This window comes from Ictidomys tridecemlineatus, chromosome 5, assembly GCF_052094955.1.
Source record: "Ictidomys tridecemlineatus isolate mIctTri1 chromosome 5, mIctTri1.hap1, whole genome shotgun sequence".
Taxonomy (NCBI): domain Eukaryota; kingdom Metazoa; phylum Chordata; class Mammalia; order Rodentia; family Sciuridae; genus Ictidomys; species Ictidomys tridecemlineatus.
Genome location: NC_135481.1, coordinates 68,050,341 through 68,122,429, shown reverse-complemented (window position 1 = coordinate 68,122,429; position 72,089 = coordinate 68,050,341). Strand labels below are relative to the sequence as shown.

General features: G+C 33.9%; 1 pseudogene; it reads right to left on the bottom strand.

Annotated features, from left to right (window-relative positions):
- Positions 1-57,547: 57,547 nt before the first annotated feature.
- Positions 57,548-58,599, bottom strand: LOC101978309 (uncharacterized; annotated as a pseudogene).
- Between the last annotated feature and the right edge of the window lie 13,490 nt (positions 58,600-72,089).

Here is a 72,089-nt window from a genome sequence, read left to right as displayed (position 1 = left end):
ATGGTTCTAGTATAGTTTAAAGATTGGTATTTTGAAGTCTCCTGCTTTACTTGCTAAGGATTTCTTTGGCTATTCTGGTTCTCTTATTTTTCCAAATGACTTTCATGATTTCCCTATTTCAATGAAGAATGTTATCAGGATTTTAATAGGAATTGCATTAAATCTGCATAACACTTTTGGTAGTATGGCCATTTTGACAATATTATCCAAGAGCATGGGAGATCTTTCTGTCTTCTATAGGAATGCATTTGATTTATGAGTGTTAATCTTATATCTGGCTACTTTGCTGAAATCATTTATTAATTCTAAAATTTTTCTAGTGGAATTTTTTGGGTCTTCTTAATATAGAAGTACCTCATCGACAAATAGAAATAATTTGAGTTCTTCTTTTCCTATTCATATTACTTTAAATTCTTTCTCTTGTCTAATTGCTCTGGCTACAATTTCAGTGATGATATTGAATAAAAGTAGTGAGAGAAGTCAGCTTTGTCTTATTCCAGTTTTTATAGGGAACACTTTCAATTTTTTTCCAATTAGAATGATGTTGGCCTTGGGTTTAATGTAGATAGTCTTTACAATGTTGAGATACGTTGCTACTATCTGTAGTTTTTCTATTTTTTTGAACATGAAGAGGTACTGTATTTTGTCAAATGCTTTTTATACATCTATTGAGATAATCATATGATTCTTATCCTTAAGACTATTGATATGATGAATTATGTTTATTGAATTCCATATATTGAACCAACATTACGTTCCTGGGATGAAACTCATTTGATTGTGGCGCACCATCTGTTTAACATGTTTTTGTGTGCAGTATGCCAGACATTTATTGTGAATTTTTACACCTATGTTCATCAGGGATATTGGTCTGAAGTTTTCTTTCCTTGATTTATCTGTCTGGTTTTGGTATTAGGGAGGTACTAGCTTTATAGAATGAGTTTAGAAAGGTTCCTTCCTTTTCTATTTCATGGATTAATTTGAGGAGTTCTAGTGTAAATTATTTGTTGAAGGTCTAATAGAACTCAGCTGAGAATCAACCTGATTGTAGGCCTTTTTTTTTTAGTGAGCAAGCCTTCAATGTTGTTGTCTATTTCATTGCTTGAAATTGATCTGTTCAAATTGTGTATGTCTTCCTGATTCAGTTTGGGTAGGTCATGACTCTAGATATTTGTCAATGTATTCAAGATTTTCTATTTTAATGGAGTATAAATTTTCAAAATTGTTTCTGATTATCTTCTGTATTTCAGTAGTGTCTATATTGGTATTTCACTATTCATCATGTGTTATAGTAATTTGAGTTTTCTCTCTTTTGCTTTTCATTAGCATGGCTGGCTAGGGGTTTGTCAATTTATTTTTTCAAAGAACAACTTTCTCTTTTGTCAACGTTTTGAAATGTTTCTTGTGTTTCAAATTCATTCAGCTCTGATTTTAATTATTTCCTGTCTTCTACTGTTTTTGTTGTTGATTTGTTCTTCTCTTTCTAGGACTTTGAGGTATAGTGTTAGGTTATTTATTTTGTCACTTTCTATTCTTTTCATAAATGAGCTCAATGCAATAAATTTTCCTCTTAGTACTACCTTCATAGTTTCCCAGAGGTTTTGATATATTTTATTGCTATTCTTAATTCTAAATATATTTTTTATTTCATCCCTGAATTCTTCTGTTATCCATTCATCATTTAATAGCATATTATTTTAGTTCCCAGATGTTAGACTACTATTTTTTTATTTTATCATTGATTTCTAGTTACATTCCATTATGATCTGATAGAATGCAGGTATTATCTTTATGTTTTATATTTGTTAAGAGTTACTGTATGTCATAAGATATGGTCTATTTTAGAGAAAGATTCCTGTGCTGCTGAGAAGAAATTGTATTCAGTCATTGATTGATAAAATACTCTATATATGTCTGTTAAGTCGAAATTATTGATTGTATTATTCAGTTCCATAGTTTACTTATTTACTTTTTGTTTGGAGAATCTATCCAGTGGTTAGAGAGGTATATTAAAGTTACCCATTATTATTGTGTTTTTGTCTATTTGATTCTTGAAATTGAAAAGGATTGCTTGACGTGCACAGATTCTCCATTTTGGGGGGCATAAGTATTTATGATTTTTATGTCTTATTGATGTATTATTTCTTTAAACAGTATGAAAGATCCTTCTTTGTCCCTTATGATTAACTTTGGCTTGACTTTCACTTTATTTGATAAGATAAAAACCCTTGCTTATTTATGCAATCCATGCAAGTAATATATATTTTCCTATCCTCCTGTGGACCCTGTATTTTCTGGTCTCTGATTCAGTCTCTGAACTCAATCTATCCTGCCCCTGACCTTTTGAATTCTGGTCAGACATTTCTCTCCCAGCCAGTTCTGCAAGCAACCAGACTGAAAGGGGAGGTGGAAGCCAAGTGGGTTTCTGTGCCCAGTATTCCTCTGTGTATATATCCTCCACACTTGATTTTCTCCTGGTCCTTTAGACACATTCTCTGTCACACAGCATGGGTTTGCCTGGCTTATATTTTGAGCCAGACTTGGATCTGCTCATAATTGGCTCCTTCAACTGCTGCCCCCATGCTGTGGCTGTAAATGGTTCCTTCTGCTGTCCTCAGTGCCTACTACAGAGAGAGATGGCAGCTTTCCTCCCATACATGGATACTATGTAGCACAACTTACTGTTTTTCCAAGCAGTGTTTCTAATCCCTAAACTCTCCATACCTAAACACACCTTAGTCTTCCTGAGAATGGGGGTTCCTTTAATTTCTTTATGTGCTTACTGTGTTCATGTAGGGACTGTTCTAGTTTGAGAATTCAGCTACTCTCATGGTTGTGAGGCTGTAGATCTTTCCTTCTTTTTTTTTTTTTTTTTTGAGAGCAAGAGAGGAGGGGGGAGAAAATTTTAATATTTTTTTTTTAGTTTTCCGCGGACACAACATCTTTGTTTGTATGTGGTGCTGAGGATAGAACCTGGGCCGCATGCATGCCAGGCGAGCTCACTACCACTTGAGCCACATCCCCAGCCCTCCCCTTATTTTATTATACAAGATCTCCTGCGTTCACAATCTGTTTTGAGTGTTAAATATTAAGTTTGAGTAAAGTTCCCCCTAATTCTTGATTATTCACACACCTTGCTGCCTGTCTGATTTTCTTGGTTCTTAACTTTGCTCTTTCCTATAGATTGTTTTCTTTGTTCTCTCTCTGACTTGCTACCCCTACAACTTCACTAAGATAATATAGTACTATATAATAATATAATGTTTTAAATTTCCCTTGCATTTTCAATACATATTTTAATAAAGTCTAATTATTCTATTATTCTTATCCATTTCTCAAATTAGAATGTTTTATGAATTACTATGTTTCTACTTGCAATATTACACTGGTAATATTTTAATAGTTTAGGCTATAATTATTTTTAATAGACCTCCAAATTTGAATTTATGAAAATGCCAATTTATTTCCCAAAACATATTTCTGTTACTTTATTCAGTGTGGCATTTTTAGTGCTTCTCTTTAGATTCTTCTTTTTCCTAAAGTTTACCTTTCAGAGTTTCTTTCAATATGTACTTATAAATAACAAATTACAGTCACTTAATGTCTTCCAATATTTTTTTGTCATCAGTCCTAAAGAAGAGCTTAATATCTTATGGAATTCTTCAGTAACCATTGTTTTTCACCTGAAGTTTAAAGAGATTAGCTCACTTGTGTCTGGCCACTATTTTTTGCTCTCAGAAGTTTGCTCTGGAACATGACACACTAGCAAGGGCTTTTGTATCCTTTCTCCAGTCACAAAAATTAAAACATTTTCAAGGTAACAGAAGTGACTTTTGCCATGAATATCTGTGTGATGTGTGTAGGGATAGGAGTGTATGTTGAAGATACCATTGTGATAGCAATTCATCTCCAATGTGGAGTTCCTGCTGTTGCTTTCTGTGTTTTCCTTCTCAACAGAAAATTTCCTCAGCAGAAAATGTTTTACTCTACTCCTCAATAAACAGGAGCCTCAATCTATCATCAGCTTAAGATACTAGTGTGGTTAAAATAAGGGACAGAAGAGTTACTAAGGGGTAATGTCTTCTATAACTGAAGGCCTACATAAATGCCTTCCATTTATGACAAAACCCCTAAGGAATGCTGTTCTGTTTGGGGGCAGGAAGATATTCACTGGAATGCAGGTATTCAGTAGAACAGGTGGTGGTTAATCCCAGATTGTCACACTAAAACTACTTATCTTGAAGAATGGTCTTGCTCCCTAGGCTTACCTTGCTAGGCACAAACTATACTTCTCTGTTTCTTCCTCTTTTTCTCAGATATATATAGAAAGACAGGTTAACAGATAATTCCAAGGGAAATTTCATGTTATATTTATAAAATGCTGAGAGTACACTGTGAGCTAAGCATGTCTATCCAAGTACATGGAGCACATTAGCAAATAGAATAGGAAAGGTAGTGCTCCCCCTCCCACCTGAGCTCCTACTGCAGAAGGACAGAAAAAAATAAACAGCAGATATAGTAATATATCTATCTATCTATCTATCTATATATATATATATCACATGGCATCCTAGACAATGAAAAAAAGAAAAAGAGAGGTGAGGATAGTAAGAGGAGGATTCCAAGTTATAAAGTTTGTGATAGAAAAAAGAGAGAGGCAGATGTTAACAAGCAGGTATGAGAAGACAGGAAACAATGTGGCAGAGTAGAACCAAGTCTATTAAAATTTAGACTTAGTCACTGAGCTAAAATTTCATATAAACATAAAGGTGATTTTTTTTTTACCACAGAATAAGCTTCTTTGGAAGCACTATTGAAAGAAGCACTGTTGACAGAATACTGCTTATCTCCCAAAATGTGTATGTATGTTGAAGCCCAAAACATCCATGTGATTACATTTGGAGATAGGCTCTTTGGGGAGGTAGTTCAAGGTAAATGAGGTTGTAAGGGTAGGATTCTATTCTAGCAGGCTGGGTGCCCCTATAAGAAAAGGAAGAAGTACCAAGAGATTGCTGGTATTAACCACAGAGTACGCAGAGGATAGAGCTTATGACAACATACCCAGAATGCATCCATCTACCAGCCAGGTAGAGAGGGCTCTCCAGAAACCAACTCTGATGGCACCTGGATCTGATCTTGCACTTGTAGCATCCAGAACTGTGAGAAAATAAACTTCAATTGTTTTAGCCACCCAGTGTCTAGTAATTTGTTATGGCAGCCCGGGAAGACCAATAGAGAAATGAACCCAAGGGAAGTACATATGGGAGATAATTGTGAGTAACTATTCTCATTAAGTTTATTGTTACTTTAAATATACAGTGATAGAAACATTAAAAATATATCAACCAACAGGAAAAGCTAAAACAAAACAGATGGGAATCAGCAAAGCTTGGCAAGAATATGAAGCAATTGAAACTATAATATGCTGCTGTGAGAACACCATTGATATCACACTGAAAAACTGTCAGTAACTACTAAAGCTAAATACATGTGGATGCTCTGATCCTGCACTGCATATCTGGTTATATATCCCAGAGAAATAAGTGCATATTCACTAAGAATGTGCATAGGAATGTCCACAGGAGTTTTATCACAATAGCTAAAACAGGGAAAAATCAACCATATCTACTTTTCTAAAAATCTGCAATATTTTTAATCCTTTATAGTTATACATAACATTAGGATACATTTTGACATAATTATAAAAGCAAGGAATATCATTTGCACTAATTCAGAACCCAGCACTTCCTTCCTTCTCCTTTTCTTGCTCCCCTTGCTATTATCTCTCTACTCCAGTGCCCCTTCTGCAATTTCTTTATGGTTTTTACTTTAAATAAGCGTCTTGAACAACATCTACTTAGTTGGTGAAATGGATAAATACCTATAGCACGTTAAAGTAACAGAATTCTGTGCATCATTGAGAATGTAGCCATGACTACATGCAGGAACATGGATGAATCTAAAATCACTTTGAACTAAAGAAATCAGAAACAAAAGGCCTGGGGTTATGGCTCAGTGGTACAGCGCTCGCCTAGCATGTGCGAGGCCCTGGGTTCAATCCTCAGCACCACATAAAAATAAATACATAAAATAAAGGTATTGTGTCCAACTACAACTAAAAAATAAAATATATCTAAAAAAAGAAATCAGAAACAAAAGAGCACATTCCCTTTTATCACATTCATATGAAAAACAAAAGTAGGTAAAAATAACTCAAAAAAACTCAAAGAGTTCCAATTACAGGATGGGATCATGACATGTAACTTTTGGAAGCCAGTATTGCTCTGCTTGTGAGGAGAAATTCTTATGTAGTGTATTATGAAAATTCATCAAGCAGTTATGGTATAATAACACTTTTGTATGTATGTTATTTTATTGTAAAAGGTTAAAAACACAACCATATGCTAAAATAAATCTTTATCATACCAGCATAGCAGAGTCAGAGGGTGAAAAGATGAGGTAAGAATAAGGAAAGGCCCTTGTATTGTCTAAGAGGAATGCATAGAAGTTAATAGGCTGGGGGATCTGACAGGAGCAAGCAAACAAATGTACCCTATTAACTGAGGGCAGAAATGCAAGAAAAAAGATAGAATGTTGTTTAGAAATAGAAAAAGAAGGCAAGGGAGGTACTGTGAAGTGAAATTGATCAAATCATGCTATGTGCATGTACAAAAATGCCACTATGAAGTTCCCAGTTCTGTATAGTTAATACACACTAATATCAAAAATATAAAACTGTGTTCATCTAATAGAAATGTCAGGTGAAGAATGAAAAATAAAATAAGTGCCTGTCTTTATATAACACCACCTTATCCTGTAATTTTGTCCCAATAGTTTTTTAAATCTCATAGTGAAAAAAGCTTTTCATTGATTCCTTAGAAATCTTTTAAAAATATTTTCTTTTAGTTATAGATGGACACATATCTTCATTGTATTCTGTTTTTTTAAGTTTTTTTTTTTTTTTTTTTTTAATCTGGTGCAGGGGATGGAACCCAGTGCCTCACGCATGCTAGGCAACCACTTTACCACTGAGCCATAACCCAAACCCATCCTTAAAAAATTTTACAGAGACATATTGTTTTCTAATGGACACAGTTCTTTTTCCCTTTTTATATTTGTATGTTTTGTTTTGTTTTGTTTTACTTCATGAACTGGGAACTCCAATAGAATGTTGACAGAAGTCATAAAAGTATATATTCACTTATTGCCCTGGCATTAACCAGAGAGGGCAAATATATGGTTTCAAATAGATATATTTTATATAGATTTTTTATGTGGCATTTATATAAGGAATTTTTCATCAATTCTTAATTCATTGCATTTTTAAACCTTAAGCAGTATTGTTTCTTTTATAGTTTGTTATTATGGTGGGATACATTAACCAGTTTTCAAATGTTAAACTAAAGTTGCATTCACAGAATAAACTTTACTTGCTCAAGAAGTAGTGTGTGTTTGTTACTAGATTTATTACTTTGTCGAAGATATTTTTATCTATGTCATGAAAGATGTTTGTATTTTTTTCTATTCTCATAAAGTTCGTGATATCTGTGCTAGGCCCTGCTTGTATGATAAAAAATCAAATTATAAATAGTATCTTTGCCTTTATTTACTGAAAAGAATAAGCTTAAAATTTATTATCTATGTTTTATTTACAAGTGAATATAATAGTGAACTCCACTATTATATTTAATATTAAGGAACTAATATAAAAGAGAAAAAGGAATAATATAGAAAAAATCACCAAAAATTGAGTACATAGATTAAAAAAAATAAAAAAAATTACTAATGAAACTACATAGGAGAAGAGTTTTCATTTTCATTTTTTTTCTTCCTTCTTTCTTTCAGTATTTCTTCTCCTGGAAATGAAATCAGGGTCCTACACATGCTTGGCAATTATTCTACTATGGAATGATATCCACATCCAGAATCAGATGTTTCTTTATTAAATATATCTTTTTAATTTCTTTAGTTAGTTTGGTCAAATATATTTTGAAGGTATAGTTGCATTTGATCTCAGTTATATTTCATGGAGTAAAGCTATTCAAAATATTCCTCTTTCAACCGCTTCAATTTGTAATACCCTTTCTTAGTAGTATCCCTTCCTCCATTCATAATATTTACATTTTTCCTGTTTAATTGATGATGGTAATGTTTTACAAACAGTAATATTTTCAAAGAACAAATTTGGGCCTTTTTAATTCTATTATTTGTTTTCTTGGGTTGATTTCTGGTTTAATTTTTACTATTTCCATACTTCTACTTATTTTGGATTTAATTTGTTCTTTTTTCCCTAGCTTCTTAATGTGAAAAATTAGACAAACATATTATAGCTACTTTTTTATTTAAATTATAGGCCTTTAAGCTAGGAATTTCTGTTTATACAGTGTCATCAGTATCCTGTAAATATTAACAAGCTCTTTCTATTATATTTCAGCTCATTTTTTTCATGATTTTTTTTATGATTTATTTTTAATTCATGTTATTTACTGTATTTATATTTAATTCAGTTATTTATTGCATAATAAATTTCTAAATACTTAGCGATTTTCTAATTATCCTTTTTATTTTTAACATCTCTTTTTGTGAACAGAAATACAGTCTGTAATATTTCACTCTTTAAAAATATACTGAAATATGGCCATTATAATCTGTCTTGGTAGATATTTCATATGCATTTGAGAGAATATGAACTTCTTCAATCATTGAGTTGGGTGTAATATTCTTTCAATATCATTGAAGTCCAATGTTAGATCTTTAATATACTTAATGATACTTTTATTCCATCAGTTCTATCTGAAAGAAGACAATTAAAATCACTTAAAAAAGTTTCTTAATTATGTTCTCACATTATTTATGTCTTCTCTTAAACTGTCATTTTATGCTTTATGAGTTTTGAAGCTCTGTTATTAGAGGCATACAAATTAGTGTTACAATTATAATAATCTGCTTCATTTGGCATTGTTCTTTTTAACATTTCTTGTCTCAAACTCTGTTTTTTTCTAATAATATAGTCACGATAACCCTCTCATATTGTCTAATATAATTTCTGTTCTTTTACTTTTAAACCATTTCTGTCTTTATATTTAAAATGTGCCTTTATATATACCATGGTATTGGCTTTTTGCTTTTTTATCAAGAATAATAACTTCAGATTTTAACTGTTATCTATTATGTAGAACTATTTGTATTATTTTTTTTTATTTTATGATGGCTCAGTGGATAACATTGGACATCCTTTATTTATCAATGTCATTTAGACTTAGTAATTCACCATTTCACAACTTTAACTGACATTTATAAATTCCTAATCCACTCTACCAACTTATTTTATATCTGAAAATACATATAACTTACAGTACATTTCACAAGTCTAATGCCCTTATTAAATTTAGTCATTTGTGTTTTTTAATTTCTCTTGCTTATACATATCATCAATCATATTTTACATTTTTTTGTTTAATGAGCAAGATATGACTCAAATTATAAGAAGAAAAAGATTAATGAATTCTCACATTTAAAATCATCATTATTTATCACTTCTTATAAGTTCAGTTTCTATATGATAACATTTTCTTTTAGCCTAAAGATTCTATTTTAGTATTTTTATAGAGTAGACCCACTGGTAATAAATTTCTTCAATTTCTATATCTCTCTTTTCAGCCCATTTTTGAATGCTATTTTGCTGATTGTAAACATTTTAATTTTCAGTAACTGAATTGTATCTTTTTATTATTTTCTGGTTTAATTGTTTCTGATAAAATTAATATTTATTTTTTATTCCTTTATCTTTATTCCCTGGCTTTTTTGGAGAGTTTTAATCATCCTCTTCCTCTTTTTCTTCCTCCTCCTTCTCTTCCTCTTCTTGTTCTTCTTTGGTATTTACATATAACTTTAAAAACAATCTGTTTTGTGTGTGCTGGAATTCTAGTAATTATAAATAATATTTTTATTAAGTTTGAGAAATTTTCAGTTTATTCTTTCTCTCTTCTGCCAGACTTTGAATTTTATGTAAGCTGCACTATTTGATATTGTTCCATAGATCCCTGGTATTTAGTTCTTTTTCCTCAGTCTTTGTTATTCTGTTCTTTACATTTTATCAATCTGTGCTCAAGTTCACTGACTTTCTGTTCCTTTCTTCAACTGCATATTAATTTCACTGAGAAATTTATTCCTATTTCACTATTGTAATTTTCACTTCTAGAAATTTCATTTTTGTAGGTTTTGTTAATTTTGTTTATTCTGTAAGCACATGCTTTCCTCTATTATTTGGGAACATATTCTAATTCCTTATTACATTTATAATACTGCTTAATTCCTGGGTCTGCAAATCCAAGTCTGCATATCCAAGCCTGCATCATCTCAATGTTGTGTCTCTTGATATGTGCATTTATCTCTTGCCTGTGGAATGTTTTACATTTTCTTATTTTTATCCTTGTTTAGAAAATTTTTACTATATGCCAATCATTGTGATAATATATTAGTTGAAATCTTGAATGTTGTTCTTTATTCCTTAAGTATGTGATTGTGTTATTGTAAGCAAACTTAATCTCATACCTTTCTGTAACAGAGCTGATGGGAGTCTTAATTGTTTTCTCGTCCCTCTAACTTATTGCAACTCACTCAAACTTATAATTCTGCTATCTCAAGAAATCTCATCAAAGCTTCTCCATTCTGGCAGATTTAGAGCTCCAATGAGCTTTAGCTATGCTTGCCATATCTGTTCTTCTCTCAAACCTGTAGTGGCCAATATCTGTTAAGCATCAGCCAACCAAACACCAACCAAAACCTAATTTCTGACCTCCACACAAATTTCTGCCCCAGAATACACAATTATCTAATGTCTAGTGTTCTACAGATTCTAGCAACTTCAGATCATCTGTAGAAGTAATCCAGATTTGGAAGGGCAGAGTACCAAAGTAATTTGAAAGTTCCATTCCTGAATAGTTATTCTAGAGATATTTTCACATATGCTGTAATACACAATATTCATTGCATGATTACTTATTAATGAAGTTTTGAGACTATCTACATACCCTTTACTGAGACACTGAATAAGCTCAATGTTAAGGGGGCATAATACAAAGCATTATGGGTGAAAAGGAAATTACTAACCGATTTTACACCCAGAAATTCATATAGCTTTTTCAAAAGTGAGGTAAAATTAGATAAAATGTGACAAGATTTTTCATGGTTTGATGATGACAATATGCCATAAATAAAGGTGAAAAACTCTTGGTTCACATGTGAAGTTTCCCCCAAATGCTCATGTGTGGGACAAGGTAAGAATTTTTAGAGAGAAAATTATTAGATTATGAAAGATTTAACCTGACCAGCACATTAATACACTGATGAACTAACTGAGCAGTAATTATAGGCAGATATGCTATGGTTAGAGGAAACAGGTCACTGCAGGTGTGACTTTGGGGTTTATACTTTGTCCCTCGTAAGCAGAACCCTCTTCTTACTACCTGCTTGCCATGTAGTGATCTGCTTTCCTCCACCACACCCTTCTGCCATGATGTTCTGTTTCATCTTGGGCCCAGAGCTATAGAGTTGGCCAACCATGAACTGAAACTCTGATACTGTGAACCAAAATATACTTTCCCCCTCTAAGTTGTTCTTGGCAGGTCTTTAGGTCACAGTGACCACAACAACAAAAGCTGACTAAAACAATAATCTTAGTACCTAATATAAATATGTAATTCTCTGAGACAAAATGAGACATTACATCATACCCTACTGCATTTTTTTTGACTTAACTACAATGATTTTCCAAAAGTTACTTTGTCCCTTTTATTTTTTATCATCAGACCCATAGTAGGCTATGAATGTGAAAGGGAATTTCAGATGGTAACTTGTGTAAGTGTATTTATGAACTGAGACATTTGAAAGGTAAGCCAGGTTATTGCATAATAATAAGTAATTCTCAAATTGTGCCCTTCAAAATCAAAATATTACATCACTTGTAGCATTTATCACATAGAATTCAAACAAGTTGAAAAAAAGAAATGTAGATTATATGAAAGGGGAAATATTAAACAAATAGTATGAAAGATTCCCTACTATTCTGGGATCTGCATGTATATTTCTCTACTTTGAGTGACTTATTTAATACATGTAATTTGAATCTATAATAGAATTTACCATTGGTTACCTCTAGTAAAAAAGAAGCAAATGTACCTGTTGGAACAATATTTTCTAAGTTGGAATGAGCTCCAGAATTTCTTAGTTAGCTTTATAAAAACAGATTCATGAGTTCCCATGCAGATCCTCTGAAAATGAATCACTTCAGCTTGAGCCAGGGAGCTTGTTTTGTAATTAAATTTCTATTACCAAAAAAAGAGGGGGTGAACTGACCACAGGACTTGCTCAAACTTGGTCTCTTCTATAAAACATGAGGCATAATGCTATCTTTCTTAAAATTATGGAAGCCAATAAACAGACTTTGTGTCATTGCTTGCCTAGAAAGTTGTAAGAAATTTTATCTATAGCCAGAATGTTGGGTAGAAAATAATTAACTGGGAGTATTTTAAAACTCTGTCTTACATTAGAGGAAGTGTGGTGTCAAAATACTATTACTCAGGTGGCTTAGAGAACCTCAAAATGAAAAGTTAACAACAAAATGTGAGGAGGGAATCATGAGAGACTAAATGTGAATTAGAAAACTGCATGAGGAACCTCAGCAACAAATGCAATACCACTCTGTAAAGATCTTCCCATCACTCAGGGCCAAAGAGTTATCTAATAAAACATTTATAGAACATGATTTCATAGTCAAATTATAATCAGGTAAGGGAGGACATCACTTACCAACAGACTGATTGGCATCCTAACAACTCTAAATAAAAGAGTATTGTAGACTAGGACTTTAAAATATCGGTTTAAATGTACCAGTTTCACATGATAAAGCAAGGGATGAGGATGGGACCAATAAAACATCTATGAGAATGACAATAGTCTAAAAACCTGGCAATTCCAAATGCAGATTTAGTTAAAGAACAACAGTATTATTATTTATTGTCCTTATAATGAAAAAATGGTATATAATTTTGGAAGACAGTTTGACAGTTTACTAGAAAATTATACATAGACTTATAAAACTGCCTACAATTGCACAGAGAGAGAGAAAAAGAAAAAAAACAGAACAGAACAAGAAACAAAAAATATCTTAGGCAAGGACCATCAGCATTAAGTCCAGGAAATAAGCCCATGAACATTAAGGAAGCCTTAATGCTCAGATGATAACTCATTCTTCAACTTTTTTTAGACTCAGGCACCATAAATCAAAGGCAACTAAAATTCACTTTTCAAGTTTTATTTTTTATTATGCTTCCAGGGGCCACTAAAATTCAACACAAACAACTTACAGCCTTACTTATTTGAAAAAGCAGGACAGATATTTAATAGAACACAGCAGCTGAAACTTGAGGAGGGAATCCTAGAAAGGTGAGAGTCTTAGAGGGGGAAACGCAAATTCTGTGGGTGAACAGACTAATCTCATGCTGACCACTGAGACATACTGTCCCTCTAAAATACAAAGAAACTGAATCAGCTACAGTCCTCTTTAAGGGAAACAAGACTAATACAACAAAGCAAAGCAGCAACTAAAATAAATTAAACCCTCTCCATAGGAAGTTATTTTTAAAACAATAACATTATTATAAATACAAAGAAAAAGACAAATCTGACCCATTGCAAAGAGAAAATGTCATCAATGGAGATGGATACAAGAAAGAGCAATAGTTTCAAGTAGCACAGAAGGATTGTAAAGCACCTACCATAACCATGCTCAAGGTAATTAAGGTCAATATACTCTTGGAAGGAACAAATAGAAAATATCAGCTGAGAAAGAGAAAATATACAAAAATAAAAACAAGAAAATTTTCTTGGGGAAATAGTATTTTGTCCACCAATCAAAGAAGAGTTACGTGTAAGTGACAAAGAAGAGGAAAAGATGGAGCCAACAGGGTTCAAATAAAAATTTAAAAATAACTGCTCAATGAACATGGGAAGAATGAAGTACATAACAACTCTATAAAAGCACAAAAAGAAAAAATGAAGTAATAAATATATAGAAAGTAGGGATAAAAATAAAATATATAAAGAGAGCAGATTCTGTCTAGATTAAGTGATGTGACGATTAAAAAATAATTTAAACTTTAAGCTGTTCCTTATAAAAGAAAAATATAAACCAAGCAAAGAAAGGTTGACAACAAATGGATTGTTATTCTTTAAATTTCCCTAATGAGGTGCATCTAGTTTGCTCCAATTCATGACTTCTACAAGAATGCTTCAGTAAATATTCTTTTCATTCTTTGCAATCTGGTGACCATTTTGCTAAGATTGCATTTGCCAAATGAAATAAGATTATGTTTGAGTTTTGGATTAAAAACAAAATGCTTAACAAAAATATATGTCCCAAATAATTCAAGGGGCATTTGTACACTAAAACATTATTTCTTGTTTATCTAAAATTCAAATTTAATTGAGTGTCCTGTATTTCATTTGGAAATCTAGGCACCCTATATACCCAGGAGTATATTGGCAGTTTCATGGGGTTTGATTATTTTGAACTTAATCAAGAACTAGCAGACTTCACATCCAATGTCCCACTGATAATGCATGAAAAGTGATAATTTCCTCATAATTTGGGCAGGATATAGTATTCTTAAACTTTCTAATTTTTACAAAATAATTATTATTCAATTACTCCTTCAATTTGTATTTCATTGCTTACTAGTAAAGTTGAACTTTAAGGCAATGATGTTTTTCTGACAGCAAATCTGTTTTTATGTTTAGGGGAAATGCTTTCTCATGTTTATACATATCACAGAAATCCATTCTTTTCAGGGAGCAGATGGAGTGATGTTTTTGATATCCATATCTTAGTAAGTCATATTATGCATTGCACCTGTGGCAAATAGCAAGTCTAGGGACTTTGCGATCACATCACACTTTCTGGGGCATATCATATCCAAAGCTCCCAGAAGAGTGTATAATGCAAAGCAGGTTCCAATAAATAGAAGTTTAGATTGTACTATTTGTACTGTAAAATATACAGTACTGTGAAATTGTACTGTATATTTGTGAACATACTTTTGAAGATATGAGTTGTTTGTTCTATGTACTTATTAGAATCTATGTGCTTATTGCTGCCATGAAGTTTACAGAAGGAAAGGATCCATAGGTGAGTCTCATGACAATTAGACCAACAGGAATAAATCACCAATTCATATGCTGATACCTGACCATTCTACCTATTCTACTGTAGTCTTCTCAAATTCCTATTATCAATTCAGGAAAGCAAGAGAAACCTACATTCTTCATTACCTGAATAAAACAGTAGAATGTATTTGATGTTTAGCTTGTGTGTGTGTGTGTGCGCGCACACATGTGCATGTAATATGCAAACAATATTAAATAGAGCCAATAATTTTCAATTAATTTCAAGTGTAAAATCTAGACAGCCAAACAGGTCATGCGCTACTTATTCCAGCTTGTTTTTGTTTTTGTACTAAATATCTCAGAACACTCTTTCCCCTCCTAAGAGCAACCAGGCAGCTATTTGTTCCTGCTGACTGTTTATCAGAAAACTTACTCTTTAATATTTTGTCTTTTACTTTTAAAAGAGAAGCAACTGTTGGCTTTTTAGCATTTCTATCCCTTTCTTTGCAGTTCCACCACCTGTTTGTAGAAAACCATACAGCAAAAGTAAGTTACTTTTTGTTCAGACGACTTGGTGTATCATAACTTGGTGTATCACAACATAGCTTTTTGTAACTAAATTATATGACAATTCCTATTTTGTTTGCAGATTATTGACAATTTTCCCATAGTTTTGTCTTTGATTCCCTTTAAAGTAAAACAGATAATATTAATATGCTTTCACTTCTCACATATATATGATAGGCACATTTTTAGTCAAAATGGTCTTGAACTTTATGTTCAATATTGATAAATAAGTATTTATGATGGGTCAAAAACTGGGTTAGTCAGCTTTCTCTTGCTGTGATAAAATATGTGAGAAAAACAAAGTGAAGTAGTACAGATTTATCTGGGCTCAGTTTCAGAGGTTTCAGTCCATGGTCTCCTGGCTCCATTGCTTTTGGACCTGTGGTGAGGCAGAACATCATGGCAGGGAGTAGGAGGCAGAGCAAAGCTGCTCACCTCATTGTTAACAGAAGGAAGAGAGAGGAAATGGGACAGGGACTAGATATAGTCCCCAGGGACAAATCCCTAAAAAACCACTCTCTTCAAGAGCTCCCATGTCCTACGATTCCTATTACCTCCCAATTGTCCACTGAGTTATGAATCCATCAATGAATTTATGAACTGATGAGTTCAGAGCCCTTGTGATCCAATCACTTCCCCAAATCCCCATCTCTCAAAACTGCTGCATTGGGAACTCAACCTTCAACACACCAGCCCTAGTGTAACATTCAAGATCCAAACTATAACACCAACAATGTCCTTTGAATAAAATTTTTAGGAAACCATAATAAAGGAATGTTCTATAAGAAATCAAAACTGGTAGTTGAGATTTCTTTAAAACATATTCTAATCTATTACCTAGAATATTTGGCTAAATATATGTGTTAAATGGAAAATTTAACAGATGTGTTTCTATTTAGTTAAGTGACAAATAGTAGAATATCCGTTTACAATCCCTGGCAATTAAATTGTATGGATTAATGTGAGAGTCATTAATGCAGCATGCTAGCAGATAAATGTCTTTGTGTTCTCAAAGTTTACAATGCATAAATTGTACATGTAATTGTACAATGATTTATTTGAAAATTGCTGACTTAGATATGTATGATTTTTCTGTTTAAATAAATATATACCCACAGTCTTGAATGATCATCACTGAGTGTATACTTGTAACCTACTGTTGCAGTGACTGACTATAATTCAGTAGGGCTTATCCAGTCCTCAGTCCATTAATCATGCTGTAAAACAGCCCTACAAGGGAGACATCAGAATATTCTTAGTTTTTCATTTTTCTATCATACTCAACTATTTCTAGCCTTAGGTGGTTTCCTTGTCAAGAAATTCAGGATAGTGTTTTATTAGTCTGTTCTTGTGCTTACAAGTATTATTTTATCTTTTATGCTGTGTGCATTTCCTTTAGGATGTATGATGCAATTTGATAGAAGAGCTGAAAAATAACTTAATTTATTTGTAAACTAATGTTGAAGGGTAGAAGAAATAGATATGAATCTTCCCTTTTTTTCTCCAGCATTATTGTACCCTGTGGACACTAGAAAACATAGTGGAATGTTTTATAGCTCCAGCTATTGTAACATAGTTTTGTTTAGAGGGTATGTTTGAGAGCATGACTTTGCCTATAGATCTCAGAATTATGCCTTAAACAATAACCTTAACTCCTGGTTCCAGCTCATGTTAATGAACGTGGAGCCATGGCAGGATGCATAAGGATGGCAAGGATAGATCTCCAGCTCTATTTCCTCTGCTTTCCAAAGAGTTCATTATTATGAATGTATCCTTCTTGGTCTTGTCACTTATAGGAATGTCTTTTACTCCTGATCTCTGCTGTGACAAGCTCAATAAAAATACTTATTAAAAAATAACAAAAAATCCCTTATTTATAAGATGTTCCTGACACAAAGTTTTTAACTTAATGAATTAAGTTTATAATATTCTTAAATAAATTTAGCTACATACTTCTCCATACTGGAAGGCTAATAAATCTTCACTTGCAAGCAGGTGTTAAGTATGTAGGCCACAGATGAAAAATATTACTTTAATGAATATCCTTAATGTGCTTGTAGGTGCTATTTTTTACTAATTTCTAAGGGCAATGGGTTTATATGCCATGTAGTGGTAATTCATTCCCTTAATCCAAGAAGTCTCAGAAATATCTGAAATATAGCAAAAACAAATTCTTATATTGATATACTGAAGTTAATCTTACATTCAGTTGTAATGAGAAATTTACTATATATTCATGAATTTCAGATTAGTAATTCCATGAGAACTTGTTTTAGTCAGCTTTTTCACTGTTATGACCAAAACAGTTGACAAGAACAATTAGAGAAGAAAAAAATTATTTGGGGCTCACAGTTTCAGCTGTCTTTGTCCATAAATGGTTGACTCCCTTGCTCTAGTCTCAGGTTAGACAAAATATCCTGGCAGAAGAGTGTGGTGAGGAAAGCAGTCCAGGATATGGACAGCAAGAAATACAGAGAGAGCTCTACTCAACAGGCACAAAATATAAACCCCAAAGTCATGTCTCCAGGGGCCCACCTCCTCCAGCCACATCCTAAATGCTTACAGTTACCACCCAGTTAATCCATAAGGGGATTAATTCAGAGATTGGGTTAAGGCTCTCATAACTCAATCATTTTGCCTGTAAACCTTCTTGCATTGTCTCACACATGCAATGAGCTTTTTAGGGAAGCCTAATACTTAAACCATAACAGAACCCCAAGTCTCATCCTCAACCTTTGGATGCTCATTTAATTTTTTGAGATATCTAAGTTCCCAGCTATCTCAGAACTTGTCTGAATTCCTAGGCTTTAGCCTCCTCTGTGAACCCAACTGGACACATTTCCACAAAAGATAGTTTTTTGCTTCTTCCATCATATAATGTGCAGAGCACTTGTCTGTCATGGATAGTAATGTCTCTGAAGGGTATGTGTATGATATGCCAAGATTGCTTCATAAATAAACTATTGACTCTGCAGTCATGAATTGTTGCTCATGGAGCTTTTAGTTTATGTCTCAAAAATGATACAACCATGAAATTTTGTATTGTTTTCATTGATTCTGAAGGCTAAAAAATTAGCTATGTTCCTTTTTTCCATCTTGCATCAGATAATATTGCAAGACAACTCTACTTATTCTTCAAATTGTATAAACCCCTTCTTTGAATTGACCTTCTTTCTTTCCTGCCGCAGTCTGGCTGGGCACAAAATACCTGGGAGGTCACGAGCCACTTGTAGGTTCAAACAGGAACTACTTTATTGCCAGAACCCCACGAGAACTCCCCCAGAACTCAATCGAAACCAACAGAAACTCAATGGGAACTCTGCGAGAACTCAATGGGAACTCAAAAGTAGCGGGCACCCGAGGTAGCAGGAGCCGCCTTATTGCCGGACAGCAGAGGTTTATATACATAACTGAATACACAGCTTATTTCAATTTAGCATCATCCAGTTACAGCAATCAGTCATTATCTTAATAATTATACACAGCTTAACTTAATTATCATCATCTTAATGACTCACTGGCACTGGCATTACTTCTCAACCACTCCTTCTGGCAAAATGCCAGGCGCCATCTTGACTTGGTTGTGGCTCTCAACATCTCCCCCCTTCTGTTTAATTAAATAAGTATGTGGCTTAGGGACTGTACCTGTCTTAGGTTGTCCAATATTACATATGGTTCTTACCAGTCATCGGATGAGCTGACCTCAAGTCGTCAGCCTCCTTTCTTAGGTTGGTACCATTGCAATTGGATCTTACCCATCATTGACTACCAGCCCAGCATTTAGCCATACTTGTGGATAGTGGTTTTTACACAAACAGCATAAACAACCTGCTACAAGCAGAAAGGGGAAGATCCAAAACGCCACAATATCAAGCCATTGATGGCTCCTTTTTGAAAAATTGTACCATTGATGACACCATCAGCAAAGATACCCCGGTACTACCACAATTCGCTGCACCAACAGATAATTCACAATGCATACAAGTGATACATAGTCCAGGCAAGTTTTGCAAGTAGTTCAAAGCAGAGTAATCCATTAATCTGTCCATTTCCTCCCAAAATAAATCGATTTCTTGATTAAACATCACTTGTTGAGGTACATTATTCATTGATGCATCAGTTTATACAGTTTGTTGTGATAGCTATCGCAGAAGCTGTAGTTTGGTTTTATCTTTGTCTTCACTGGCACTGGGATGAAGATAGGAATTCTGGCAATGATGGCTAAAAAAAAATTATGTAACATTCCCACAGGCACTAAAAAAAAGCAATTTTCTAAACAATTTAGTATCCTGAATAGGATTAGATATAATGAAAAGGAAAGGTGAAAGTAAACAAACAAATCTGTTAACCTACTTTTTTGTTCACATTTTAAAACAATCTTCAACAGCTGTTTACCAAATTTAAATTTAACCATTTAAATCACGTGAAGAAAAAAATACTTGGATCCATTTTTTCATGAGTGCTCCTCATATATGATATATGGACATACACACATACAGACATACAAAACAAAACACAAGTGTGCACACATAACACAATACATACAACACATAACATAATAGTAAAGGCCTCGTAGCTTTTCACAGGTGAAATCTCCATTGCAATGTTTAAAAACTCCACAGTCAAAAAATAAAACTAATCAGAAAAACATTAACCTAGGTCTGTATGAGCTCAAAAAATAAAATAGAACTTCATGATGTGGGAAAGGGCAATAATAAAATAGATATTGAAAAAAGCATCCTGGTTACCAACTGGGTTTCACTCTTTTTTTGATATCTCATCCTGCTTCCTGTAACTTGCATATGTATCTGAAGGTAATCCCACAAGCAAGTGCCAAAGTTTCATACATTTAAAATAGGCCTTAATGGTGTTCATTATTCATTAGCCTCCTGGTGTGGGAGAACCACTGTCACAGATGTAAGGATAGCCAAACTGGAGTTCTGGATATCAGCTGTTATGGATTTGAGCCAAATCATCTTCTTTTTGGTGTAGAAATCACTTTAGTTAATCTCTCTGGAATCAAAATCAGTTGCTGTTCTCCCTGTGGAAACACACAAACAGATCCCTGACTCCAGACAACCACTGGGTCAGGACCTTTCCATTGTCCTGTTAGAATATCCTTCCAAAGTGCCTTGGGCTTATGTACATTTTTTGGACACATATGCCTTTCCGCAACACTAAGCCCTGATTAATCCAAATTTAAAAAGTTTAAAGTAAAAAGGGTTATTTTAAGTTTATCTTTGGGGGATATATACTCCTTCCCAATTCCCTATTTTTGATTTAATAAGTACATTTTAATAGTTTGATGAGCTCTTTCAACTATGCCTTGTCCCTGTGGGTTGTATGGAATTCCTGTTATATGAGTATTGCCAAATGATGAGCAAAATTGTTTAAAAGAGGTAGAAGTATAGCCAGGGCCATTATCTGGTTTTAACTGTTTTGGAATGCCCACAGTGGCAACATTTTGTAAGCAATGAGCTGTAATATCTTTAGTTTTTTCTCCAGCATGAAGGGAGCCCATCAAAAATCCGAAAGAAGTATCAACTGTAAATGCAAATATTTTAATTTTCCAAATTCTGGCAAGTATGTGATATCCTTCTGCCAAATATGGTTAGGTATCAGTCCTCTAAGATTGATTCCAAGATTAACTTGTGGTAAAAAGATCACACAATTTTGACATTGTTTTATTATTTGTCTAGCTTGTTCCTTATTTATTTTAAAACACTCTTTTAAAGTATTTGCATTGACATGGAAGGATTTATGAAAATTTGTAGCTTCTTCTAGCATAGAAAAAATATGTATGTCATGTGTAGTTTTATCTGCTAAATCATTGCCCAAACTAAGGGCTCCAGGCAATCTGGTATGTGCCCTGATATGTCCTATAAAGAATAGATCTTTTCTGTCTCAAATTACACTTTGTATAGTGGAAAACAAAGAGAAAACAGTAGAGGAAGGAGAAATCCTACCAGCATCTTCAAGGGATACTATAGCATTTACTATATACTGACTATCGGAAAATAAATTAAATACAGAATCTTCAAACATTACAAAAGCTTGTAATACTGCATTAAGCTCTACCTTTTGAGCTGATTGTTTGGGTACTAAAAATGTAAAAGTTTGATCAGGGTAACTAGTGCTGCTGTACCATTATTTGACCCATCAGTGAATATATTTGGAGCATTCATGATAGGGGTTTTTCTTGTCATTTTTTGGAAAACTATAGGATGCGAAGACCAAAAAGACAACAAAGGATTAGATGGTAAGTGATTATCAAATGAAACATTAGATTTGCACATGATTATTGCCCAAGTATTTAACTCATTAGCTAACTCATCAATTTGATCCATAGTATATGGAGTAATAATTTTATTGGGAGAAATTCCAAACACTCCCTTTGCTGCTTTTATTCCTTTGAGTATTAATTGTCCTACAGCCTCAGGATACCTAATAAGAATAGTGTTAGGAGAATAAGATAAATGTATCCATAATAATGGACCTTCTTGCCAAAATACTCATGTAGGAATATTTTTTGTTGGTAGTACAATAAATAATAAAGGCAAACTTATATCAATTGTATCCAAATGCATATTTTCCATATATGTTTCAATGATTTTTAATGTCTTTCTTGCTTCAGGTGTTAACATGTGGGGTGAATTTGGATCTGATGGACCTTTTAGGGTATCAAATAAAGATCCCAACTCTCCTGTTGGTATGCCTACATAAGGCCTTATCTAATTTATGTCTCCTAATAACTTTTGAAAGTTGTTAAGTGATTTGATCTAGTCATATTTGAATTTTTGGTGGACGGACCATGGTTGAGGATAATAGAACTCCTAAATAATTAATTGGAAAATCTAATTGTACTTTATCTATTGCTATCTCTAGATTATAATTTTTTAATAAGTTTGTAAGTGTGGCATAACTTTCTAGCAATGTGTTTTTATCTTTGTGTGCTAATAATACATCGTTCATATAGTGAAATATTTGTAGTTCAGGATTTTGATTTCTAAGTGGCTGGATTGATTTGTTAACATAAATTTGACACATAGTTGAGCTGTTAGCCATCCCTTGAGGAAGTACTTTCCATTCATATCTCTGATCAGGATCTTCATGATTCGGTGCAGGAAAAATAAATGCAAAACGTGGACTATCCTCAGGATGAATTGGAATTGAAAAAAAAATCTTTAATATCTTTAACTAAAACATACCAGGTTTTTGGCAAAAGCAGACAATTGAGGAATCCTCAATTGAGCAGGTCCCATAATAACCATCTCATTATTAATAGCTCTTAAATCTTGCAATAATCTCTAATTACCAAATTTCTTTTTGATGGCAAAAATGGGAGTATTATAGGGAGATACAGAAGGTTGTTTATGTCCCTCCACTAATTGTTGTTTGACCAGGTCATGGGCTACTTGTATCTTTTCTTTAGTCAGGGGCCACTGAGGAACCCATACTGGTCTTTCTGATTTCCAAGTAATTTTGATTGTCTCAGCGACCCCTCCTGAAAACCAAATCCATGTCTATCTATTTCTTGATCTATTTGTATTGGTGCCACTACACTTTGTCCTTTTTCTCCTAATCCTTTTCCTTTCCTAAAACCTTGTCTAGCCATAATAGTGGGCACATTTGAATTGATGTTATTTGTTAATGTTAGTCCTAATTGATCTAGGACATCTCGTCCCCATAAATTTATAGGAAGATTATCCAATACATATGGCTGTATAGTTCCTTCACCTCCTTCAGGATCGTTCCAATCTAATACCATCACACTTCTATGGGGATTAGTTGCCACTCCTAGGCCTCAAAGCATTTGAGTGGCTTGTTGAAATGGCCAGTGTTTTTGCCATTCTTGACAAGAGATAATGCTAAGGTCTGCACCTGTATCCAGTAGCCCATTAAATTCATGTCCTTGAATATTTAGTTTTAGCATGGGGCGAGAATCTAAATTTAAAGACAGCATAGCCCAATCTACACCTGTGGAGCCTAATCCTCTGGAACCTCTTTCTATAGTACGACTAGAAAATTTATCATGTAGGCTGGGTATTATTAATAACTGTGCTATTTTATCTCCTGGTGAAATTACTGATATATCCCTTGGAGAACTGGCTATAATTTTTATTTCACCTTCATAATCGGGATCAATTACCCCAGGTCTTATCATAAGTCCTTTTAGAGTAGAAGAACTATGTCCTAATAATAAGCCTAAAGTTCCTTGGGGAAGAGGTCCTTTTACCCCTGTGGGAATGATTTGAACTCCCATCTCTGGAGTTAGTACTGCTCTGGCGGAGGTGCAGATGTCCAACCCTGCACTCCCTCTGGTTTGTCTAGTGAGGGATCTAATAGATAATGTGTCCTGGGCACTACCCTGATGGTGTTGCTGGGTTCCTCCAATGCCCCGTATACTTGTGGTCATGGGCCCCGGAGCATTGGGCCCCCCTGTCCGTTTTTTGGCAATGGAGCCCAATGTTTTCTCCACGATATCGTGGGTAAACACCTGGTATTCTACTCCTTTGATACCTAGTTTTGTTAAACCCTCCTCCTACGGGGCAACTCCTTTTAAAATGTCCTGTTTGTTCACAATTGTAGCATGTTTTTGGCCTGGCACCTAAAGCCTGTTGTACTGCAGCTGCCAAGACTTGCCCTTGTTCATTAATGTCTCCGCAAAATTTAAGTTATGTGTTGAAATCTCCATGTTTCCATGATCTAATGGCCTCCCTGAACCATCTGTTTGCTTGTTTGTAGGCTAGTTGTTTTATTAATGGCATCACTTATTCTACATCCCCAAAGATTCTGGTAGCTGTTTGTATAAGCCTATTTACAAATTCAGCGTAAGTTTCATTACCTCCTTGTATTATCTTAGATAATTGACCTTGTAAGTCTCCATGCCCCTGTAAAGTTTTCCATGCCCTAACCACAGCTGAAGCAATTTGTGAGTATATGGCAGGATCATATGCAATTTGTTGCAGCTGACCCTCATAAGGTCCCTCTCCTAACAACATATCTAGATATCTCTGAGGATAACTGGCTGCTGCATTTCACCTAGCCGTCTCTGTGCAAAATTCCTGATTGGCAACCTTCCTTAACAGATATTGTCCTCCATTTAGCACAGCTTTGCACATACTAGCCCAATCTGCTGGTGTCCTGTTCAATTTGGTAATGGATTCGACCATACTTACAGTGAAGGGTGCTTGAGGACCATAGGTTGTTACAGCCTCTTTCAGCTGCTTCACTGTTTTGAAATCTGAAGCATGGTGAATTCGCTGCTCTCCTGCCTCCTCAAATACAGGGCATGCTAATCTTTGAGGTCCTGTCTCAGGATCCCATCTATGAACTACGGGGGTTGAGGGCCACTCAGCATATGTTGTCTCCATATATGGAGCTGTTGGTTGGACACCCATGCCCTCTGGTGATAGAAAGGTATTAGTAGCAACCTCCTGTTGTAACTTATCCCCTGATAGCCTTTCCTCCTCTAAACTTTCTTCCCCTGTCTGACTAACTCGAGAGACTTCCTCTTTTACTTGATCTAAAATGCCTTCTCCTTGACTAATCAAACAAGATTATACCAATGTCCATAATGGTAATGTGCCAACTGGCAGAGTTCCTGGGATTTCCTTTTCTATCCTTTTTAAATCTTCACCATGATGGTTCCATTGTGATATATTTAACAACTCCTCTTTAATGAACCATGGGCTACACCTTTGTATCGTCTTAACATATGCCCTAACTGTTCTTGGTTTTACTGGGGTGCCTCCTTCCTCTAGCAATTTACTTAAAACTCTTTTGGTTTTTTATTACTAATTTCTGATCCCATATTTCTGCTACAAAGATAATAAAACCCAACAAGATAACACAAAACAAAACTGAAACAAAATGAAACAAAAATGGAACAAAAATTCATTTTATCAATTTTTCTATTTTCTTAGATAATTGACCTTGTAAGTCTCCATGCCCCTGTGCATCTGTGGTCTATCTCTATCTCTTGCTCAGGGGCGAACAACTATTCTAGCATCTTATTTATTTCTAGGGGCAGGCAGCTTGAAACAGAAACATAAGGAATCAAAACAAGAACACATTGTTTTCTGAAATGGTCACCCATTCTCTCGCCCTGCCCTCAGGAGTGAGCAGTTTCACTTACCCCCAAGCTTCAGGCGTTCCCATACGAGCAACCAAATGCCGCAGTCTGGCTGGGCACAAAATACCTGGGAGGTCACAAGCAACTTGTAGGTTCAAACAGGAACTACTTTATTGCCAGAACCCCATGGGAACTCTCCTGGAACTCAACCGAAACTCTGCGAGGACCAACGGGAACTCATTTTAAAAAATCATATAAAAATTCCTCAAACAACAAAAACTAGAACTAGCATATCATCCAGTTATCCAATTCTAGGTGTATTACCCTAAAGAAATGAAGTTAGCATACAAAAGAGATATTTGCATACGTGACTATATTGTGGCACTATTTATAATAGCTAACTTAAAAAAATACATATATACAATGAAAATAAATTAAGTCACAAATAAGAATGAAATAGTGTCATTTTCAAGAAAATAGATGAAACGAGATTATTCTGATAAGCAAAATAAGTCAGACATAGAAAGACAAGTATTATGTCCTGATTTATGCATGTATGGAAATATCACAATTGATTTTTGCTGCTGTGAATGAAAGACCTGACAAGGATAATTTTAGAGGAGGAAAAGTTTATTAGGGATTAGAGGTTTCAGTCCATAGATGGCTGACTCCATTCCTCAGGACTCGAGGTAAGGCAGAACAATAGTATAAGAGTTTGGTGGAGGGAAGCAGCTCACATGACTATCAGGATGTAGAGGGAGACTCCACTTGCCAGATATAAAATATAACGCCCCCATTGCCAACCTCCTTCAGCTATACCCTACCTGCTTTTAGTTACCACTCAGTTAATCCCATGAAGGGAAAAATTTACGGATTGGTTAAGGCTTTCATAACCCAATCATTTCAAAACTAAGACTTCTTACATTGTCTCACACATGAGCTTTTGGGGGACACCTCACATCCTAATCATAACAACAATGAAACCATTAATTTATACAATTAATTTAATATTTATAATACAAAATATAAAAATAAAAGGCATGGAATAGATAATATTTGACTCCCTCCAAAAATGCCTATATCCTAATTAAACACTGTGAATGTTACAATACATTACAAGGGGGAATTAAGGTTGACAATGAAGTTAATTTTGCTAATCAGAGGACTGTAAGATAAGAAAATGTATTAGCCAGGTTTTTATTACTATAATGAAATATTCAAGATATTTAACTTAGAAATGTTTTATCTTAGCTCCCAGTTTTGGATTTTCAGTCCATGATCACTTAACCCAATTGCTTTGAGCCAATAGTGAGGAAGTATACGTGGCAGGAGTGTGTATTGGATCTAAAGATTCACTTCATGACCATAAAGCAGATGGAAAAGTGGAAAGCTGGAGTCCCACAATATCCTTTAAAGGCACACCTTCAATGATGTAAGGTCCTCCCACTTGGCCCTATCTCCTGAATGTTCCATTGCCTCCCTGTAACACCATCCTGAGAACCAAGTCTTTAATGCACAGGTCTTCAGGATTCAGTCCACGTCCGAACTGTAGACAATCTTGGATCAAAAAGGTTAACCCAGTGTCATCAAAAGGGTTCTTCAACTGTGGAAGAGAAAGGTAGGTGGTTTCTAATAGAAATAATAGTAAACTAATAAAACAAGTTAGAAGAGGAAAGGGCAGCTAGTTCTTTTCCAGACTCTTTAGGCTCATGTGTATCTGTTGTTCTAGAGAAATGTAACAGTCTTATCTTCTTGTAGGTATAAAAATAATAACTATAGGTTCTGTAAAGTACCATGTACTGACCACATATTACCTCACTATGCTAGGTCAGGATGGCTTCACATAATTGACAAGGATAAATGTTCTTATGCAGTATATTAGTGTTCTCCAGAGAATCAGAAGCAAATTTGTGATTGCTTGTGTGTGTGTGTGTGTGTACGTGTGTGTGCTGGTACACACATATACATTGAGATATTGAGTATGTGAATTGGCTCATGTGATGACAGAAGCTAAGAAATCCCATGATTTGCTGTCTGCAAACTAGAGATCACGGAGATCCAACCCTTACAATTCAGTCTGAGTCCAGAGGCCTCAGGCAGGAGCAGGTAAATGAAGGTGTAAGCCCATGCAGTCTTACAGCAAAGGAATGAAGAAAGAAATTAGCCCTTGCTCTCTGCCTTTTTGTTCTATTCAGGTCCTCAATGTTTTAGATAATGTCCACACACATATCTGAGGTTTGAGCTTCTTTACTTCATCTCCTGATTCAAATGCTAATCTCTTCTGGAAACAAATCCATAGACAAACCAAAAAATGTAACCATCTATCAGGACATCAAGTTTATAATTAAAGTAAACTATCACAGAAATGTTATCTACATATGTACTATACAAGTAGAGGATGAATATTTGTAGTTATTAAACCCATATGGATATAACTCTTCGTTGTATATGTATATGTTTAAAATGTATTCCTAATTAAAAGAAAATTAAATTCCTCTATAATAAAACCCAATCCAATGTTTATATTAAGGACTTTTCTTTCACATGTTTTTTGTTTTTTCCTTCAAGTAAGATTTATAGCTTTCTATCGGGTAATTTATTCATCGAATAAATTGAACATATACATTTATCTTTTATATAACTAAATAAACTATATGTTGTTAAATAAAAGATATATAAATGTATATATATTTATTTACACTTATATATCTTTTGCTTTCTAGCATCATGGATAAAGTGTATTTCCAAAGTCTTTTGAACTCATTATTTTATTACTAAGCTCATTACTTTAACATTAAGAGCAACAAGGGACCACTCACTGTATTCATTGCCTATATGTCCATGAAATGGAGTAAAGGAATATTTATACTGTCAAGACAAAATAAATAAATAAATAATAGACGTTTATATCATCAAGACCTAACTTTCAGAGTTTTCTGAATACATGTTAATTTAATGCTGACTGAGAAATGCATTTTGAATTCTGGTGAGCCATTAAATTAACTTTCTCACACAAATTAGAATTAGAAGAAGCCTACAATTAAAAAAACACAAAAATGACAAGTATGAATAGAAAAGTGAAATGAATATTGTGGAACACAATTTTTTTGAAAATGACCTTATAATTTTTAAACATTTTTTTAAAAGTCTTAAAATTAACAATCTTATGGCTGGTATATATATATTTCTGTGAATTACGCAGGTATAAATACTTTCTATGAAAGGTTAATAAATTCCTCCAGGGTAGAACACAAATATATTTTTATTGTGTGCTCATTATAGCTTTCTTATAAATATTTATTATAAATATTATATTGCAATTTTTAGTTCATAAATGAATGTAAGTAGCAAAACATGGAAATTTTCTTTCTGTTATATAATAATATTTTCTTTAGCAAAGGTGACATAAATTCCCATGTTGGCACAACATTATTGAAAGCTAATATTTTACACAGATTTGCATACCATATAAGTTAGAATATATATCACTTAAATCATGATGAACAGACAAAACAATGAAAATATTAAGTAAAAATTATTAAGTGAAGAATGATTAAGTAAAAGTAGCTCAAGGTGATATTATGGGTCTAATTTCTTACTAATTTGGGAGAAAAATACTAAATTACCACTAAGTTTTTAGGCAAATCTGTGACACTGTAAATAATAAATTTATTGATACTCTATCTAATAATTGAATACTTCCACCAAAAATAAATATATCTCCTATTCACACATATTTATTAAGGTTTTAATGAAATATTTTAAAGATCAAATAATTTGAATGAGTTAGCAGTGAAAAAAATATTGTTTTCCAACTCAGCCTATAAAATATAACTGACATATTCTTCAACAAATTTCTGTATTTTCAAGAACCATTATTATTCAAAAGATTTTTCTTCTATTGAAAACTACCTCCTCACATTAAAATATAAATTATATATTTTTTGAAATAATATTTGAGGTTAGAAATATAGTCTCTGTAGTCTTAAACTGAAATGATTTCTAAAATATATCTAATCATATCTATGAGGAAATAAACCTATGGAAATTGCATGGCCTGACCTCAGCAGAGCCAATAGTGGAAGTCATCCAGTGACTTATTTGCAGTCAGTGTCATTCCCACATAATAAAAATTTGATCTCCCTGAACTGAACAAGTGAATTCTTGAAATAATGGTAATTTGGAATTCAGTTTTGACAGACTCCAGCTGTATAGATTTCCAGCAGAAAAACTAACTGAAATCAATTTTAGATCATGATTTTTTAAAAAAACTAATATAACACTTAGGGATATTTTGAGTTTAATAATTACTATGAAAATATTGTGAACAGTAGAGTAAAAAAAGGTACACATAACAATACATAATTAAGACCAACTCAAACAATATGAAATTAACTTAGAGAAACATTTTAAAATAAGAATTAATCTAGAAAATGCTATTAGATCTAAACTGATTTCTGAGAGTGACAGTAGTATCAAGAGCAAAAAAATATCTATACTTTATAAACTGTCTAAAAGATAGATAATGATAGATAATATCTTAAATCATTTATGTGGAAAGGATAATGTTCTTACCCAAAGTAAGCAATGATGAAAAATTTTTAAATGTACTTTGAGATGATTTTACTCACACATATATGAAAACCTGCAGTTCTTAAATATTTAAAAGTATGTTTAAAGACTAGCTTTTACCAACCATAGCTTGTTTCAGAAATAGAAGGATGGTTCATGTTAGAAAAATATTCATTTATCCCAGCAGGTTAGTAGATTAAAGAAATTGAGTAGAAAGGCATTCTTAGTGTAAATTCATTTGATAAAATTCTACACTCAAAGTTTATTAAAACTCTCAGCATAGCTTAAATTAAGAAAAATATCATTTATTAATAAAAGGAATTTTCTGGAAATATGAAATACTCATAATCATTATTGGTGAATCCTAGAAATATTACTGTTAAAGATAGAAATGAAATAATTTCCATGCAATTAATAAGAGGTAATAATAATATTGGCATTTCTATCATATGAAATAAGATAAAGGAGGAAAGGAGCAATAAATCCCAGTGAAAAAAGAAACAAAACATATTCACATAATGTTAAGATTGTGCAGAAAATCAGGAAACTACAACATAAAACTATTAGGACTAAAATACTTTAGAAAGGTGAATGTATGTGCCAACAAAATTTAATAGTGTTTTTAATAATCATTAATAAGAAATTTTAAAAGTACTAGAAAGGTAATACTATTCACTAGAACAATTAAAATATAAAATATCTAGATATATAAATGTGAGGGTAGGGTAGAAAACTATGTAAAATATGCTTAAATAATGTTGTAAAACTCTAACCATAAAAACTTCTAAAAATGTTACTTCTTTCAATTATCTGTACTCTATGAAAGTCTAATTAAATTCTCTAGAAGTTTTTGAGGAATTTAATGTTTGCTTGAAGAGAAAATATTTTTAAAATATTCTAAAAATTTAATCTTATTTCAAAATATACTATAAAACCAAATATGATAAATCATTTTTTATTTTTAATGGAATCTGGTGTTCCTAAAGGCAACATATATGACAGTCAAAGATTTTCTCAATTTATAAATTTCAAAAGGCATTCAGGAAGCTGAAGGCAGCCACTTGAGTAAAAAGCCATAGTCCCTCACCTAATTTCTTAGTCTAAGTCTTTTTTCAGACCGACACAATGACTGAAGGAAAAACTATTTCAAAGGAGGAACTCTGCAACTTCCCTGTAAGGTCAGACAGTAATCATACCCTCAAGTTCAGATAGCAGTTATTCAAGCAATAGTATAGTGAGGAATGGGCTACACTCAGACTGTTGAACCCCAGGCCTGAAGTAACAGACTCTATCATACCAAATTATAAGTGTATTCTTTTCCCCTCAACCTTTTAAAGTAAGTGATAAGGGAACCATTAATAATTGAAATATTGACCCAGGTCTGATGCACAATGGGTCTTCTAAGTCCACAGACTAACCCCAAGTTGTCACTTCCCTTGCCTTCAAAATGGACTAATGTGGCACTTGGCAGAACCCTTGCATAAAACTCCGGACCTGAGTATGGGGTAAGATCTATCACAGTACAAAAACTCAATTAAGAACACTGAAATATCCAACCCTACAAGCCAAGATAGTGTGCTAAAAATAATCTCACACAGGGATACCCCCAAATTGGAAAAGATGAGTGTGTGGTGATTCCTCTCATTTCTAATTTAATTGTCAATCTGTCTTCTACAAAAAAATTCAACCACATTGTAACTCAATTACAGTTGTTATATCAGATTTCATACCTTTGCCTAGTAGATACCATAGTCTAGGTACATAATATTACTGTGGTCATTCATCTGTGGTCTATTTATCAAATAGAAGATTCAGACAATCCCACACTGATATGCCATTTTATATTTGACAAGTGACAAAAACATAATATGAAGAGAAAAAAAATATCCTCTTTAACAAATTTTTCTGGGAAAGCTGTATATCTATATGTAGAATGAAACCAGACTGCTATCTATCACCCTACACAAAATTCAAATCAAAGGAAATAGTAGACCTAGGAATTAGACCACAAACTATTAAAAGAAAACATAGGATCAACATTTCAACATATTGGCAAAGGCACTGACTTCCTTAATAAAACCTCAGAACAGCAAAATATAAAACCAAGAATTAATAAACGGATGGCATCAAATTAAAATGCTTCTGCATAATGAAGAAAACAGGAAGAGAGAGCATACAGAATGGGAAAATAAATCTTTGCCAGCTACTTTTCTGACAGAGAAATAATATCCAGAATATATGAAGAACTCAAAACTCTTAATACCCAAAATGCAAAATAATCCACAAAATAAATAGGCATATACATCTCAAAAGAAAAAAAAAGAAAAGAAATAGCCAACAGACATATGAAAAAATATTCAACGTCATTAACAATCAGGGTAAATGGAAAATAAAATGTACACAGAAATTTCAAATTCAATTAGAATGACAACCATCAAGAATTTAAATAATAATGAATGATGAAAAAAATGTGGGGAGACATACATATTGTTGGTGGGACTTCAAATCAGTATAACCACTGTGAAAATCAGTATAGAGTTTCCCCAAAATAGTAGAAATGGAAACACCATATGACCCAGCTATCTCACTCCTCAGAATTTATCAAAAGAACTGAAATAATATACTATGGAAATATATGTATTTCAATATTTACAGCAGCACAATTTACAATACTCCACTTTGGAACCTAGATGTCCATCAACAGATGAATGGATACAGAAAAGGTGATATTAGAGTTCTACTCCATCATATAGAAGAATGGTATTGTGTCAATAGTGGATATCCATGTGTGACTGAAAAACATCAAACTAAATTAAACAAGTCAGATTCAATTGAATATTTTCTCTCATTTATGGAAGTTAGAGGTATAAAAAGAAAATTTTTAAAAATGGTGATCTCAAAAAGATTTAAAAAATGATGAATATACTTTCTATTTGGATAAACATTTTAATATATTTTTAATTTACTGCTTTAAGTTTTTATTCCTACACATTACTAGGACTTGAATAATGTAAACCTAATAAGATCTGGATAAAATTCAATAATAACAAAATAATTAAAGATACTTAAGAACTACCACATAACAAGTAAATTCAAAATATCTACCATAGTACAAAGATTTAATCAAACAGTGAAAACATGTAAGTTGCCACAAAGTTTCTGACTGGAAATTTAAGGACAATAATAGGTGTGGGTGGCAGAAAATATGTATCTGAGAATAACATTAATTTTTTATAGCCTCTGCTTTCAATTCTTACAATGTTTTTTTTATCAAACATGGCCTAATGCATATTATGCTTTATTCTTTTTACAAATAAGCCAATGTGTGACAAAATTTATACAACAGCCATTAAAGACTCTTTCTTAGCAATACTCAACAATGACATTTTTTTTAAATAATGAATATTTGCAATGCCCCAACACAATTGCATTGCAGGAAGTTCAACACAAATAATTTCTGAATTTTAAAATTTATTTTTCTAATTTTCAAAAGGTATGAACCATTATTTGAAGGCAATAAAAGTGAAAGAAAAACCACATATTCCAAACATCAGAATTATAATGGCCTTCAAGCCCTCCTAATAATCTGAACAGAATATATCAGACTTTGAAATCACAGCCTTTGGGACAGGAGTCTTCTGTATTTCTCCTTTGCTAGTAAGGCAATAAACCTTCTTTTTCCTTTTTATAAAAACAATGTTATCAAATTGGCATTGAGGACAAGGACTGAGCCTTAAGCAACAAATCTGGTGACCCAGATGGGACCTAAGAACAGCCCCTGCTCCAGCTTTCTTGGGTAGGACTGACTGGCTTTCCAAGGAACCCTGCTTCCGATGCTGAGGATTCATGGTGCTGGTGAACTTGTTGAAAGCCAACTGCAGGAGATTTAGGGAATGAGGGAGTCTGCCTCAGGTCAAACCAGAGGAACTGTTCATGTGATTAAAAAGAGGGACTGAGGGACCTTCCCAGCAGCTGTCAAAGCTCCTTTATGAATACTGAGTTTTACAACCAAATCTACCATACAGAATCAGGGTCGAGGTTATATGAGAGATGCTTGTATATACTTAACACCATGCCTGGCACATTCTGAGATTTCAGCTTCTCCTCAGTTCAGGAAATCTGGAGATAAGAAACATAAGCCTGTAGCAATAGCCATCCATTTGCTTCAGGGAATACCCACCTTCTCTCCATGAACAGTACAGGTTGCTCCATGGTGATCCACTTGGAGAAATAGGAAACTGAACTTAGGAAAGTCACAACAACTTTGGCCATTTGGTAAGCTCCCTTGGTGTGCACACTGAGACTCTTGATTCTACACATCTGGTTCTCCTGTGTGGGAACATGTGGTCCCTCTTCGTGGGGACACTGCGGAGCCACTAGTGTAGAAGTCCTGGTTAAAAAGGAGTTGGGAACTTGGTATTTTTCCCTATCTGGTCTGTATCTGGTCTGTTTTAAAGGTGCCCATCTGTTGGCCCTGGTTTGGGAATTCCCTCTGGTTGTCTGTTTTGTCTGCATCTGTTACTGCCCCCTTTAAGACATGGCCAGTACTGCATTGATTCTATAAGTAGCCTCTTGGGAAAGTTCTTGGCTGGTCAATTTAAAGTTTCCTGTCTGTTGGCTATGGTTTTGGGGTTCCTTTCTGGTTGTCTCTCTCTGTGTTTCTTTTTTGTATAAACTTGCAGTTGGAGTTAGTCTGTCAAAAGTAAAGTGAGTTGAAGAAAGGGCCATTAATGTCTGTCTAAGATAAAGTTTTAATGTAATGAGTAGCTTTTACATAGACTTGTACATTATTGTACAACCTTGCAGTTATATTTGGTCTGTGGAAGAAATTTGTACATGTGGGTCTGTCTGTTTTAAAGGTTCCTATCTGTCAGCCCTGGTGAGAGCTGATCTTTGCATCTTTTTAAAAATCTGTTACTGGCCCTTTAAGACATGGAACATGCTGCATTGATCTTACAGGTAGTCTTGGCAGAGAAATCTTGGCTTCATGGACTGCCTATAGGGATAAGCCTGTCTAAGAGAAAGAGGGTTTACTGTAACACAATCTGGTCTTTAAATGGTTTTACTGGGTTAGTATACAATCTTGATGTGAACTTGGTCTGTCAGAGGTAAAGCATATGAAAGAGATTCTGTATGCACAGGCATTTATGCACTTGCTTGATAAAGAGTCTGAACCATCAAGATAAGCTGAAGGTGCCAAAAGGCACTGCCTCTAGTGTGTAAGGATAGCAGGACACCAGAAGAAAAGGTCAAAAAATTTGAATCTTTTAAACCTAGTGCTGGCACATTCAGCACTGTTTCTCAGCCTGGCATCAGGTAGCTACAGATCATCTCACTGTGGGTCAAGACACCAGCCCTAAACTGGAAAAAAAATCTCAGAATAGCTGCCTGGGCTGTAGAAAAATGGCCAAAGAGAACCTGGCCACCGCCCTGACTTCCAGGCACTTTTGCCCATGGAAGGTGGGCTGCTGGCCACGAAGGATATGAAAGCAGGTTCTAGCACTGTTCAGTTTATGACCTGGGAAAAGGAAAAGTCCCTCCTTTTAAGAAAAGGTCAAAAAATTTGAATCTCTGATAGGAGATCCCATTTGGCCATGTGATATCTATCACTGCAGCAAAGCAATTCTTGCTCTAACAGTCTCCCATCCAATTAAATGCCTGGGGAGATTGGCAGAATAAACAATTGCACCAAGAAAGGAAAAAGACAGAAGGCCAACCTGTGTTTTGTAGGCAGCTTCTGCAAAGGGATCTTTAAGAAAGCCTAAAGAAAAGGATGGAAAGACCACCTCCATTGAATATCAATATGTCTAGTTTAAGAAAAAGGCCCAAAAAGAGCCTCTGGGTACAACCGACAGTGGTGAACTCATTTAAAGTTGTAGGCATTGTGATAATGATAAGGGAAACAGATCAGTCTCAAAAATATTCTATGTTCCAATCCCTTGAATGCAACCTGGAAGAAAAAAAGATTAAGGCACAGTTTTTGTATGTACTGGGATGAAATGTGTTGCATAAATTAAATGCACAGATAACGTTCATAAGGACTGTTTCAGAATATGAATTTAAGAAAGGGACCAAAACTAAAAAAGATAAAAGAAAGTTACAGGTATGGAAATATATTTTAATATGGAAAATTAGAAGCTGAAAGAAATGTTTCTGGATGAGAAAATATTTTGCCTCGAAAAGTAACATTCTTAGGCTAAAGTTCAAGATGAAAGAGTACAAAACAAAGGATGTAAAGTTGTTAATGTCTAAGTAAGTCACAAAAGGTTTGTGAAAGGTAAATCTCAAAAAGTTTGTATTTGTGATTAAATTGGCTATAATTAGCATAGTCAGTTAACTAAGTTATTTGAACTTTAATGTACTGATATAAAGCAAAGTCTGAAACATTGATCTGCTCTTATCAAGATAATTTTCTTTTTTTTCTAGGTGGACAAATACCTTTATTTTATTTTGATGTGGTGCTGAGAATCAAACCCAGTGCCTCCTGCATGCTTGGTGAGTGCTCTACCACTGAGCCACAATCCCAAAGACAATTTTCTTGTACTTGTTAGGTTTTATTACTTGGGAAAACTAAGTCTTAAAGGAACTAGGGTTTGTACCTATTTTCAAGTCATATGATTACTTTGCAAGTGGTTAAACAGACAACTGTCACTTAGGTTATAACTATATAGTTGACACTCTAAATACATGTGATATGTATATCTGAGGACTGTCTAAGCCACCTTGTCTAAGTGTTATGTGAAAGTTTATAAAAAATGAAAGTTTATGTAACTTTAAAGGCAAGATAGCCAGTAAGTGCTATCTTTTGTAGATTGTATCTGACATAGAAGGGCCACACTGTCATTTGAAAAATACACACACAAACACACACCACACACACACACACACATCTTATATCTGTTTGCTTTTACTAAGAAATTCCTGATCATTAACAGTTTCCTAAATGTAAGAGATTTAAGGCTCTTTTGGTTTCTGTTAACCCATGCAGACCTGGTATTATTGTTACTGTAAACTTTGGATTCTAAATTGTTCTTTCAAAATTAATCTTAGTTAAATATAAAGCTTCGGAGAGCACTTTGCCAAGTTCTTGTCCTCCATACTAAAACTAGATATAGCACAAGTCTAGGGTTTGTGTGAAAATAACAAATTTGGTTGGTATTTATTCATGCATTTGATGTTTTATAACTAGATAAATTTTGTATTGCTCTTCACATGAATTGGAATTTAAATATATTTTTGGAAGGTATTAAGGAAAGACTGATCTGTTTAAAGGTGACATTGTAAAACACAGAAGCATTCTCCCACTTTTTCCACAAAAAAGAAAGTTAAAAGCTCTCTTAAATCTATATCTATATCTATCTATCTATATAGATAGATAGATAGATAGATGATAGATAGATTAAGATCATGTTAAGATCATGAGGTCTGATATACATATCAGACCTCATGATCTTAACATCAGAATATAATAATATACAAATACCTAAGTAAATAAGCATCATGATGATATTAGAATTTTTAAGAAAATATTTTTCTAGGTGGAGTTGAATTTATAGAGGAGTACCACAGTTGATCTAGATCTGGAAGTTCACAGGGAGTTTAAGCAGATCCACTTTAAGTCTAGATGAGAAGTTTATTTTATTAGGCAGGGAAAAGAAGAATGGCTGAAGGAAAAGAATGGGCTTGGAATTAGCAAAACCTAGATCTGAACCGAAATTCATGAATATATCCACAGGATTAATGAGTCAACTTTTGAGCCTTGTTTTCTTCTGAAAATATAATCTGAGTATTGCTTGGCTGATGGAGTTATATACAATAATGTGAACTGTATCTGAGTCCTGTACTCCTGGAAAAGAGTAGTAGGCTAAGTCCCTCTCCCCACCCATCCATTTATCTTCTGGGAAAGACCTATACAAACCCACTTTTCCTCATGTGATTTGGATAAGATGCACATATGCCCTCTTTTGTTCATCTACAAGGTCAGAAGCAGACCCTTAAGATTCCCATACTTTGCCTCATATATGATTAGCTGAACTGTTTCTATTCATTGATCAATGTAGAAAAAATACTTGATTTAGGGAATCTTTAGTTCAGTTTTTTTCTCCCCAGGCCTCTAAACTTTAATCCACCCTCAGTCTGAACAAGTGTACGACTTCCTGGTAGTGGCCTTTCTTGTGAATTCACTGTCCACAAAGACAGACATAACTTTACCAACTGCTTTACCATTCTACCCACTCCTCAACATCCTGTTTTGTCTAGCCTTTGTTCCTTTCTATTAAACAACAACAACAATAATATTTCTACCTGACATTTGAGATACTGGCAGATCTTAAGGCCATAGTCTTCTCTTAGTTGCAATAACCTCTTATTATTGCAGTGGTCCCTGCTAGGAAATGAATTGCATTTCCCCAAAAGTCATATACTAGTGCCCTAATCAAGATGGAACATTTAATAGGTAATTAAATTTAGATGAGGTGATAAAGATGGGTTTTAATCTCATGGAATTATACCCTCATAAGTAGAGAAACCAATCTCTCTCTTTCTCTCCTCCTCTTATGCACAGAAAAAAGCCCAGGTGATCACACAAGAAAAAGGTGACCCTCTGTAAGGAAGAAAGAAACCTTAACTGAGGTCACATAGTCTGACACCCTGATCTCAGCCTTCTAGACTCCAGAACTGTGAAAAAAATTAATTTTTCTTTAGGCTGTTCAGTATACAACATTTTGTCATGACAGCCCAAGCAGACGAAGAAAGTTCCCTTTCAAATAAAGCCTCTTCTTGTAAATCAGGAATTTGTTTTATTTCATAGTAAAAAGTATTATTTTTGTCCAAGTCAATATTCTGAATATGTTCTATAACAAAAGTAAACCTAAGCCCCCCCCCCAAAAAAAATGTCTTCTACATAAGCATGCTATGGTGCGTACTTCTTTTCCACTTATTAATTTATTTATTTTATTTTTCATACCAATGATTGAACTCAGGATCACTCGACCACTGAGCCACATCCCCAGCCCTATTTTGTATTTTATTGAAAGACAGGGTCTCACTGAGTTTCTTAGTACCTCACTTTTGCTGAGGCTGGCTTTGAACTTGTGATCCTTCTGCCTCTGCTTCCCAAGTCACTGGGATTACAGGCATGTGCCACCATGCCTGGCTCCACTTGTTTTTGAATTTCAAATTTTAAAGTCAATAAGCTAGGTTCCAAGAGAGGATCTACCTTATAATTACCTTGGGAAGACTTTCTTTAAAAGAAAATACATATAAATGAATAATTACCTAGAAAGATAAGAGGATAAAAAGTTTAGCATCTCTCAGTAGCATATCATTATCCTTAAAATAAATTTGTTATAGCATTTGATACCTTTATAATTACACAAGACACTGAAACATTAGGTAAACTAGGTAAATTTTCTCTGCTTTTTTTTAATGGATAGGTGAGGTTTCACAAGGGCATGTATGTTGTATCACAATGCAAATCCTTAGATAAGCACATTGCAGAACTTAGTTTCTCAAACATGAACAGGAATTAGAATCACTTGGGATTATAAAACACATTTGCTGACACCAGTTCTCAAAATTTCTGATTCAGTATATGCAGTATGGTCTAAAAGTTTGCATTTATAATAAGTACATAGGTGATGCTACTGCAGTTGGTCTGGGAATCACACTTTTTGAGAACTATTACCCAAAGACAAGGATGTGGGAACATGTTAGGTGATTTGCGAAAACACAGTGCTATTTATTTAAAGATTGCCATGTCTACACTGCTGGCAAAATGACAGAACAAAATGCCAGTAAATACAGCACACAGCCTAGTAACTCCCAAGTGGGAAAGTAAAGAGTCAGCGAAAACCAATCATAAAAGTTCTACCTTCCCTGAAGATACTAGCCCATCTAACTAGCCAAGAAGTTGAACTGTTCCTTCAAAGTAAGAGACAAGATCATGGGGCTTATCAATGATGGAAATGAAATTAAGATGTCTGGATAAAACTATGAAAAGGGATACACATTCAGAAAAAGAATGGACTAGAAAATTATTCTTGGGGAAATAAATAAGCAAGCAAGAAAGAAGTAACAAGCTTTTCCTTACTTGAGCTGTGGTTTGAAAATACTCTGCCAGTGTATGTCAGGAACTCATTAGTCAAGACGCAGAAGTAAAATGATAAAGTATAGAAGATTCAAAGAACAAAATTTTAAATCTTTATTTAATTGACACACCTATAAAGAAACACTTAACTCCAATAAAAAACTCATTCTTTCCGGCACACATCTAACTTTTATAAAATATCACACAGAAAGTCATAAAGCAAATCACAATACATTTCAAAATTTGTATAAGATAAAAATATAACCTATATCCAAATGCAATAACAAAAAAGTAATTTTTAAAACTTCATTTAAACATACTTTGAAAGTGACTCATGGACAGAAAAGAAATCAGGATTGAAATTAGAAAATGGAATATTTGAAATTTTTGTTTCTGTAATAAAAATAAAAATATGCAATCAGAAGGAAATACATATTATACATAAGGTATATATAGTAAATATATATAATATAGCCTTAAATGTTCATATTTCAAGGAAAAAATAATGAAGTCGACAATTCTAATTTTCTAGGGTGTTTTGTATAAGAAATAAAATACTCAAGAGAATTTCAAAAGTGGATAATAAAGCACTTAGTAATTCAATAGCACTGGGTGCTGATATTATTGATTTTTTTCTTGTCCCCATAGTTTCTAATTAGTTTTCAGTGAATGTGCATTTTTCTCTGATTGTGGAAAGCAAAAATGGAAGCTTATTTTTTTTATTAATTCATCTTCTTTGGTACAAGTGCATAACAGTATGAATGTACTTCATGCCACAGAGTTATATCTTTAAGTTTAATAAATTTCATGAAATATATCTATGTGTATAAAGCTATAATATTAATGCAAAGCAAATCTTTTTTTTATTTAATCAGGTATATTGTTGTATTAACATTGTGTTTATTCTGTTTTTACAGTGTTTAAATAGTTAAACAATTTCATTTAGCTTATTGATTTTATTCATTTATCCCTTTATTATTTTTTTCCAAAATATCTAAAATCTTACTGAGTTTGAAATCTAAAAATACTCTTATACATTTACTACCATGGTGCTAATAAAAAGCAGTAACACCAAAATTCATGTACCAGTGGGCATCCATTGTTCTTGCTCAGTACATATTTGTAATAGTATTTTTATTTTCTTTATTTAACTATCTACTCTTGAGTCTTACCATTTGGAATGAATTGACACCACTCCTTCTATAAGAGATGAGCTCATGACAAAGTTTTGACTAATTTATTTCCTCATTCGTATGAATGGACAAGGATAAATGTGTCCCAATTCTGCCAATAACTACTAATCTACGACATTTCTTGGAACCATCTTTTCCATCTTGCCCCTGGGGTTCCTAACCACTGCATGCAAGTGCCAAAGTCCCATCAAACATCTAGTCCTCATAAACAAAGAGCCTCATGAGAATACAGCAAAGAGCTATCTTTCAGTTTCATCTTCATGAGCCAATTCATTTCTTATTTTGCTTAAATCATTTTAGGAGGATTTTAAAAATCATTTCCAACTGATAATTTTAAATGATTATAAAATAACTTGTTACTGAAATAAAACTACATACACACAGACTCCTAATTGTTACATTATACCATGTGACAACATAGGATTATGTAGATTAAGGAAGCTCTACAATCTTCTATGAGTATTAAAACTCAACATTTTTGATAACTTTCATTAACTAAAGTTTTATTGAGAAGCTTGAATTTATATGCAGCATTTTCTTTCATAAAAAATCTATAAGAGTAATAGTGTTACATAGTGCTTTCTTAAAAAATGTTTTCTGAATCCATAATAATATATAAGAAGTGCTTTAAATGAGCACATTTCCAATCATTCACTCTGAACAATTTAAAATGACACTAAAAGTTCTTGAAATGATTCAATTCTGGTCATGAAATATAATAGTACTCCTTCATTTGTTTAACAATTAGAGATTCAGCATATTAAACTACCGTTACTAAGTAAAATAATGGCATGTGATAATTATTGAGTTAATTGAATCTGCTTTAGATTCCAATTGGGCCCTGAGGAAGAAAGTAATGTGAATGCTAACCAACGCTATAATATAATGTGATCATACTCAAAAGCACTGATATACTGCCTTGTCAGCTGACCAGTTCTAGCAGTGTGACTTAAGAGAAAGCTGGGTTCAAGTGATATTAATCATGGTGACTATCAGAAATTATGATGCTGCACCACTAGGAGTAGTAAAACTACCTTCAGCCATTATTTAGAATTCATCTTTCAATCTTCTTTGCTATTTATGCTTGTTTCTAAAAGTATCTGCATACATAAGAATGCCCATAGAATTTCCTATATTCTATTAGCTAAAAATTGTGAAAACAAAAATATTGACTAAAACTATGTATAAGTGAATGTGTATGAGCTTCTCAACAGTTGAATGTGGCTCAGTGTGTCTTACCATACTTACTTTCCCAGTTTTTTTTACCCTAAAGTTATTTAAGAAGAGAATCTAAAAACAGAGTTAACAAAGTAAGAACTTACAAAATAAGAGCAAATAACTTTCACTTTTCTCCTCTCCTTACCATGAGAGAGAGAAGCAGGTGCTTTCTATTGCATTCAGTGAAATTAAAGGGGTTTAAGAGAAATCCTCAGGAGAGCTGTATTCCTACAAGGAGATGCTAACATCTGTGTGCCTGGATGATTGCCTGATTTACGCCTTGATAATTTTGTACCTTCCTATTTTGATGGGCAGAAAGCTGATCCTTTTGGGCACAGACCAAACAATGATTGTGGAAGCAACCAAATGTGAGATTTCGGAGACTAGATGAGCCCTGTTGCAGGGGACTAGGCTTGCAGTATTTTGTGGGACAAAGAGGGTACCCTGAGAGGCTAAAAAGTAAGATACAGTGGTATAGAGCCGTGGTGAAAGGCATCAGTACCTTAGAACAAAGGGTTAGACACAGAACATTCCTCATGACTGAAAACTGCCATGTAGAGTCCCCACTAATACAGAAAATACACCCATCACAGAATGAGACTATGTAGGTCTTCCATAGGAGGATGTGTTACCCAGAAAGAACTACAAACTCTACCTGCTATGTCAGAAAGATTCTTCAATTTTACTCCAACCCTATCTTCCACTTCACAAGTGTGGAGCAGCAAGCACAAGGGCATTAGAGTGTGGACAGGGCAGGGGAAGAAGAAGTGACAGAAAAAGAAAACCTTTAATTAGTGATCCTGAATTTCCTTCTTTCTTTTGAGTCTTTGGGTGACAGCTTAGCCTTTAGATACTGGGGAATAAAGGAAGGCAATTAGGTTATGAGTAGTGGAAGGAGGGGAGAATTAAATCCACATTACATTAAAATTTGGGGTTGGAGTTTACCTGAAAATGAGATTGTATTTCTAGATAAAAGTAACTTGAGAGGCTGAGGCAGGAGGATCACAAGTTCAAGGCCAGTATCAGCAATTTAGCAAAGCTCTAAGCAACTTAGCAAGATCCTGTCTCAAAAAAAAAAATTTTTTTAATGGACTGAGGATGTACTCAGTGGTTAAGCATCCCTGGGTTTAATCCCTGGGTTCAATCCTCCCGCCCCCCAAAAAGAGAGAAAAGTGATTCAGATTCAAGGGCAAGGGAAGTCTAACAAAGCATTTGCAAAGGAGTATAGCAAGCAGGTGGCATTACCCTTTGTACTTAACTTAATCATTTCCGATAATGATATATAGATGACTATATAACAACCTGAAGATTTGATTTCATTTATCATGAGATAGGTTCAATCAATAGTCTCTGTTTTGAAAGGTTTAGGACTATATCTCTCGTAAGTCTGAAGTCAGTCTTGATTAGTGGGAAAACAATAGAAATTTGTGCGATAAAATTATGAGCAGGATAAGGGAATCTACAGACATCTCTAACTTATTATTGTCACAGAAAAGAGATAAAAAGAGAATGTGCAAAACTCGGATATGCAGGTAGAAATATTAGTATTTGCACATGATAAATTTGTGTACCTGAAAAACCTGAGAGAATCCACTAAAAACAATTACAAACGAGGATTCAGTAGGATTTCTGGGTGCAAAGTGATTTACAGAAATTATTATTTATTTAAATTAAGAAATTAAAAAAAAAACAGGCTAGAAGATGCCTACCTGGCAACACCTCAATACTGGGACAAACTAAGCTGACACATGTATAGTCAACATGAAGAAAGACCATTAAGGGATTCAGAAAAAGTCCTGGATGAGGAAGATTCAATACTGCTCACTTCTACTTGATAATCCATAAATTTGAGGTAATACCAATAACAGTGCTAACAGAATTTTATCTTGTAAATGAGGTTGATTGTAAAACATGTGTAGAGAAAATAATCAAGTGTGAATAGCCAAGGAATAGCTCCCCTCAAAAAATATAATGGGTGGAGGGTGGCTCCCAAACTTACCTTAGTAAGTAGCCATTTTTCAAGTTTCAATATTTAAAAGAATGTGGCATCAATACACACACACACACACACACACACACACACACACACGAATAATCAGTGGAACACAATAGAATTATCAGAGACAGATAGTAATATGCATGGTAATTTTAGTGAGTCTAATAGTGTCCCTCCAAAAGGCATGCCAATTCCTACCCGCCTCATCCTGTGAATATGACCTTATATGGAAATTGGGTCACTGCAGATGGAACTAAGGTATGGACTTTAATGGGATGAAACTAGATTAGAGTGGGCCCTAAATTCAATGAAAATGACTGTATAAGAGACAGTAAAGAATATTAACGATGCTATTTCAGGTCTGCAATATGTAAACCAAAATTTGAAGTTTTTAGGGGAGGAAGCAAAAATAATGTAAAAGATACTAGTGATAGAATTTAAATGTGAGATTATATTAATGTTCTTTAAATATTTCAGTTTATTTGAAAATGCAGGTTCATATCTCTTTTTAGAATAAGGATAATCTCTAATAGAAACACAATGGGGTGCAACCTTTCTGCTGGTTGAGAAAAAATGAAGGCTGTGTGTATGGGTGTGTATACATAATTTATATGTACACATACATAAAGAAATCTATTTATCATATTGTGTGTGTGTGTGTATCCATAGAATAAATGGCTAAACTGCCCTGGCTAAGAGCAGATAAGAGCAGAGCAGTGGGACCACACAGACAGACCTGTGTGATACCTGTACTTACCACCAGTGTGATCACAGGTAATTGACTCTAGGTCTTCAGTTACTCCTTTTTCTCATCTGTAAAATGAGGATAAAAGTACAAACAGTAGATTATTATAAAAATTGCCTTGGAATACACATGCTAATTTCCTGTCTAATATCACCCTCTATTTTCTTACTTTTAAAACCCCTATTTTCCCATGGAGCCTCCTTTTTCTTTTTTCTTTTGTCAGTAGGCAGAAAGGTGGGGGATGTGGGTCAGCAAGGAAAAACATAAAGAAAAGTCTCCTGGGGATTCTGGAAAAGCTTTTGCTTTCCCTCTCAAGAAAGAAATATTGCTTTGCACAGGGGCTTAATGACTGATGCTGCTGCCTTCTTCCATCACTAGGGAAGAGTCAACATTACTGACCCTGAATTCATCAACCTGCTGAACAACCATTGCAGTTGTGTCTCTCTCTCTCTCTCTCTCTCTCTCTCTGGGCTTCTTGTTAGGTGAGGACAAGAATTTTTTCATGTTTACTTGTAAGCTTTGTCATTTGGGAATTCTGCCACTTGGAGTTAAGCGCATCTCCAACTCAAATCCAAATGAAGACTATTTAGCATTAAGCTTGACCCAAAGACCTTGAGATTTTTCCTGTTACTATTATAGACTATCGGAAATAGAAGAAAAAATTTAAAAATGTACTGCATAGGGTTAGAAAAAAGAAAAGCAAAACAGTTTTAATAGGAGGGTATGAAATAGGAAATAAAATCCCATGTTAAAGGATAAATAATCTTAATCTGCAAAAACAATACAAATTTTACCAAGCACATTGAAGAGATCAATAATAAAAACAAAGTAATCCATAAGCATTAAAAGGTAACAACATACATATTTTGTCTCAACAATTATTTTATTGCTATTACCTTATGTTTATATGCAAATATGTATGTATACTAATATAATGGTACTGTGAACATTTTGTACATACACTTTAGAAATATTGAGAACAACCTAATTCTCTACCATTTAAGAATACCAAAAATTTGAAATACATAAAATAGAATTTTTAATTAAAATTATAATGTATATATTGATAGGCATTTAAAATGAGAATAATGCTTTTGAGTTATATACAATGCAGAACAGTATTCTCTTCTCTATTAAATTTTAAATACTCACCTAGAACAATAATCAAAATATTAGAAGATATTTCTCTGTTAAAGAATTTCTTTTTGAACCTTATATTTTTGTGATTATTTTAATTTCTATGATAAATTTATAATATGTTTATAATAAAATAAAACTGTTTTATGTTTTTCAACATATAAAAAGTAATAATATGATAAAAGATATAATTTAGGAAACTGTACTCTAGAAGCCTAAAGAGAATAGCAAGTTAAATAGATAAAATAGAATCAGAGTACTTAAAGCATTAAAGGGAGTATTAAAATGTTTCATGTTAAAAGGTAATATCTACAAGAAAAATGGAAATACACATTTACTGTTCCCTGTTATGTGGCCCCTGACTGAAGTTAACATGTTAAAAGAAAAATGACTTGAAACTATAATAAATGGAAGACAAATCAGCCAGGAAAAAGATTAATAGATATTGAGAATGTCCAAGTAATAAATCCTATTTGATGTAACATAAAACATCATTATATAAGACATAGCTCAGTTTTATAAAATTTCAAAAGTATGTGGTGCTATATTTAACATTAGATAATAGCAGCTTTGTACTTTATCTGGATCTAGTACTGTAATTGTCTGTGGTAATTTAACATGACCTAAATTGGAGGAAATTATACTCTCTCATTTCCTGCTCCCAAACATCTAGAAATCTAAGAGAAGGAAGGAAGGAATGGAGGGAAGAAGGAAGGAAAGAAAGAATCACCCAATTGTGAAATACAAATCTAACTGTACTGCTTTCTTGCTAAGAAATGGACATTGACTTTAGCTGGTACTCTCTAGCAACTGCTTCAAATAATCTGACACATGGCCCCCAAAAGACTAGAGAAATGAGTAAATCTCATTTTTTTGAAATATTGGGCTGTACTAAACAAGAAAACCCTCATTTATTTTAATATTTTTATTTGTTCTTTTTAGATATACATGACAGCAGAGGGCATTTTGACATATTATACACACTTGGGATATAACTTATTATAATTATGATCCCATTCTTGTGATTGTACATGATGTGGAGTTTCACTGGTGGTGTATTCATTCACATATGAACATAGGAAAGTTAACCCTCATTTCTGACACCTCGTGTGTATGCCTCTTTGTATCTACATCATTTCTTATTCCTACTCTACCCACCACAATTAAAAATTTGATTTTCCCTGTGTCTCTCTCTGTGCTCCGAATCCCACACTATTATCTCCAAAAATATTGTTCTAAAAGTTACAATCTCTCTATCTTATCTGACATTTTTCTCTCTCCCAAAACTTTCCCAATTATACATAAACATGCTCAAGTTATATTTAAAAAGAAACTTTTTGACATCCTTGTTCCTTGGCTTTTCCTCTTCATAGCCAAATATATTGAATAATTGCCTGCCCCTGTTTATGTCCCCTTATTTGTTTATTCAGCTATGCCCTGTAGAGCCCTAACTCCGCCTTATATGCATTTCCCTATTTGCTAGATGGTGCCCTGACCTAGCGCATAGCTCCAGGCTCCAACACAGCTTCCTGGAGATGGGTGTAGCCTGCCAAGCACCAAAACAAGATCTCTCCCATCTGAAACCTTATCCATGTACTTCCCCTTAAATAAAGAATTAGGGCCTTTTTTGTTCATTCAGTTCTAGTTCCTATAAGGGCTGGAAGACCCATCAAATACCCCACTTCTTAAATCTAGTATTTGATTTTGTCTTTATTTCTTACTAATTATTTTAGGCTTTTTATTTTCCTAGGCAGGTCACACCTCTTGAGCAGAAACCTTTTCTGCTGGAGAGCTGGCAACCTGACCACAACCCAACACTCCAACAGGTGGACACTGGAACCAACTTCCTTAATAAGACTCCTAAAACACAAGAAATAAAACCAAAGATCAATAAGTGTCATGGAATCAAATTAAGCAAACTTCTGTACAGCAATGGGAAAAATACAGAGCAAAAAGAGAGAGCCTACAAAATGGGAGACCTTTGCCCCTTTCTCCTCAGATAGGGCATTAAGAACCAGAATATATAAAAAAACTCAAGAAACTTAATCCCCCCCAGAAATGAACTAATTAATAAATGGAAAAAATAACTAAATAAAAAATTATCAAAAGAAGAAATATAAATGGCTCACAAATATTGAAAAAAATGTCAACATCTCTAGCAATTAGAGAAATGCATATCAAAAGTATTTTGAGATTTTATCTCACTCCACTCAAAATGGCAATTATTAGGAATACAAATAATATTAAATGTTAGCAAGGATGTGGGGATAAAGGTACATTTACACATTGTTGGTAAGATTCCAAATCAGTGTAACCCTTCTCAAAAACAATATGGAGATTCCTCAAAAACTAGGAATACAACCACCAAATCATATCCCATTCCTTGGTATATATTCAAAAGACTTAAAGTCCCATGCTACAAGGTTGTAGCCAGATTAATGTATACAGCAGCACAATTCACAATAGCCAAGCTATGGGACCAACCAAGATGCCCTTCAACAGATGAATGGATAAAGAAAATGTGGTAAATATATACAATGGAGTATTACTTCGTCATAAAGAAAAATGAAATTATGGCATTTTCTGGAGATTATAATGCTAAGTGAAATAAGCTAGAGCTAAAATATCAAAAATCAGATGTTTTTTTTTTCTGATATGTAGAAGGTAGTCTAAAATAAGGGGGAATAGAGAGGGGGTGTAGAGAGAGAGAAAGGGAAAAGTGAGGGGATCCATCAAAATAGAGATTAGTGGAATATATGAAGGTGATTGAAGAGAATGGAGGAGGGATGGGATAAGGGAAGAAGAGTGGAATAATCTGACTGAACTTTGCTATGTACATATATGAATATAACTCAGTGATTCTCAATATCATATATATCTACAAGGCACTAATTTTTTAAAAAAAAATCTATAAGTAAATAGCAGAATGATCAGTAAAGTATACAAAGTGAATGGGGGCTGGGCATGGTGGCACACACCTGTAATTCCAGTGGCTTGAAATGCTGAGTCAGTAAGACCACATGTTCAAAGCCAGCCTCAACAATGGTGAAGCACTAAGCAATTCACTGAGACTCTGTCTGTAAACAAAATACAAAATTAGGCTGGGGATGTGACTCAGTTGTCAAGTGCCCTGAGTTCAATCTCCAGTACCAAAAAAATCAAAAAAAGAAGTGGTGAATGGGGGAGGGTAGAATTGGAACAGGGTGGTACTAGGGACAGAATTAAAGCAAATTATATTTCATGCTTTTATATTTATGTCAAAATGAATCCTAATGTTATTTATGTATGACTAAAAAAACAAACAAAATATATATAAATGTCAATTCATGCACTTTACCCATTTTATTATATTTATTTTCTTAATTTTATTTTTGGTTTTCACATAATATTTGCACATTTTTATGACATAAAATTTGATGTTTTAATTTATGTATAATATATGTATACATTAGATAATGATCACATTGGTAATTAGCATATCTATTACTTAAAACTTTTATTACTTCTTTATGGTGAGTATATTCAAAACCTGTCTTCTAAATTTTTAGTTTAATGTAGTCTGATTTGTTTTTGTTTTTTCATTTGCTTTTACTGTTATATCCAGTAAGAAAAGTGGGGAGATCAATCAAAATAGAAGATCAGTGGAGTATAGAAAGGTGTTGAAGGGAATGGAGGAGGTTATGGGAGAAGGGAAGAAGAGTGAAATGAATCTGACTGAACTTTGCATATATGATATGCATATATGAATATACCTCAGTGAGTCTCACTATCATATATATCCATAAGAAACTAATGTTTTTTTTTAATAAGGTATAAGTAAATAGCAGAATGATCAGTAAAGTATAAAAAGTTAATGGGGGCTGGACATGGTGGCACATGCCTGTAATTCATTTGCCAAGATCAATGTCAGGGAACTTTTCCTCTATGATTTTTTTCTAAGAGTTTTACAATTTAAGACCTTAAACTTGTCTTTCATCCATTTTGAAATACAAAATTATTGCTCACCTTACTGAGCTGCAGAACACCAAAACTTACTAATCATCTAACTAAAATATTACAGCCCTTGAGAAACCTTTCCTCACCCACAATTCCCTTACCCTCTCCAATCTCTGGTTATCACCATTCTACTCTCAATTTCCATAAGATCAATTGTTTCATTCATATTCCTCAGATGAGTGAAATCATTCAGTGTTTGTGTTTCTGTTCTGATTTAATTCACTTAAATCCTCCAAGTTCATCAATCTAGGTGCAAACAATAGGACATAATTATTTTTAATGTCTGAACAATATTCCATTTTGCATATATGCCATATTCTATTTATCTCTTCATTCATTTGGGTTCATCTGATTCTGGATGTCATAAGTAGTGAGTATACATTCAAAAGACTTAAATTCCCATACTACAAGGTTGGGAGTGCAGGTGTCTTTTCAACATGCTTATTTCATTTGTTTTGCATATATAGCAAGTGGCAGGATTGCTGGATTTTATGGTCTTTCTATTTTCAGTGTTTTGAAAAAAAATCTCTTGCTGTTTTCCACATGAAAAACAGTATGCTGTTAGGGAGAAGGTTCAGACCCTGGGAAACAGATTCATGATACCAGCAAGTGGAAAAAGCCATGATGCAGGAGGAATAGTAGACATTATTTATTTAAGGCGGCATCAGCCTCTAGCCTCCAGTTCCAGCCCCATATTGCCCTAGCTAGTTCCTTTTAGCTTGCTGGGCCATTTCCATGTGCTTTTCTTAAATATGAAGGCCAGACAAAGAAGGCACACTGTCAACATATTACATTAGTGAGCACATGCTCACAAGCAAATGGCTGTCACTTTGAGTATATCACTGAATCAGGGTGTTCAAGACCTTGGCTACATATTAAAAGCATAGCCTGGTGGAAGCCTCAGCAAGGGAACCTACTATAACCAGTTTTGGCCTGCCCAACAGCTGTACTAATTTACTTTTTCACCAAGGGGTTATAAGTTTCCCCTTTTCCACATCCTTGCCATCATTTGTTGTTTGTTATCTTTGGATAAGACTCATTCTTCTGGTATCTCATAATGGGTTTTTCATAAGTGCATTATAACTATACAAAATACGGGGGCTCATTTTGACACAGTCATACAAGCATGGAATATAATTTGCTTCACTTCAGTTTTCAGTACTTTCCCTTTCCCTTATCCTTTACTCTACTAGTCTTCCTTCTATTTATTTTTACTATTTACTATTTTTTTTATTTGGTGCTTCATAAACATACATAAAAGTGAAGTTAACTGTGGTATATTCATATATGTACATAGCACAATTTCCACCATTCCTCTTTTCCCATCTCTCCATTGTGGTTTTGATTTGCAATTCCATGATGGTTAGTCACAATAAATATTTTCCCATATATCTATTGGCCAGTTGATAAATATATTTAGGTCATTTCCTCTTCTTTAATTATATTATTTTTTGCTCTTGAATTGTTTGAGTTCTTTATAAATTATAAATATATAAATACTATACTCTTTGTCAAATATATAGTTTGCAAATATTTTTCTCCTATTCTATAGTTGAATCTTGATGGTATTGATTATTCCCTTTGCTTTGTGGGAGCTTTATAGTTTCAAGTGATCCCTGTTGTCATTTTAAATTTTCTTACCTAAAATTTTGGGGTCAGATTTAAAATTTGCTCATCCTTTTTGGTTATTTGTTTTATTGCTTTAGATTTGTGTTTATTCCTTATATATTTTGGCTATGAAAGCATTACCAGATATATATCATTTGCAAACATTTTCTTTTCCTTAAGTTACTTTTTTTATTTTCTTGATTATTTTTCTTTATTGTGCAGAAACTTTTTAATTTGATATGGTTTTACTAGTCAAGACCTTATATTCAAGTCCTTCATCTAATTTGAGATAATTTTTGTGTATGATATAGACAGGTGTACAATTTCATTATTTTGTATGTAGACATACAGTTTTCCCTGCTTCATTTATTGAAGAAAATATCTATTCCCCATGTGTATTTATGACATCTTTACCAAAGAGTTGTGTCTATGTATAAATATCATATATATATATCATATATATGTCATATAAATGATATATCATATATATGTCATATATATTATATGACATATATATATGTATATATATCTGTTCTATGATTCAACCTATATCATAGGTATAAAGAGATGTGCTAATTAATTCAGTTGTGCTAATCACTAGAAAATATGTATATATCAAATTCATTGCATTATAACATAAGTATAATCAATGAATATTTACCAACTAATATTCTAAATGAATAAATTAAAACTGTTTTAAAACTCTGAAATGCAACTATCACATAGAAAATACACTTTTGCCATAGTCTTATGACACCAAAAATGGATAATCAGATGTCAAAATTTAAATCTTAATTCCTTGCCCCTATGAAAAACCTAATGAGTTCAAGAAGAATACAAAGTCCATATATAGGCAATTTGAAAAATAACAATGTAAAGTATATAATGTGTGTATGTGTGTGTGTGTGGCCAATGAGTTGGAAAGCAGCCTACTTTGCCTATGTGAGGGGCTCTCAGGGGTCAGCACACTGAATCTGGATACTTGTGGTTGGAACACTAACCACACTCAGCCTCATCACCATGGTAACCTGGCCATCCTCAGATGCACAGCATGTTCCTTCCTTTCTACTTTTTGCCTCTGACCTATTAGCCCATTGGTTGCTGCTCATAAGGGTATTGCTAGCTCATTGGATCATTATGGCCCTCAGTTAATTTGCCCAGGACTGGGCTATGCATAAAAAGCTTGCCTATGCAATAATAAAATGGATCAAGTTCCCCGAAACTGGTCTCTGGAGGTCTCTTTTCCACTCCATCATCATACCCTCCTCAGCTGTTTGGCGGGCTTCAGCTAGACTGAGTGATCACACACACACACACACACACACACACACACACACACACAAACACACACACACACACATATACACACACACATATATTAACGTGTAATACTAATAAAATTACATTTACTTCATATTATTTTAGAATACTTGGATATATGTATGTAATAAAATATATATATATGGTATAAATATACATATACACAAACATATACATATACTCACAGGCACACATATCTGCATATTTATGTACCCATATGTAATTCTAAAGTATTATGGCACAAAAAAATTCAAGACAAAATAACAGTTAACATAGTACAGAAAAGCATAAATTACATAGGAACTTAAAATCTAAGGGCTGAGGATGTGGCTCAAGCGGTAGTGCACTCGCCTGGCATGCGTGCGGCCCGGGTTCGATCCTTAGCACCACATACCAACAAAGTTGTTGTGTCCGTTGAGAACCAAAAAATAAATATTAAAAAAATTCTCTCTCTCTCTCTCTCTCTCTCTCTCTCTTTAAAAAAAAAAAGAATTGACTAAAATCTAATGAATTTCAATTAAGTTTGATGTCTACATCCAATACAGGGCAATGAATTAAATAAAATAAATTTCAAGCATATTAGGTCCTATTAGAAAAGTACATTTCCTACTACACTAAAATCTATCAGTAAAATTCAGAAAATTCTTAATTGCTATCGAAAATTCTTATAAAACAATAAGAACACAACTCTTTAAGTATAATGAAAAATATTTATCAAACAAAAGTAGATTGTATGTACTTCTTGGGTATATATGGAACCCATCAATATAGATGTCATTTTAAGAAGTGTATCATTTGGGAATGTGGGATGAATATAAATATACAAAATATTAATTTCAATGAGTAAAATACACTTGCACATAAAACATTTATTCACGCTGTGAGATATTTCAAATCAGAATAGAACAGTTTTAATTACATTACTTGACAGTTGGGCCAAATGAAAATCAGGGTGCAGTATAACTCCAAAGACAATTCTGGCTATGGAATAATGGAATTATTTCAAGTTTTCAGGAACACCCTCCCTATTCAATTTCATGTTTTTCAGAAACAGTCTGGAAATTGCAAAGTTGATAAACAAGAAAATAAACCAATACTTAGGACATGTTTTTATGTTTAACATAGGTTTCTGATAAAAACTTTTGAGAATAACAAAGATTCTAGATGACTTTCTTTTTTTTATTTCCTGGAGGTGATATGCATAGAAGCACTAAAAGGAAGGAAAGACAGTCAAGGAGAGATGGACAGAACTGTCATTTATGCAGAATCCTGATAGGGAAAGATAGAAAGTTACTTGAACAGGTAATTCATCAGGAAACCACTGTCATTGGCATTCAAAAATAAATACATAGGTAAATAGTCCCTTTACTAAGAATTCCTCATCTCCAATTCCTCTTTTCTTAATATTTTTTTCTACTCTTTGCATTTTGGAAATATGTCAGATCTAAGCTGGATGTTTCAGATATGTTGCACTTCATTTCTATAAAAAATTATTTGAAGTAGTCTGAGCTTTCAGTGTTGATCACAGTCACTGTCAGAGGTCCACAGGTAGTCAACACAGAAGTCAGAATCTTACTACACTATTCTTTACCCATTAGATGTCTCAAAACACCAGCTGTCTCCTGAAATCCAAAATGCTGCATGTTAAAAATCTGTAAGAGTTGGCTAAGAAATTCCATGTAATGACCATTAGTTTGTGATCTAGATATTTACAAACTTGAAATGAAATTTCTAAGCAAATTGCTCAGAAATTCAGGTGGAAGAAGTCCTGTGTCAAGGTGGTAGCTGACATTCCTTGAAGCAGAATGGTCTGACTTTTGGAAATAAGTAAGCTAATTAACTGCCCAGGCAATTCACAGCATTTCAATGGTTCTATAAACTCCACATTACATTGGAAAAGATGAAAGAGGACAAGAATTATTTGATTTGCTCTGTCCTAAACATATTATTCAGTGTTTAGAATCAAAATCTGCAAGTAATGCATCTCTAGGTTTATTTGTTCAACTCTTTATTTACACTCACTGTTATATTTTTGAAGTGCAATATACCTTATACCAGATAATGGGTCATTTCACCAATAGTGACACAAAATTTGTCTACTGGAAGGGCTATATCTTCTGTAATCAGGGATAATATCCAAAATATTTAACAATCATTATGGAAAAATGCATCAGTCAATCAGAACAGATACTGGAGAAGTACTCTGGATGTATTTATTTTCCTGTGCCAAATCCCCCACCCCCGCACGTGCGTGTGTGTGTGTGTGTGTGTGTGTGTGTGTGTATGTGTGTGCGCGCGCGCAGACACACACAAACACACACACACAAGATTGTAGATAGGTCCTCAGCGTCTCCAGGAAGGATTCAAGCAGTATGTTGCACACAGGAACTTGAGCAGTCAGAGAAGCTTTTCAATAAACAATTGAAAATTATTTCAGTAGCCCTGCCTTACCACTACAAATTATCTTAAGGTAAAATGTAAGGACTAAAATTTGCAATTTTTTTTTAAAAAACACATAAATGTCATTTAAATAGTCAGAATTGTAGTTTTAACACATTGGTACCAATCCATCTCTTTTTGTGATTGCAAATGGAAAATGTGTTTTGGTTTTTTTTTCTGTCCATTGTATTGACATGACAGCAAATACAAGTATTTGTGTGGTTCACGTAAAAGTAAGAGAAATGCGCTCAAAATTTCAGCTGTGGGCTCACAAGACAAATTCTATTTTTGTGGGTATATTTTATCTACTTCACTAAAATTATTCAATTTTTAAATGTAAAATTGTCAAACAATAGGATACCTTTTACTGTTAAATAACAATGAAAATACCCTGTTTAAGACTAACTAAAGCTGGGTATTGTGGCACATGCTTGTAATCCCAGTGACTTGGGAGGCTGAGACAGGAGGATCATGAATTCAAAGTCAGCCTCAGCAAAAATCGAGGTGCTAAACAATTCAGTGAGACCCAGTTACTAAATAAAATATATTAAAAAAAAAAATAAGGCTGGGGATGTGGCTCACTTGTCAAGTGTCTCTGAGTTTGATCCCTCTCTCCTCACCAAAAAAGAATAACTAAAGTGCCTATAATTAGATGAAAATATATGACATGCATTATTTAAGATAATTTTTATTGTTCCATTTATCTTACCTGGTTTAATAACATGTGGATCTCATTGTTGCATTTTGCAGATGTATAGTGTCACATCATAAGAACTTCTTTTTGTTCCTGATGAACAATTAAGTTGTTTCCAATATTTGGCTACAAATCAAGCCACAGTAAATTTCCTGGTTATCTCCTGAGCATATACACTCACAAGTAAAACTGCTAAATATTTTTAAATTTGTTAAGAAGAAGGAAAGTTTCCCCACTCCAAAGGTCACAGCCACTTTAGTACATGGCTTTTGTATCTTTCAGTCTTCAGTTCCCATGAATTTTGCTTGTGTGTTCATGGTCTATTTTCTTTCCCCTTCAGAGAACAAATTACTTCCAAATAATTTTTTAAAATAATCCCATATTTTCTCATCTGATAGATTTCTTTAATATTGCAAGTTCCACTAAATGCATAGGTCTCTTTCTAGAATGTCTTTCCCTCTGCTGAAGCAATACCAGAGTTTTATTATTTATAGATAATCATACCATCTGTTTTTGTCTCTTCCTTTCTAACACAACTTGTTACCCAGGTGAAGAACTTCAAATCTATGTTGATGGAGTAACAGGCCTGTTTTCTGTTCCAATTTTAATGGAAATGTCTATTGTTTCAGCATTACCTTTACCATTGACTGTGGGGTATTTTTTTATTGGCAGTCTGTTTATCATACAAATGTCTTCCTCTTCAATATGAATATTCAGTGTCCTCAAAGTTAACATTTGTGTAAGTTCCCTTCATTTGTGGTGCACTGCCCCAGAATGACTTTATGATATATAAATTTTTGATGTGTTCCCATCTTGAAGATGTTCATATGGTTTTTAATGAGTATGAATTTTCTGATGTCTAATATGGTGGGATTTCTGGCTGAAAGCTTTCCCACATTCATTGCATTGGTAAGATTTCTTACCTGTATGTATTCTCAAATGCAGAGCTAGGGTTGAGAATTGAGAGAAAGCTTTTCCACATTCATTACATCCATAGGGTTTCTCACCTGTATGGCTTCTTACATGTACAGTGAGAGATGAAATCTGAGAGAAGGCTTTTCCACATACATTGTATTCATAAGGTTTATCACTTGAATGAATTCTCACATGCACAATAAGTGATGTTCGTTGAGAGAAGGCTTTTCCACATTCGTTACATTCATAGGGTTTCTCTCCAGTGTGAATGTTTTGATGCTTTCTGAGGTACTTCTTCTGGCCAAAAGCTGTTCCACACTCATTACATTTAAAGGATTTCTCTCCAATATGAATTTTCTCATGCTCAGTAAGATTTGATTTCCCACTAAAGGTTTACCCACACTCCTTCCATATAAAGGGCTTCTCTCCTGTGTGAGTTCTCTGGTGTCTGACAAGGTTGGACTTCTGAATGAAAGCTTTCCCACAATCTTTGCACTCAAAAGGTTTCTCTCCGGTGTGGATTTTCTGATGGGTAAGGAGGTTTTCTTTCTGGCTGAAGGATTTTCCACAATAATTACACTCAAAAAGCTTCTCTCCAGTATGAGTATTCTGATGTTTAATGACATACTGCTTTTGGCTAAAGGCCTTCCCACATTCATTACATTGAAAAGGTTTCTCTCCATTATGAAAAAGCTCATGCTCAGTAAGATTGTATTTATGGATGAAGACTTTCCCACATACCTTACAGGCAAAGGGGCTTTCCCCACTATAAATTCTCTGCTGGCTGAGGTGTGACATCTGAATGGAAGCTTTCCCACATTCACAAGGTTTCTCTCCAGTATGAACTTCTCGATACACGTGGATTTACTTTTGACTGACGATATTTCCACATTTCTTACATTTAGAAGGCTTCTCTGTATTATCTCTCAAATGCAGAGGAATGGATAAGGTTTGTGAGAAAATTTTATCATCTAGCTAAAGGCTTTTTTCAATATTCTTTAGAAGCACAAGTTTTCCCTTCAGCACGACTTCTATGTTCAATGAAATGTGATATATGGGTAAAAGTTTTCCCACATTCAGTAAACTCATAGGGTTTTCCTCCAGTATGAATGCTCTGCTATCAGATGCTACATATCACACTTTTTATACTGAAGGCATTTCACACTGATTTACATTTACAAGGGGATATTACCATAAGAAATAAGCAGTGGTAGAGAACATCTAGCTAGTAAAATTGGAGACTCAACTACATACCTTCCCTCATGGTTAAGTCTAAATGGTTTCAACCTAAAACTTCAAAAATGTTTCCTTAAAGAAATGAGGTTGAGCAAACAAAGGATTTTTCCAATTTTCTTATATTCCCATCCTTTTTTCCTCAGTCTGTAGTCTGATGAACACAACTTGCCTACCAAGTCTTGTTGCTTCTCTATCTGTACATCATCTTCCCCAGGCTTTTTCTGACAAGATTTCTTTTCCACTTTTTCCCCACTATCTAGTAGATCTTCTTGCTTCAGTGGAGGATCATACAGTTTGGTCTCTTTATCACTTGCACCGGGCAATTCCTCTTAAAGAAATCTACTTTAGAGAGAGTCCTGTGTGCCACGTGGACCAAGAGACCATCCTGACCCACAGATAAAAACCAAAACGTCCACTTGGTGGGCCGCAGTGGGCCGCGCCTGCGCACTCCAAGACAGATTGAGCATTCCCAGAAGTCTTTGCGACTCTGCCAGGAGTATGCGCAAACCAGACCAGGCTGTGTGATTACCTTGCATTACCGGCAACGCTGCTTTTCCAGCCTTGGACTACATTTCCCTTAAGGCATTGCTGGTCTAGTCTCTCTCTCTGTCCCCACCCCACCCCCACAACCTTGAAGGCATCCTCCTGTGAATTTGGGGTTCTTGTGGTGAGTGGTCCTTTGTTGGACTCAGATGAACTCAAACCTGCTGGGATGTCTGGAGTGGAGACTCCCACCTTAATGCCTCCCCAGTGCAGTCTCAAAACGGGCCAAGCCAAGACTCAGAAGTGAGAAGACTCCATCTTGTCCATGGCTGATCTGGCCTGAAATCCTGATTTCTTGATAGCGTATGTTCAACATAAGAAGCTAGAGCTCTGGGTTTTAGTGGATGCTCAAGAAACAGAAGGAAGCAAAATAAAATTGAGGGAAATAAAATTATTTAAACCCAATACACTGAAAAGCATCATATATTTAATGAAAGATTTACTTTTGCCTTCTGGCTAAAAGATAAGGAAAATACTAGAAATCAGGTGGGAATATTTTTTAAAAAATATTCTTTGATATTCTGTGACCAAAGATTGATCCTTCCATGGCTCTTAGTTTTGAATTTACATTACCTGTAGGTCCCTGGATATATCAAGTGAGTAAATAAACATGTTTCCTTTGTTCATAGGACTAAAACACACTGGGGCCAGGACAGGAAAAAAAAAAAACAGTATTCTAAAGGGGCAAATATAAAGGATTGTTATTGTTCACCCTTTATATTTGTAGGTCTAACATTTTTAAAAAAGATGACTCCTTTTTCATATTTCTCTGGTAGCGTATTTTTTAAGTCAATCCTTTCTTTTCCTTTCTGACCCCTATCTGGACAGGCTGACAAGAAATCCTGGGTGTCCTCTCCTTTGGTACTAGCTTGAGAAGGTCAAACCCTATGTGAAATCCCTCACCCCAGCCCTGGCTCTAGACCACCAAGACATCACATCTTTCCTTCTCAAGCTATTTTCAAATCTGCTTGGGAGCCACACTGTTTTTCCAGAAAGCCTTGTTATATGAGTGGTAAAAATTTTTGTTCCCTTTGGATGTATGTAATCTCAGCATCAAAACCAAATTCTGAGTGCTGGCTCTTCATGAAATAACAAGCATTAAAGAAAACAAACTAAATATGTTTTTTATTGACCCAGCCTTAGAAATGAATCATCTGCATACTTTTGAACAGATAAGGCATTGTACACCCTCTTTCATCCAGGCAGTAAAATGTCTAAACTGTTTGAATCTGATCTTTAGGTCAATTTCGATTTCTGAGGGCCTTTGGTAGCATAGTAGTTTGTCACATGGAATGCAATTCTAGCATCTAAAGATTCATGATTTTTCTTTTATTTATATGTTACTTAAACACAATTCTTACTTTCAGGCATATTTAAAAAAAATAAGCAAACCAAAAATAACAGCAGGTTTTTTCATTACTGAAGCAATGACCATTTGGACTTACTGAGAGATGAAATGTTTGCCTCAAATATTAGAAATTTCTGAGGGATTTCAAATCATAATTTAGCTTACACAAGTTTTCTCAACTCAAATAACATATAATTAAATATTTTATTAGAGATATGAAGAAAAAGTACTGTATTCTAGCATATTGGACAAGAAAAAGCTAATGTAATCAATAGTTAAAACAAAAGATAAGGAAAGACACTTCAGTGGAAACTTGCTTGATAAGTAAGACCAAGTCAGGCATAATATGATGTGATTAGAAGTGAGGATAGATACACAGAATTTTGAACAAATAGCACAAATGCAGTTTGCTGAGGGAGGAAAGCAAGAGACCTGACATCCTGGAGAAGCAGGTAAAAATGCAAGTCTGTGCTACAGAAATGCAGTGAGACCCACTTGCAGCGACAGTGGATAAAAGAAAGGGTGGGTTCTGTTGGGCTTTGGTGTATTTTATTAATAATCTTGAATTTTATTTTAGGAGTGACTGGAAGCATTAAGTTTCATCAGGACATTTCTGTGGTCAGTTTATATTTACAATTAAAAGATGAGAGTGACTTAGACAAGGATGCAAAAGGAAGACAATAGGAGACAATCTAAGTGGACAGAATGTGAGTTGATTAGATGGGGAGAATGGAAGGAATAAAATTGTCATGATAATTTATAGATCTTTGATGTGGACAAGCTGGACAATGAAAAACGTCAAAATGTGTTTTGAATAAACATCATGAAAAATCATTTATTGGTTTAGTTTTGGAACAAAAAAATGAGATTTCAATGGAACATTCAAGTGTAAAAGTATAAAAATAAACATGTTCATACATACAGGGTTTAGAAGAGGTAGCTATTCTAGTGATAATAATCAGAAATAATTAAGGAACAGAAAGTTTTGTATCTATGATATTCTTCATCTATGGAAATATACCACATGAGAAGTGAGCATGGCCTGGGACTGTTCTCATGAACTCCATTAGAGAGGTGATCTAAGTGTGCATGAACTTGCACAAGTTCAAGTCTCATAATTCCATCTGAAGCCATATAGCATGGATGCCTATGTTCGTACGTTGTAGCGAAATGACTATTAGATATTGGTAGTGGAAGAAGAAGCTTAAACTTTGCAGGGAACAAGATTCAGGAGGGAGAGAGCATGGCAATAATAACAAGTTGAGACCTCAAATTTGGGAATTCAAATTGCCCACTCCTTATGCAAAAGTGTTTGATAAACTCTATATCTGACAGGAGGTTTTAGTTTTTTATTATTTGCAAGTAAGAAAATACTCAAAGGAAATATCTTTTTTCATAAAAAAGGGTATAGTAAGAATTTCATATTGTGAGTTTTAATTTTATTTTGACAATAAGAATACAATGTCACTCTTTTTATTTTTTAATTAAATTTTGTATTTGTTTTAATTAGTTACACCTGACATTTGACAATGTCACTCTTTTTAATCACAATTCAAGTAGTGGCTCCATATCAATATGGAGTGCAGATTTATGAAAACCAAAAGCACAGTACAGCATGTGCATATTGATTATGACAGTGTTGTAGTCTCACTTTGTCACTGATTGAAAATAGAAAAAAAATGAGGCACTTCAATTTCTCCACATTATCACATATTTGAAGCTAAAATTTAAACTGTATTTCCCTTATCTATCAATATTTCTATATGCATGGTCATTTTTCCATTAGTCCTCAGTAGTTTCTAAGAATCATCAGGAAATACATAAATTATTTTAAATTCTAATAATTCAGCATAGACATTAGAGTACCTGGTAAAATGATAAAATACAGTGGGTAAAGATATTTCTGCCAAATGATTTACCCTTAAATTTTGCTAAAAGCATATGAAAATATGCAGAATAGAGATATGAAGAAATATTTGAGGTCAACCTTTTTCTGAACTAGAATGAATTCAATTATTCTAAGGCTTAGTTAGTAATTTATGGATTATCCAACACTTCTATTTCTTTTTTTATTTCTGATTTTTTGATTTTGCCAATTTTTATGCTTATTTATAATTTTTCCAGAAGGTGCTCCTGGAAGAATAAAAAGATAAATAAATTTGAAAGAAAACATGACTATGTTTATACGGAAATCTTGTTTAGGAAAAATATGTTTGGTAGGGTAAAAGGGTGAATGTATTTGGCAAAATAATATTTAGATTATATATAGATTCTACTACATAGGTCCCTAATTATTTTAGCTAAGTGGGTTTAAATGATTTAGAGCTATTTGCTTAGCTCCTTTTATGTTTTACTCTTTATTTTTTTCTTAAATACAAACTTGTAAGAATCTTTAAGATTAAAAAAATTGATAGAATTATAATACCTAAAGTTGAAATAGCTGATGGTGATCCTAAAACCACACTCATTTGAAATACCTCTACATGCACATGCACAAATGAACATATATACACCAGTATGTACCCATTCAAACACACATACATATGTGAACACATATACAACTATATACCCATGTACACACACACATACTAGCTATCCAATGACACATATAAACATACACATGACTGATCCTAGAAAATCCTTTGACCACCTCTACAGAACTGTATGACTGAAAGCAGCTTAAAAATTACTACTGTAAACCATCAAGAATTATGTCATGCTGGGACTGGTAGCACATGCCTCTAATCGCAGTGGCTCTGGAAGCTGAGGCAGGATCACACGTTCAAAGCCAGCCTCAGCAATTTAAAAAGGCCCTAAACAACTTAGCAAGATTGTGTCTCAATTTAAAAATAAATAAAGTGTTGGGGATGTTGCTCAATAGTTAAGTGTACCTGGGTCTAATCCCCATTACCTCCCCCTAAAAAGAATTATGTCATGAAGTCATGAAATATAGCTCTTTATTTTTATAATCATTGGAATAAATTACATGGTATGAACTTACAGAAATAGTACAATAATCAATGAGGTAGAAGACAAAAGTATGTTTTGTTTTAAAATGATATTTATAACTTTCACAAAAAAATTTTTAAAATATGGTTTAATCAATTATTTTATATTAGTACTTCATTATATTATTCAATGGCATGTAAGGATAGACATTTAGAAGGAATTAGCCAACAGACTACAGGATACATGTTCTACTGCTTTTCTAAGAAACTCAGGATTAAAAGTGCATCTAGACTCAGAAGTCTACTTACCAGTTGTATATATAATTGAAAAAAAGATCTTGTAGGAACACTCTTGCTCTTTTTCACTCCTAGGTCTATAATCCAATCTAATGGAGTAGCAAAGTGACAGATCAAATTTGGGTACCTTCATTCAATTTTCTATTCCCTAATAGGACAAAAGATTTCATTTAATTATATTGAAACATATTGTTCAAAACAAACCCATATGAGTGGTTGATAAACTCTACTTCAGACAGAATATTTTGGTTTCAAGTAAGAAAATACCCAAAGGAAGTAGCTTTGAAAAAATAAAGGAATAATAATTCAAAGAAGTTTGCTTTAATTTTGAAAATAAGTATGTAATGTCATTTATTTTTATTGCAATACACTTCTACCTTCATACTGATTTTAGTCTCAAATCTAAACTCATATGGCTCTACCTCTCTAGAAATTAAGCAACTACTTTGAGGAAAAAATATACAGGTCTACCATCATTAAATCCATCCTTTTCTTTGACATCTGTAATGTACCTCAAGAAGTGGATGTTAGAGCTTTGGGGGATATTAATTTCTAGAATTATCCTGATACCAGTTGCCCTCACTTACCCACTCCACTTCAGTTCCGTCTAATTACTTTTATTCATTCATTTTTATTTATTTTTTAGAAAAATTCAAATTCACAGAAAATTCAATGGCAGGCATACAGATATTTCATAAATCTGTTCCCACACATACATGGCCCTCTTATGAACTTTCCTTACCAAACATCCACTTCTCACAATTAATGAAACGACATGGCCACACACCACTACCACCCAAAGTGATATAGTAAAATTACCATCTGTTTCTGGTCTTGTACATTTGGAACAAATGTAAAATGACATGTAGCCATTATGACAGTATCATTCTTTTCCTTCAATATTGTCTGAGAAATTCTGAGTCTTTTGAATCTCCATATACACGCAACTGGTTTGTCAATGACTATGAAATCTCTTGCTGAGATATTGATGGGCATTGCCTTGAATTTACAGACCAAATTGTGAAGAACTGACTTCTTGATTAATATTGAGTCTTTTGACCATGAACATGGAATATCTCTTGATTATTTTGTTCTTGTTTGATTTCACTTATCAGAGTTTTGTATTTTCCCACATAAATCATGTAAGTATTTTGTTAGATTTATACCTAAGGGCCCACCACCCTTGCTACTTAAGTCCTGTTACTGGCTCAGCTGCCAACTGTTGCTGATGCCCTGTTTTCATCAGCTTTTTTCACTTCTCTGACTGACTAAAAGGATTGACCAAAACAGCTGTAGAGGAGGAAAGGTTTATTTGAGGACTCATGATTTCAGAATTCTCAGTCCACAGAAGTCGATCACCACTCCTTGGGGCTCCAAGTGAAGCTAAACATCATGTCAGAAGAGGGTGGCAGAGAGAAACAGCTCACATGATGATCAGGAAGAGACTTCACTTGCCAGATACAAATATATACCCCAAAGTCACACCTCTGGTGCTCCATCTCCTCTAGCCACACCCCAGCCTTCAGTTATCAATTAATCCCATAAGGTGATTAATTCACTGATTGGGTTAAGCTTCTCATAACCCAATCACTCATTGTCTCACACATGAGCTTCTAGGGGATAACTCACATCCAAACCATAAGAAGCCCTTTGCCACCCATCACCACAGTCAGTGTCTAGATCCATTTCCAGTGCCCAGGGTCTCTTACAGCAGGAACAGAGTAGAGTGAGGTGGCACCTCCCTATCCTGGTGCATACTCCTTCAACCATGCATGGAAAAAAACTGGGGCACACATACACCTGTCACAGTCCTACACAGTCTACACTACAAGAGAAGAAAGCTTAAGTGCCACGATTCATTGCAGAAATAGAGCACTTCAATCTTGCCAGAGATAGGTGGGGTGATTTCCCTATGGATACTTGAGTGATTTGTCTCTACGTAAACACAAAAATCTTATGCCTGAGCATGGGGAGGGGCAGGGGGGACATTTAGTCACTCCAAGACAGTTATTCTCAGCCAGAAGAGAACACAGGGCTGCCTGTGCATTCCACGGAACTAGCAGAGATCACTATATTCATGCCAGAAGTGAGAAGGTTAAGGTCTGTATGGACAGACATGAGAGTAAGAGGAACTTTAATCTTTTTGTTTTTAAATATTTTTAGTAGTTGTACATGGACAGAATGGCTTTTTTTATTTGTTTATTTTTAAGTGGTGCCGAGGATCGAACCCAGTGCCTCACACATGATAGGAGAGCACTCTATCACTGAGCCCCAACCCCAGGAACTTTAATCTTTTAATGCTAGCTTTTAATTTCACTGGTTACTGCCTTTGGTGTTACTACCTTTCGTTTACTATTGCATAATTTAATTCAATTTTATGTATTTTTTAAAACTGTATTTATTCTGTTTTTCTTCTAATTTTTATAATCTTTCCTCTTTACTCTTTCCTTTCTCACTTTTCCTTCTCTATTCCACCCTTTTTTCTGTATGTTGCTTCGTCTTCTTTCCCTACTATTTTCATGCCCTGTATGGTCTAATATTAATTTTACTTTCTTCAGAAGCTGTTTTTTGTCTGTTCTAAAGTATTTCTCTCTTTTTCCACTTTTGAATTAGTGGGGTTGTAGAGAATACACTCAATAAATCTTTATGCCTTGTTAATATATGATTTTCTTTCTAGTGATCATAGTTAGTTACTGGTAATTGTTATTTCCTCTCAAAGTGGTGCTAGTGATTGGACATAAAACAAAGAGCAAGTAGAGTGGCTGCTTTGATGAAGAGATATATACCCCTAACCTGGGGCACATAGTAAAAAAGAAAATACTTCAATAAAAAGGCTCTTCCATAATAAGAGAAGAACTTTCCAATCTAGCATATGACCATTTTAACATAAACATACAGGAAACATGAGAAAACAAGGTAATTAAACACCTTCACATGTTCCTAAGTCTAAAACCATAGATACTGAAAAAGAGAAAATGCCTGGCAAAGAATTCAAAAAGTTGATCGTTAAAATGATCAGTGAATTAAAAGAAAATCTAAGGAATGAACTAAGTGAGAAAATGTATGATATAAAAAATGCATTTTAATAAAGAGATTTTCTGAGAAAGAACCAAGCAGCAATCTTGGAAGTGAAAAACTTAAATAGTAAAAACACTCAGTAAAGAGCCTCACCAAAAGATGAGAACAAGCCAAAGAAATAAAGAAATTCAAAACATATGAACTATGAACATAATATACAAAATCTCTGGGTCAACATTAAACGGCCAAAATTAGGAATCAATTTCTTTCACGAAGGAAAGGAAATACAAATGGCACAGACAACTTATTCCATAAAATAATAGCAGGAAATTTTTTCCTAATCTTGGGAAGGAAAAATATATACCATCACTTCAAGCATTTAAAACTCCATAGAAGACCAGAAAATAACTTCTCTATGACATATTATAAAATGCCAATAATTCAGAAGAAAGAATCTTAAAAACTGCAAGAGCAGTGCCAAGTCATTAATAAAGACCATTCCATAAGAACAATAGCAAATTTATCAACTGAAATTGTAAAGAATAGGAGAGCATGGAATTATGTATTTCAAGTACTGAAAGAAAATAACTGCCAACCTAGATTACTATATATAGCAAAACTATCCTTTAAATCCAAAGGAGAAATAAAAACCTTCTAAGATAAGATTAAACTAAAGTATTTCTTCACAATTAAGATAGTCCTAAAGGAATCCTACACACAAAAGACAAAAATAACCAGGAGGGATAAATCTATTTTAAAGAATAGATAAGCAAATGAAAATTAGGAACAATTCAAGCATTAGAAATAAAACAAAATTATAGGAAGCAACACATACCTCTCTTTAATAACACTTAATATAAATGTTCTTAACTCTCTAAATAAAAAGTATAGACTAATAGGAAGGAAAAAAATAAGACCTAATTGTATGGTGTCTCCAAGAAACACATATCACAGGCAAAGACAGTCACAGACTAAAAGTAAAGGGATGGAAAATGATATTCCATGCAAATGGAATCTGAAAGTAGTAGCAGGAGTAGCCACTGTAATATCAGACAAAGCAGACTTCAAGCCAAAATTAGTCAGAAGAGATAAAGAAGGTCCATAGATACAGGTAAAGGGGAAAATTCTACAAGAAGATATAATGGTTGTAAATATTTGTAATTTGAATGTCAGGAATCCAGCTTAAACTGAAACAAACATTACTTGATATAAATGTACTGACAGTCTCACAAACAATAATAGAGAAGGACTTCAATATACCACTATCACTAACTGACAGGTCATCCAGAAAAAAAAAATCAACAAACATCAGATTTAAACTTTACTACAAATAAATTAGATCTACTGGATATGGACAGAATATTCCATCCAACAACACCTGAATATACTTTATTTTCAGCTGCTTGCTGCGATACATGACTAAATCAGTCAAGGTCACTCCAGGTGAATTTGGGTTGGCACAAAATAATTACACATAGACAGAAAATCCCTTTTTCTTTGGGTTCTTTGAGGGCTATTTATCTTAGAGTCTTTTGGAAAGAAAGAAAGGGAATGCCTCAAACCCTAGTTTTATTGGGGGAGGCTGTTTGAAAGAACATTCCATCCACATAGGGCAGAGGTGTAATGTTACAAGGGGCAGCCCACTCCCACTGGGTAACACCCCAAAGCATTGCTCCTCTGCTGAGTGGAGATGGGGATCCATCTGTTTCCCGGTCAGGGAAGCCAGTCTCCACATTTCCATTGCTCAAAGCTAGGGGGCGCTCAGCTGCTATGTGGCAGCTCCCAACAGCTGCTCATGGAACCTTCTTTAAAACAAATCATATATTTGACCATAAAACAAGACTTAACAAATACAGAAAGATTTAAATAAACATTTGCATCCTCTCAGATCATAATGGAATGAGCCTAGAAACAACAGTAAGAAAAACTACAAAAAATAAACAATTACATGGAAACTGAACAATATACTTTTTGAATAATGAGTGGGTAATTGAAGAAACTAGGGGGTGAATTTAAAATAATTCTCAGAATTAAACAAAAATAGAAATATGACATAATAGAATCTCTGAGATAGAGCAAAGGCAGATCCTTAGGAAGTTTAGAACTACTAGTGCCTGCAATTAAAAAATAGATCAAACAACCAACCTAATGATGCATCCTAAGGTCTTAGAAAAACAAGAACAAACCAATCCTTAAACTAGTAGAAGGAAATAAATAATAAAGATTAGAGATGAAATTAACAACATAGAAACTAAAAGAATAATACAATAGAACATTGAAAGAGTTCTTAAAAGAAATAAATGAGATTGTTAAATGCCTAGATAAATTAACCAAAAGAAAGACAAGACTAATAAAATTAGAAATGCAAATGGGAAATGGGGATATTATGACAGACACAACTGAAATCAAGATCATTAGAGACTATTTTGAAGATTTCTATTCCTATAAATTAAAAATCTGAAAGAAATGGCTTTCCAAAACTAAACAGAGGATATATAAAATCTAAACAAACAAATAACAAGCAATGAGACTGAAGCAGTAATAAAAAGCCTTCCAACAAATAAAAGCCCAGGATCAGACAGATCTACAACTGATTTCTAACAGACTTTTAAAGAAAAACGAATGCAAATACTCCTCAAATTAGTCCAGGAAATTTAAAGAAGGAAAAGCTTCCAAACTCATTTTATGAAGCTTGTATCACCCTGATACCTACGCCAGGTAAGAACACTTCAAGAAAAATACAGACCAGTATAATTAATAAACACAAATGCAAAATTCCTCAAAAATAAAATATTGAGAAGTTAAATTCAAGAACACATTTTTAAAAATCAGTCACCAAGATCAAATTGGTTTTATCCTAGGGATACAAGGGTAGTTTAAACATAGTAAATCAATAAATATAGTATCCACATAAATGAAACCAAGGACAAAAATCACATAATCATCTCAATAGATGCAGAAAAGGCTTCAAATAAAATTCAATAGTCAATTCAATTCAAAACTCTGGGGAAAAAAAAACAAGGATAGAAGGAACTTATCTCAACCTGATGAAAACTATGTATGACAAACTCAAAGACAACATCATAATGGGAAAAAAAATGAAAGCATTTTGTCTAAAATTAGAAATGATACAAGGATTTCCACTCTCACCACTCTTATTCAATATAGTACTTGAAATTTTAGCTAGAGCAATTAGAAAACAGAAAGAAATAAAAAGGATACATTCAAGAATGAATGCAAAAGTTGAATCCAGAGATGCAGATTTGATGCCAAACACTGAATAACATGTCTGAGATAGAACAAATCAAAGAATGCTTGTCATCTTCCAGCTATTCTAAAGTAATATGGGGTTCACAGAACAATTAATGTGAAGTACTTGGGCAGTCATTTAGCTTAGTTCTTTTCAAAAGCCTAACCAGTATGCTGAAAGGAATGTCAACTACCACCTTGACACAAGGAATTCTTCTACTTTAGCAATTTGCACTAGGAATATTCATTCCAAATTTGATAATACTTAGATCACACACTAAAGATAACTATATGGAATTCATTAGTCAACTCTCCCAGACATCCAGCATGGAGCATATTAGTCAGCAGACAACTGGATATGTCTCTAATATTCACTGTGAGAATGTGGGCAAGTCCCCAGAGGCAAAACTCTGGGGACCCCAGTGACTGGCTCCTGCTGTCTCTTATTTTTCTAGTCTCTCAGACTTATTCACACTGAGCTTCCAGCAAGTCATCAGTTATAGTCACATTTTCCTGTGTCAGCACTGGTTCCCACAGAGGTTTGTACTCATGTGTTTCTGCTCCAGCAAGTTGTGATTCTCTGCATTTGCAGAGAATCCAATTTTGAAGAGGGGCACAGTGCTTCGCCCTGCATTCCCCACCTGTCTGACAGACCTAAGAAATGTTGTTGATTTTCCAGTTTATTGAGCTTCTTCCTTGTTGTTGGAATGCAATGGTGACTTTTAGCTTCTTACATGCTGAATCAGAAACCAGAAGTCAGTCTAAGTCTGTCTGTCTGTCTGTCTGTCTGTCTAGCATGAGTAGAGTTTGGGGAAGAATGTAGAGAAAAAAATCATGGGATCAATATGCCAGTTTAATCTGCATGTCAGAGGGGTACTTTATATTACATAGGCCAAAGTGACACAGAATTTTATAGAAATAATGTTATACCACTTAAAAATAAATAAATGCTATTATTATGTTACTTTGCATAGACTGTCTGCTATCAACTTCGATGATACTGCTTCTGACATTGGCTGAGAACAACCAGTGATTTATGCTAGACTATTGAGGTAAAATAAGTTACTGTTCATTAACTGGCAAAACCATGAGATAAGACAGGCTGACAAAACAATTTTGTGCTGATAAATTGTTGTGCACTTATTTGCAAGCTTGGCATAAATAATCTTATTTCTTCAAGGTGCAAACAATAGATAGCATGAGTCCATTAGGTACCTTGCCAGTTGAAGGACCAAGAAAACAATACAGCATCTTCTTGCATGTGAAGCATTCTTTTCTATTTTCTGGTGTAGGGGCTCATTTCTAAGAAAAGCTTAAAGTCTGGTTTTGATTATTTTTAATGATAAACAATCATTGTTGAAAAGAATAAGTCTAGTTGCCTTGGCACTGTTTAGAAAAATTATCTATATAGTTCTTAAAATTTATGTATTTTTCTCTAAATTCTAGTGAGAAGCATTAAGTGGCAATGTTTTTAAGATATTTTGTTCAGAAGTCACTATTTCATCTCATTTTAAAGTAGATTGCTTTAAACAGAAAGTAAGTTACTTATCAAGCTCGATATTTTAAAGTGTACAGTTAACCAATTCTGTGCCACCTTGAGAAAGAGTACTGGTATTTGATAAAATTATAAAGATATTTTAAATACAATATTATTATAATTGTGGTTAAAATACTTTAAAAACTATAAGAATTCAAGAAATTCCTCATATATAAATATGCCCTC